This window comes from Glycine soja, chromosome 17 (genome assembly GCF_004193775.1).
Source record: "Glycine soja cultivar W05 chromosome 17, ASM419377v2, whole genome shotgun sequence".
NCBI classification, from domain to species: Eukaryota; Viridiplantae; Streptophyta; class Magnoliopsida; order Fabales; family Fabaceae; genus Glycine; species Glycine soja.
The window spans coordinates 11,738,742-11,810,687 of record NC_041018.1 but is presented as its reverse complement, the minus strand read 5'-3'; the positions used below and the strand labels follow the sequence as shown (position 1 = coordinate 11,810,687).

Below are 71,946 nucleotides of genomic sequence, written 5' to 3'. Positions count from 1 at the left end.
AGGATGATGGTCTGAATTGTATCAACAAAGTAAATAATGTGAATGTAAGGGTATGATCCAAAACACATTAAATAAATTTAAGGTCGCATATGTTTAGATGAAGATTTGAATTGGGTTAACAAAATAAATGATTTTAGTGTAAGAATGAGAGTGCTATTCAGTTAAATAAATTTGTTATTTTTTTATTTTCTTTATGGGTTAACCTTTTATTTTATGGTGTATTCCTTTACATTCTACCCCTAATAAAAGAGATGTGTGTGTTTTCCTACGCCTATTTTATGTTTGCAGTTTCTGAAAATGATAAAATTTGCATGTGTTTACATATCATAAAGTGTGTGTAAGTTAGTGTTTGAAAATGAAAAACAAAAATTATATATATGTTTACATGCCATAATGTGTATGTTTTTCCTTTGTTTAATATATATGTTGTTCGCAATGTATACTGATAGTAGATAGAGACTTTTAAGCCTTCAAAATATGGGTTACACAGGTATAGTCCACCCACAAGAAAGGTAGACGTGACTCATGATTGAAGGACTTGACCCTTAGTTGTGGTAGTAGTAAGGACATATTTCAAATTAATTGTGGTCAATCTGCAAAATTACAAGGGCTAAATCATTAAAAAATTTAAGAGTCTTGTGACCCTTATAGGACGAAGCAAGTCGAGCATCTTCAAGAATGAGTAGGATGAAGTAAAAAAGCGTGTGAAGGAGGAGAATTAGTGAGTATCCTCATATGACACTTGTATCAAAATTGTAATTACTTTTGCAATGATATATAGGGGCTACACAACTAAGGAGGCTCATTATATTGTTGGGAGGATTATATAAGCAAATGTTATCTAAATTTTAACCACTAGTACTATAAGAAAAATTGGTAAAAGTATCTTCATCGGTGAGGGAGGACATGATGGTAATGTTCTCCTCAAGTTGCCCCCTTCCCAAGAATCTCATGTATGGAAATGTTTATATACATAATTGTTTGCTTAATTTTGTAAGAAATAATATTTCCAATGAATCTATTTCAAAGATCAGGTCACAACCCTCATTGAATCTTATTGAATGTTTATGTGTAGCAACAACAAAAGTTATTGATCCTAGCTATAATTATTCTTACGAGGGCTTATTTTATTAGCATAGAGATGGATTTCTTGATGTACCAGAAGGATATTTCTGGAATTTGTGGATCAGAAATGGATGTTTTGCATTTCTATAGAGTAAACTATTTGTGATGTAAGTTTTTTTTTGGCATTTTGAATGAATAATTAAGAACAATTGTGACCGAAAACATTTTTCTTTCTAATGTCATAGGTATATCCATATATAACCTTTACAACTTAAAGAATTTGACGAATACGCAAGACTTCATTTTTCCACTTCACTTGCAAAGTTAAGGGAACGATCCCCATTTGTGAAAGGGATACTTAAGTGTTAGCCTATGTGATTGTGAGAGCAAGAAATAATGTTAGCTATCACCATGAATAAAAAAAATATAAGTTCGCAATTAAGATGGTATTGCGTAACTATGCCTAATTCACACTTGATTTGGCAAGCAACAATAGCAGTAGACTGATATGTGTGTTTAAAATTATTTGTGAAGAATTCCGTATGAATAAGTAATATCATATTCATAACAAAAATACTTTAGAAATAATTAAACTTTTCTGTGAAAAAGAAAAAAAGTAATATTATTCTTTACAAATAATATTACGTATTTTTCCTCTTGACCCCCCAAAAAAAATATCATTTGTGAAGATTCTTTTAAGGAATATGATCAATTTTTATGTTATGGAATTTCGGGTTTATTATCCTTTTAGTTTTTAATTTTTTTTAAATTTATATTTTTAGTCTCTAATCTAAATTTTAATTAGTCAAAATCACAGAACTTTTTCTATGTTACAATTTTTAGTCAATATTGTTAACTAATAACATTAACTAATCAATTTTTTAAATTAAATTTTAATAAAATAATTCAATAAAAAATTCAAAATTTAAAATTTAAAATTTTTTATTTTATTTAATTTTAGTTTTTAATCATATTTTTAGGTGTATATTAACTTGATTCTATTTATAAACCCTTAATTTTATTTTATTTAAGATAGTAGGAATAAACAAAAAGATAAATAAATTTTGAGGAGTGTTAGGAATAGACTTCAATTTTTTCCTTCCAACACACATATTATAGTTAAAATTTCTTGAAAAATATAAAATCAAATGAAGAAATAATTAAATATAACTAGAGATTAAAAAAACTGTCATTTTTAATAAAGTTTAATCATTAAAGAATACATTTAAAAAATATGTTACTAACATTTTTTATAAATCTTATGTCACACACCAATAAAGTTTAACTGATTGAATAAAATATAAATATTATAAATTTTTTAATGTTGGGTTAAATTCTCACAAATAAAAAAAATTATGTCACATTTGTGACAAAGGCCGTACACTAGCTAATAATATACAGTTATAGTATCTGTAAAAATCCATTTTTAAGGTGATAATTATAGCTGATCTTACATATATTTCTTTAATTTTATGCACAATTAACTAAAATCAATGATAGAAATATTCTCAATACATATTAAATGTATTTTTATAAGGGTGTAATAAGATTCTCTTTCACCTTCTCACCTTATGGTGTGGCAAACCCACGTGAATCCTACTTGGCGCACCAATTCATTGACAGACAGCAAAGTACACGTGTATATGTCTGTCTACACCACGTGCAAACTTGGTCAAAGTTACTTTGTTTTTATTTTGCTGGATCTGGTCCACGGTCAAACCTCACTTTTCCTAAATCAATATCCTCATCCTAATAGTTTTTTTTTAACAAATAATTATAAGTAGGCTTTTTAGACATGCGGGGTATTTATATTATGCAAAATGAGTTGTGTAGTCTATTAACAATTGTATGCATCACTAGTGACTTATCCCTTTTGTCTTATCCAAGAATTATTTGCTTATCAGAAAACTTTCAATTTTACTTTTAAATTTATATATATGTTAATCATATTGTTTTTTTTAATTTAGTCACAAAATTAACCTGTTAAATCTTTAAATCATTTTTATTTTATTCTTTTTTAAACAAATCTCTAGTTGTGTTAAAATTAGTTGATTAAATATATAAAATATCACTATATTTATCTTTATTATATTAATGATTAAATTGTGATATTTAGAAAAAATAATAATTTGGTGGTAGTTAAAACTTTAAATGATTAATTTAATGACAAATTTTGGAAGCTTAAAGAGAGACAAAAAAATCTTTAAAAAAATAATTTAGTGATGAAATACCATAGTGATGCATATAATTATAAAATATCATGTTGAGAATTTTCAGATAATAATTGAAATTCTTATGAGTGTATGTTATTAGGATCATGCATGTACTATTTCGCATATGATATTTGGATTCGACTTTTTAAAATAAATGTCTTATTTTAGAAGATAAAGTAAGTAAGCTTAATAATTAATTAAAAAAGATTAATGAATGTTATTACATGTACATGTATAACAAATATGAATGTATTAAAAATCCACTGTTGATTTTTCACTAAGATCAATTAATGTACTACTCCTACCCACTTTAAAAAAAATCTAAGATATTTTACATAAGAATTTGATTCTTTAAAGTGATGTTAGAAAGTAAAAAAAGTAAAGGTATATCGGACATTGAAATTTTTATGAGAATGAAGCATTATATTAGGCACATATATCATTTCATGCATGACATTTTACATATGAATTTGAATACTTTAAAGCGAGGAAATGTCATAAAGTGAGAAAATGAGGGTGCATATATTATTGATTTCTGGTGGATTAAGTATGAGTTATGTCAGTTCAAATTAGTAGTGAACATAATTTTCTTACTTTACACGTATACATGTTTACTTTGAAGAAATTAATTAAATCCCCTACATAAATATGTCGTTGATATCTTATACCTCAATTATTCTATTCTGTTTTTTTTTTACTGTTACCTATAGTTAAATTATAAATAAAAATAAAAATTACTAAATTTAAATGAAAATTATAATAATTTAAATACCTGACATGATAATTTTAAACTAGTACATATAACTTGGTGATCCAAAAAACTAGCACACATGAAAGTTATGTTTTTTTCACAATAAATTAGAGTAATGTAATTATCCAACGAAAACTTTGTTATTGATTGAGATAAAACTTAACCAAATACTTTACAATAAGGAAAAAAAAAAACTCATGATAAAAAAATACTTATATAAAAAATGCAAGATTATATGCCAAAGTATCATACGGCAAGTAAGATATAGAACACGGTTTTGTATAGATTTGATTGTTTTTTATAAGTTTAGAAGAAATTTAGTGAAATTTTGATAAAATTAGTAAGATATTTATGAGATGTAAGATTAGACTTTATGTTCGGGGGGTGGGGGTGTTAAAATTTTAAATAAAATTCAATATTATAAAAATGAACTTTGAATAAAAAACAAATTAATTTATTCAAAATAAACTTTAATTTTTGAGAGAGAGAGAAAAAAAACGAGAATTAATAAAGATGCAGTATTAAATTTTCTTGAAATCAAGAAAACCTTAAAAATGATTAAAATCACCTGCAATCTAAATTAGACAGACAAAAATGTTGTCAATACTTTTGTATAATACTATCCATTATTGTTTAATTTATTTTTCTCCCTAAGTTTCCTCTCACCTTCTTAACCGGCGTAGTCGGTCATCCCCCAGCCGTGCACGTGCAGTCATTTTCTAGGAACAATTGCAAAACCCACTTGGCTTAAGATATTCTTATGCGATTGATGAGTAATAAGCAATTATTAAGTATATCTGGCCATGTGACCGGCTTAGCTGGTAACCACGTGATTAACGGTTCCACGAATCGTTTACATGGATGTGTAATATCGTTAATCGATGATTAAGTTCCTCTTTGCACGTACGATTCTTGCTTTTTATAATAAAAAGCTCACAAGTTGGTTAGACCTCACAATGTGACTAAGGTTCGAATTTAATCTATGATATTAGTTTCTCACAATTGACTAAGGTTCAAATTTATATTTAGAAAAGTATTCAAATTTATTGTGCTACTGTGTTTAGAATAAGATTATTTCGGTTGAAATTTATAATTTTTTTATGAATGTAAGTTTTAATTACTAATTTAATCGTTATAATTACAAAATTCTTACGTTTTGTTCTTATAATTAAAAATGTTTATTTTTAGTCTCTCTAATATCATTTTTTTAATCTCTTTTAGTATCTATGCATATCATTTCAATTCTTTTTAATCCTTGTGACAAGAACTAAATAAGATTAAAAGTAATATATAAGGGAATTAAAATGGGATGATTTTAAGTATGGAGACTAAAAGAAAATTTTTATGTAACTATGGAATCAATGAATAATTAAATTAAACCTGAGTTTAAATAATGTTTTTTTAGATGTTGCCTATATATAAAATTATAAAACCGGTGCCCTAATGGACATTATCAATGCCTGCTCATTAAATAATCTTGAAGACCATGACTGATCTAGGAATGAAAGGTATAGTTGGAACTAAAAGAGAACGATCTAATAGATTTGGCAGATGATGTTCTGGTTGAAAGCATGTTTCGATTAATTGGTAAAGATTTTATATGCACATAATAGGGGAATGACAGAGTATGTATGAAGGCACATGATGATGCAATGATTTATTTATAAATAAATAAATAAATACCAGGATATGTAGTGTCTCCTGTTTGCTTCTTTTATTGTTATTATTTATATAGTACTATTGGTGGCTTACACTAACCCAATCATTTCGTTTCTTGATTCTTCAAATAATGAAAGGTTCCAATACAATTATACCAAAGTATGGGATAATGATTATTAGCTTATTATAGATAAATTATATATTCTGTTCAAATTTTATTTTCTTCATTGAAGTTCCATTCAAATTCAACGAGGATTTAAAAAAGCTAAGCACACGGGTAGGACCCAAATGAAAATGACTTAGGATAACAAATGATTTGGGTAACAAGGCTATATATGTGTAGGTGCCTAGCTGTGAGCATGAGAGGGCCATCTGGTTGGAATAAATAATTAATGCAAAAACAGGCAAGAGTGTCCCCTACTATCCAGATTTAGTGAGCAATTAGGGAGGCTTTTTGTTGAAATAAAACATGGTCCACTTGCATTATTATATTGTAGATTATAGATTAGAGATTAGGGTTTAAATTTTTTATGGCTTTTTTGCTTTGAAATAACTTAGATTTGAAAGTGGGAATTGAGTTTTTTTTATGGATTCATTGGATTGCTTGCAATCAATCCCACGCGAAGTTTCGGACCATTTGCCCACTTGATATCTAGGATTATAGGTCATCGCGCGCTTACATAATGAATATCACTAATATTATTATTAGTACAAGTGTACAACAATAATGATGACAAACTATATTAATCACCTTCGTATCTAATGTTCTTAACTGGTTAATTGGTCGTTAGAAATAAATATAAAAAACACATAATAATACAAATTATGATTCAAGACTGCAATTTCAACTGTTATTATATATATAAAAACATTTTTTAGAATTTCTCTTTAACTTTTTCCAACAAGAATGTGAATTGTTAATTTTTGTTTGAATATATTTTTCTATAAATAATTATTAGAGAGTCAAATAAGAAGTTAAAATGGATTGAGTTATTCCACAAGTCACGACAATATTAAAAGTTTTTTATAGTGATATTTTGACATTTGCAAATCTCAGATGTTGTTCGGAAAATAACTTTTGTTAGCAAAAAAATTATTGTAGCATGGCAATACAAGTGTTGTTGTGAAAAGTATTTTAGTGATATTTGGTGTCACTCACTACTTACGTTTTAACATCAATATTTGTTGTTGTCATCATGAGACTTTGTTGTTGCCACAACTTATATGCATGCGATAATAATTTGTCATGTCTTGCATGACTTAATGATCATTTTTGCAATGAAAAATATCCTTTCTCATTAACCAAAATTGCTACAATAAGATGATTTTTCTTAACAAATAATTAATATCCCTCTAAGAAAATCTTTTTTCTTAACAACTAAAACCGTAAAGTATATACTTCTTTAAACACAAATGGCAACTTAATACTTATGTATACTTGTATGAATAATTAATAACCTTATAAAATATTTTTAATAAATTTTATGAAAAATATTAAAATATTTTTTTTCCTTTTCTGTAAGTTTTAGAATTAATTTATAAATAAAGTTTCATGTAATAACCTCTAGTTGAAGAAATGCTTGATTATATGTTTAACTAAGTGCCCCGTTCCTTATTATTACCCTGCTTCACATGTATTCTTTTGAAATTATGACATGGGCTACATATGTTTCTTTCTTCTTCTTTTTTTTATTTGGGGTGAATTCCCTTGTTTTCTTTCGGTCCAAAAAATACTGTTATAGGATGACCATAACCATCTATAAGGAGGAGCATAGATCAAAAGAGGATTTCCCAAGACAATTGTTTCCTACACTCATTTTTTCTACCTGTACCACCTTATTTTCAAATATCCTACTACTGCCCTCCATGGAACCTCTGTTTGAAACTGCCACCACCATTCCTCCCTTTTCCTCTGTCGTGATCATAGTTGCTCCCTTTTCATCCGTCTAAAAGCCTTCGACACCATAGTTGCTCTCCTTGGATCATTGTTTGTTGCTCTGTGTCAAAGAGGTAAGATCTAAGGTTTTTTTTTTTGGATCTGGTTATAATTTTGGATTGGATAATAAAAATAAACTAAGCTCTTCCAGATTACCTATTCTAGAATTATGCATACATAATTCCAGAACAATCTAAAAAATAACATGTGTTTATGGATTGTATGCACAATTCCAAAATGGGCCATCGAAAAGTGCTCATTTTTTGTCTATTCCAGATTCTGCAATCCGAAATGAAAACTAAATCAGAAAACGAAAGAAATGAAGGTAGGAAGAATGAAGAAAAGGGTATTTTTATCCATTCGAGTTATATATGGGTGCAAGAAGCAAAGCATGGTGTGCAGGAAGCAACTTCATAGAAAAGATCTGCTTAGGCCCCCCAAAAAGATGCTAACTTAAATCAAGAAAGGGCATTAATGCCTACAACTATTGCAAAACTACTTTGCTAGCCTCCTCACTTTCCTACATCCAAAACCCCTCCTCTCCCCTCACACTTCCACTCTCACGACACCCCTCCTTTTCCCATTTTCTCTCACATTATTTTCTATTTTCCTATCATTCATATAGCAATTTTGTGACTTGGTGAGATGTTTTATTTTAAAAAATTTAACATGTCAGAATCACAATTTTATTGTGTTGGTGACACAATAAAATCATAATTCCATTTTTTTTTGCATTTTGTAAATAACAACAAAATTATATTGTTTGGTTTGCAACACATAATGAAATCATAATTTTATTGATGTTTTGACACGCAACAAAATCATATTTCAAATGTTATGTTGGATAAAAACCTTTCTTTTCACACAAGACTTGGAAAATTCCTTCGAAGCTAATTTTTTAGAAGGAAAGGTTTTTTTGGCAAACATGTTAGACCAAGTCTCCTTTGGGACTTGTCATGCATTCCTCTCAAAAAGTTCTATGAAATAAATATATTATACATTGAAATATGACATATAAGTCAAAATTTATGCCCTTTCAAAGTTGTAGGGTTCAAAACTTTAAAATTCAACACAAAATATAATGAAATCATACTTTTGTTGTATTATTTTTTTGCGCCCACAATACTACGATGAAACTATATTTTTGTTGTATATTACACAACGAAATCATATTTTCATAGTAAAAGGTGCACCCACGCTCATTAGGCTTTAACACCACTAGAATCATATGGACTTGATAAGGGACAATTTGTATTTGTCTATGAAGATAGTGGTTTTGCATAAATTTTGAGAAAAGGCTTATTTTTAGAGTTTAATTTGGGAGTTAAATATGTTTTTTGTCCTCATAAGATAAGATTTTTTTAGTCTTGTAAAAATTATTGTTTTAATTTTAGTCATTTAAAGATTTTGATTTTGTAAAAATTTTGATTTTAATCCTTAAATATGTAATGATAACATTGACAATTCATTAACTTGTTACATCATCAAAAAAATTTGATAAGACAGTCATATGTAATTTTTTTGATAAATTATACTTTTAAATTCTTATGTTTCAAATAATTGATGACATAAGACTAATTGATGAGAGATTTTAAAACATATTTTTATCATCTTTACCTATTATTCAATCATATATGATAAAATTGTTCACATCTTTAACAACTATTTAGAAGTTATAGTTAAAATAATTTCTAACTAAATAGCAGTGTTAAAACACTTCCAACAACAGTGCATAGAAAAATATAAATTAATTTTTATACATTTTTTTAAAAAAATTGTACACCTAAATATTTGATTTAACAAAAAAAACTAAGTCACTATTTTTTCGAATTTAGAGGTTTTACAGTAGTCATTTTCCATCTAAATCTTTCTTCTCTTTCCTTCCAACGATTTGTTTTTGGCATTCTCTCATTGTCAGTCTTCTCACACTTCCACTGTTGTCCTTCCTTGTTTCCAATTTTAATCTTTTCAAATACGAGTTACTTTTTGAATGTTTGAGAATTTGTTGGACAAATGACAAGTGAAGATTGGGCTTCAGTTTAGGTTCATTTGCACCGCATATTCGAGTCCAAGTTGGACCTCTTATTTTTTATGTAAAGGAGAATAATATATTTCAAAGATACTAAAGTGAAAAGTCCAAGTTGAACCTTTGTCTAAAACTTTCCCTTACGTTAATAATTATTCATTACCCTTTTTTTTTTCTTTTTAAATGGTAGTATTTCATAATTACTCTTGAAGTCCCTTATTTTCATTCCTCTGGCATTTAGCCTCTGTTTGGAATACTTGAAAGAGAACAATGATAAGGGATGAAAGTAAATATTTAAAGACATTTGGGTTTTCAACAACTCATTAGGAATAATAACGAGGTGAGGTGGGTATGGGTAGTAGCCACCCACTGCCTTTTCTTCCAAACAAATAAATCTTCGTCTCATGCTCCCCGTTATCCATGTGGCGGTGCGGGGTACATTTTAAGCGGATATATGCATTTTTTTAATATTTGCATATACTTATAAAAAAATGAAAAATAATTTTATAATATTTTGAATATATTTTTAATAATTTCTTTTAAAACATAATTTTAATATTTTCAACAAAAATTATTTAAGTATTAAGACTTGTCCATGTTTTGAATCCTTCCAATATTGAACGAAAAGGCATAGCAAAAACTGAATTTTAAAATAAAAAAAATATAAGTTACTCTTTTTTTTTTATAATTATTTTTTTATCAGAGATATTTATATAATTTTGTGTACGTATTTTTTCCCTTTCTTTTTCTGTCCCACACAACAAAATAAGAGGAAAGAAAACGTCATTGGTGTATTATAAATTATAGGTAATCAGGCCCTATGAGGTAAAAAAATTGATTCTCATGTAAGTGTATATGAAATAATATTTGTTAGGAGATATTAACTCGACTTCTATATTTTGAAAAATTAGTTTCTAAACTCTTGACTAGAAAATGGGAATACCCTCTGTACAACAAAAGGGAAAAAGGTTTAATTTTTTTTTTATTAATCAAACAACCTTCATTATCATCCACTTTTATTTCATTTTCCTCACTTTCATTTTACTTTCATAGACGAATTCTAAGGTGGGAAAGTTCACCAAATCCCCCTATCGTGAGAAACTAGTGTGGTACGTTTGATATAAACTTTTTCCAGATAAGTGCAAGACTACCATAGAAATAGCAGCACCGAAATATATTAAAAAAATTATTAACTCTTTTCACTTTGTTCCACCAGGTTCATTTCACTGTAGACACACCACTTTCTATCTCCTCCGCGTTATTTGGTTGCATTCTTTACTTTTATTTTTCTCTCTCCACTCCCAAGATTGACATTGAAGGGTTTGAAAGTTATTTTCCTTATGCAACAAAAATTCTAAGGTGCTTCAGAAGCAATTGGTGCTGCAAGTAACGTACGGAGCAGGCATGAAGCAACGTTGCTTCAGTTAATTAAAAAAAAATATCAATATTATTTTTTAACAAATGGCAGTTAGATGAGAAAGAAAGAATAGTCGTTGCCTATACCGGATGAGAAAGAAAAAAAGCCATTGGCGGGCAGCGTTTAAAAAAATTTAACCGTTAAAATTTTTAATTGTATTTTTTTTAAGAAGGAGGAGGAGGAGGAGGCATCAACAAAAGCTGTAAAAAAATTTCTGGGTGCTACAAACAAGCTTGTCAAAGAAAAAAGAGTGATAGCTCTGAGTGAGTCTGACATCATGCAAGATGCACATGTGATTTATTTGTAAGATAAAAAGATAAGTTTTAAATTAGAAAGTTGTTGGCATATACCGAGAAATCAACCTAATGGTTGACACAATTTGAAAAATCTAGTAAGAGAATAAATGTTTCTACTTCTCCTCTTCTAATCCATATATGCCGCCAAGTAACTATCCAACATCACTTATCATGGATTGTCCAATAGGGACAAAAGCAGCAAAGAGTGTCACAAAAAAAAAAAAGCAAAAGCAAAATCTTTTGATGTTGTTGATTTCACAACTATGAAAGAGTTTTTCAAGACCAAATCAAAATCACTAAAAGATATGACATGTGTCAAGTATGAATGCAACATGTTGAGGGATGAAGAGATCAAGTTGAGAAACAAAGAGTTTGGCATGCAAATTCTCTACAAGGATACTGTTTGTATGACCGATGCATAACTGAAGATTCAGCAAATCTTGTGTAACAATATTATAGAAAAATATGGATTTTAGTAATTGTGATATTTATTGTAATGTAAGTTTAACTAATTATTTATGTTTTCATTGTGTAATTTTTATAATGTAACTTTTACCAAATATTCATGTTCTAATTATGTAATTTTTATGAAGCACTAAAAGAGAATTGTTCCATTGTAGAGATTTAGTGCTTGTATTGCAAAAAGTAAAAAAGAGTGATGTGTACAAGGTCCCATTGGAAGCAACTTTGGAGAGTTGTTCCATTGTAGATGCTCTAAGATCGTAATTGAGGAGTAAATGAGTGTTTTGAAGTTCTTCATACAAAAACCTAAATTCAGCTACACATTTCTTCTATGAATGCTTACAGCTAGCCACATTCCCTGTTTCTTATTTTCTCCCAAAACTTTGTTAAAGGAAAACAAAAATACTAATAACCAATTCAAATTTTGAAAAACCAATTTTGTTATCTTCTTTTTTTTCCATAATTTTCTATGGAAAACTAATAATTTTTTTGAGTCCCTCAAAGAAGAAAGAGAAAGAAGGACTCTTGGGAGGTATACTCCCCTGTCACAAATATTCCTTCCATGTTGCTCCATTTGTGTTGGGCATGGTCTTTGTTGAGGCGCAAAGCTTCATCGTGATGTTGAAGTACTACATTCATGGAAGGAATAAACTAGTTACTAAGATAAAAAGATATTGGTGGAAGATGAATATTTTTTGGCATTTAGTGGGGTGGGAACCAATGGGGGAAAGCTTGGAAAGAACCAGTCTAATCTTTTAATATATTTTTTTCAATTTACTTCAGTGTAGTCATTCTCACAATAGTCCCACACATATCTTGAGAAAAGCTCACATTGTATATACTACATTAGGCGTGTTCAAATCCGAACCGATCTAAAATAAAAATCGATAACCACTCAAAAAATTGAAAATCAAACCAAAATGATTTTTTTTCTTGAACCGATTGGTTTGGTTTGGTTTACGATTTGTCTTTTTTAAATCAAACCAAACCGTAACACTTGTACTAACATTTATATTACTTTAGTGTTATGCATTTTATGTGTATACCACTTGAGTTTCACAATGTTTTGTAGTGTTATATATACGAAACTTGTATAATATATACTACTTTCTTTTCATACGACTTTTTTAAGATACGTTTGGTTTAAAATAGTTAAAATTTTGTAGAATTTTATTGTAGAAGGTTTAACATATTAATAAGTTTCGTAAATTGTTCTCAATAAATTTTTTAATGTAATTTTATTTAAAATATGAAAAAATATATAAATTTTAATGAGATAATATTTTAGTAAAAACTACAAAAACCAAACCAAACCGTAAAATATTGGTTTGATTTGGTTTGAATTTTATTTTAAATGAAAACCAAACCAAGCCGAATCACATATGTTTTTCAAGTTTGGTTTGTGTGACTTTTCAATGAAAAACCAAACCAAACCGAGCTGCGAACCCCCCTATACTACGTTAGTTTTCCATGGTAGGAGATTTGGTGATCTTTCCCACCCTAGAACCTGTATACTTTCATTCCTTGCACTTTCTACCTTAATCAAGGATAGTATCTTCCTAAATTTTGAAAACTCCAATCTCTTTCTAAAAGATTGTTCACTCTCATCCTATTTGCTCCTGAAATTAATTATATTACTCATGATTTCATTGAATATTCTTGTCTTCTTTAGCAGCATTTATGTCACCAAGATCTTGTAAAAAAAATAATTCTTACTCGACATGAGCAAGATTGTCGTGAGTGCAAAATACATGTAGTCTAAAAAAGGTTAAATTGATTTGCGGATCTCAAGACTTTTACCAAATTTTCAATTAGGTGTTCATACTTTATTTTTTATATCGGGTCCTTGAACTTTTATTTTTTTAATTGAGCCCTTTCGTCTAATTATTGTTATCAAAAGTTAATCGTTGACATTTAAGTAGAGGTGCAAACCATGAATTGGTGCTTCTGGAATGTTTTGTAAGCACAACTGAGTTAAAACCTCCTACAGAGTCAAACAATTGTGAGAGGCCCATGAACAAAATACTTAGGACTAGAGCTATCAAAATGAGCTTGTTGGGCCCAACCCACTATATAAATGGGTTGGCCTAACCTGACTTACTTTTTGTTGAGTCCTTAAAATGTTGGTCTGGTCTGGCCCATCACAGGTTGGTGGGTTAAATAAGATGACTCATCTAAAACTAAAAAAATCATTTAAAAAAGAATAATTGACAAAAAAATCAATTTTTTATAGAAAAATAAATTTGAATATGTAGCAAAATTTTAAATAATAAATGATAACCTTATTTTTAAATTTCATCAAGCTAGAAAATATCAAAATACCTTGCCATGGAATGGAATACAACCCAAAATAGTCATAATAGTCTAGAATAAAATAGTCTTTTTTTAGAGGAAAAATAAAATAGTCTTGAACATTACAAAATACAAATACTAAAAGATATTGAAATCTAAAACTTGTTGCTTTGAAGTGTAAAACAACATTACAAATTACTAAAAAAGCAGTAGAAAAACACATAAAGTAATGGGCTTTACACTAGGTTAATTTTTAGGTGGGTTAAGTTGGTCAGCCTGACCCACCACGGGTTCAACTCGGATGGGAATGGTCATAGGTAGGTCGGGTTCAATTTCTAAACCAACCAAAAAAATTTCTTCTTTTTCTAGCCCGACCCAAACCCATGGGGGTCAGGTTAGCCCCCGGGTTTCAACCTATTTTGACGATTCTACTTGAGATGAATTGACCTGCAGAGGTTGAAATTCTACTGAAATATCTCACAATTGACTCATTTGTGCTTATAACACACTTCAGAAGCACTAATTCATTGTCTGCACCTCTAATGTCAATGAATTTCAGGAATGATAGAAACATTTGTTACCTTACTCAAGTGTACAATTATTGCTTTGGAATCCCTAAGTTGAGACGTCATCACCTGTGTTGCAACTCATGATGGTTTAGACAACAAAACTTTTAGGGCATTCAATGAACAATCTCTAATGTGATGTCTACAATGACCACATTTTATGCAAAAAAAAGGTGTAAATCTTTATATTTTTTGTGATACCAATGGTCTTTAATGTTAATTGTTCCCATAAAGGTTAACTTTGACTTACCCAATCAAATCTATTAGGATCTTCATGCAACGTATTCATATCCATCTTGACTGGTTATCAATTACAAATGTCTTCCATGCGATACTAATGACCTTTAATGTTAGTTGTTCCCACAACTGAATTATGAAGGTTAACTTCCATGCACAACCAATCAAATTTACCACGATCTTCATGCAATGTATAAGGGTGTTTGTAGGCCAATTTAGGACAATTTTGGTCAAATTCAGGACTCAATCTAATCAATTTTGATCGATTTGGTTTGATTCGATTTTCATAATTTCTTTTTTGAAATCAAACCCAATCCAACCCATTTATGAACGGTTTGGTTCAGTTTAGGCCAATAGGTTACCCATTTAAATTTGATTTTTTTTTCTTAGAATTACTATTTTATATCATGATTCATCCAAATATCCAATATAATTAACACAATATTATCAAATGTCTGAAAGTAGTGAAATTGATTCGCTTAATACCATCAACATAATATTCTAAAATAAACTAATACAAATTAAAACAAAATATTCTTCAATGAGATTTATTATAATAGTTTGAATCACAACTATTTCCTACAAACTAATTTCTTACAAGAAGTTTTGCTGCAATCATATTTACTAAACCAATGAACAAAATATGATCCATTAATATTATAAAATGACAGAAAAAATAAATATGAAAAAAGGTAAAAAAAATAATGTACCTAAAATTAATACCTTAAGAAGTTTCAATGCTAATAGTTTCAACACTTGCACTTCCAATACTTTGAGTCCCAATATTAGTAGTATTTGAAGTCAAATCAAGCAACTCTAAAAATTTTGATCAGTTTTAAACGGTTCAGTCCGATTTTGATCGGATCTTTAAATCTAAATCCGCGATTCAACCCGTACATGAACGATTTTGATCGGTTATGTTTAGTTTTGACCAAAATACATAAATGACTCAACCCAAACTGTTTAAATCAATTTGGTTTAATTCGGGTTCGCTGGTAACCCATACCCATAAACACCAGTAGCTACTACACATATCCACCTTTGTGGGTTTACCAATTACATATGTCAGAAGAAAATTTTCATAAAAAAACAACATATTTAAACTGGGGAAGCGAATTCATACTAATGCACTATCAATCTTATATATTTCTGCTATGAATTTCGGTGACCATATTTTCACAATTAAGTAGTGGTCAAGATCATCCACGGGTCTCCATTCATAACCTTGCATTAGTCCTTTTTGAGGGATCAAACTTAATCATAAATAATCAATGGTCAGCATCCTTGAAATCAAATCCTTGTTGAAGTTTCTACAACGACTTCAACTTTGAGAGCTTAGTTGGATATCCAATATTTTTACGCAGAAGTTTAATGAAGGGTTTCCATCTTCAAACTCCATTTTGAGAAAGTTGGGAGCAAAGAGATCCTTTCTTTCTTTTGGAGTCAAAGGAATGACTTTGTTTCGAAAGGACACCAGAATTTTCTAGAGGAATTGTCAATTGTCGCCGGTCATACTCCATGTCCATGGGAAGAACTTGCAGAGACAACTCGAAAGCAGCACATCTTTTCACCCTACTTAAATGTATATCAACTGAACTTGCATTTGTATTTAAACCACAATAAATGTTTACATATTATTAGAAAAAACAATTAGATCAAAACTTATTAATATCAAAATTATCTGGATTAATCAAATTAATTATCATATAAAAATATACATTTTATATATAAATGTAGACAGCTATGTCAAATGTATATCTTTGTTACATCAAATGTTAGACATGTATTTTATATAATAGCCATGATAATAAAATTAATATTTGTTTTGTGCTCATCCTTTTTTAAATATTCACTAAAACATGTCATTATTTTTGTGTTTGTTTTTTAATTCGTAAGAAACGAAGACTTTATTTTTATTTAATATTATTTTCAACAGCCTGTTTCTTCTACGAGCAAAATCAATGTTTTAGAAAAATAATAATAGAACCGCAAAGAAACATTGTTTAGAAAGTATCTTCGCAATCTAGGTGAAGTGAGGAAGAGTTACAAGTAATTTTTGATCACTTAAGACCAAATTGTTAGTTTGAATTAAATTGTGAGAAAGCAACTTCGCAATCTAGGTCAAGTGAGGGAGAGTTACAAGTAATTTTGATCACTTGAGACCAAATTGTTAGTTTGAATTAAATTGTGAGAAGATAATAAAATCCCGCATTCCGTCAATAAAACATAATAAATACACGTCTTTAGCAGTTTTAAATAGGACAAACCTATGACGATACCTTGGTACATTTTATTTTTATTAAGTTGCTTTGACTGCCGCAGAAACTATTTTGGTCAAGGTAATAAACGGTATTAAAAACTGATTAGCCATCAGAATTTTGGGTCATTTGACCAAAATCTTATTGTTCACTACCGTGTGGATCAACAAAGTCAGAGAAAAACAAATATTCAGAACCAAACCCTTTTAATGGTAAAAAAATTATAACAAGTGAAATTAAAGCCTCCGCACGAGAATAAAACGAAAGAAGCAACACACGGAATCTGGGTGAATCTGTCCTTCACACCAAAAACATGCATCTTTACACTACAATTCAGTACTGTTCACTCAAACTTTCTTCTTTTTTTGAAAAAAAGAGCCCATGGAGTGGAATATGTACAAAAGACTAATAAAAAACATGCATCTTTACACTACAACTCATATGATCAAGTCCACTCAACGGGCAATTTTTTTACTAGCTCAATTTCAACTGAAACCCGGAGCCTGAAAGGGAAACCCTTGCTGTATCAGTGGATCCCGAGCAGTGTTAGTAAAAAATAAATTTACCCAAGTGCAAATGACAATGAACAAATATGTAAAATAGATTCTTCGGCAACAACTTAAGACACAAATACCTGACTCTATCCTGAATCTTGACCCTTCAGGTCTTCCACAAAATAGAAATGTATTCCAAGGACACAAACTATTTATGTGCAAATAAAGATAACATTCATGCCGATCATTGTCATGTAAAATAGAATATGGCATTAGTCATTATATCCATCAATGAGTACATGAATTCATGAAACATGCAGTTTGACAAATAAGATTGAAAAAAAGACAAAATTAAAATAACGGCAAAACAATTGAAATTCTTATTGAGATCAATCTCAAGAAGCTGGTGGTTTGGGAGTTGAGACTTGAGAGACCTTACACCCCTTGGAAAATAAACAATGTAGAACACATTGGAGAAAACAGCATAATATTTTTAATCCAACTTGAATCCACAATGGTGTTGAGTTTCAAGTAAGAGGCCACACCACACTGTTGTCTTCCTCTTCCACCCAGGGTGCAAAAGTTCGTTGCAGTGTCAATTCGAACAAATAACCCAAAAAAGACAACACTTAGCATACAGACCATTGCACTAACATGACTCTTTCATATTATAGTGCTTGATTATCCCCAACTACTATCATTTGCTCGGTTTAGGTTATTTTATAATCAGAATAAACAAATTTGAAACTATTTTTAAAGCCTCTTCCCATTGATGATTATGAATAAGATCATCATGCAAAAACCAAAAGAAGTGTGAATCAAACCAATAAACAATATGAAATCATAATATACATACAGGAAAGGCATCAAAAGCATGCAACCCTTGCAGTGAATTCCAACCTCATCAGGGTTCTCTTTCCCCTTCGGGTGCTAGGGAGTAAGCATGCAGAAGCAGTGCCTCCAAATTGAACCGATGATTTTGGCTAATTAACTACAAGCTTGCTACCCTAAGCCTGTCAAATATGGAAAACCATTTGATGCATCAGAAAAAAAGCAACAAAAAGCTTTGAACTGAAAAGATTATCATAGCATCGCATTCAAGTCTATTAATTAATCTATATATACTGATTTGATATATATTTTCCTTTCCTTACAGCGATATATAAACTACTACTACTAAAAATCAACTAAAGCCGCCCCTTGCATCTAAAACCCTAGTGTGCCGCAAAAACAACACAACCAAGGAAATTAGCATCATCATCATCATCATCATAAATTCATAATCATCATCATGGTTCGTTTCTAAATTCCAAATTTCCAATCCAACATTTTCGTTTTACTCTTTACAAAATCCCACGCCTCTGTACCTCCAATCTCCAAGACCTTCCCTAAATTCTCTTCACCTCTGCAAGAATCAAACCATAAACGGATCAGTTTCCTCGTCAAAATCCAAAACACACACACAGAGAAATTATAAAGTGTTAAAAAAGGGAAAGAAAAAAAAAAGAACCTTGGCGGGTGTATCAGCGACTCTGTAAGCATCCGCAGTTATCCCTACTAACCATAAGCCAGGGAACACACTCTAGAATAAAAAAAATGAAAAAAAAAAATTAGAAAAAAAATGGTGAAGGAAGATGGAAGAGAGGTAGCGGCTTCGAATTTCCCCGCTAACAAAAACTAGCAAATATCATTTGCCAATAAAAAAAATAAAAAGCATGAAAAGGTTGAAAGGAGAGAAAAAGTGAGGGAAGTGAATAGAAGCAGGCGGGCGTACATCCATTTGTTTCTGGACATTCTTGGGCCGCTTCCTGGGCCGTCGAGCGGGCCTGGAGCCCGTCATGACGAAGATGTCTTCTTCGATCTCTTCACGGGAGAGAGCGATCCAGAATTTCCTCTTCTCTTTCTTCACACTGCACGGCGTGTCCGAGAACCCGCGGAGCCGCAGCGACTTCGGTGCGGGGTTGTTGTTGTCGCCGCCGCCGCCGCCGCCGTCGTGGAATTCTCCGTTGTTGGTGGCGTGGTGGTGGTTTCGGGAAGGTCCGGTGCCGATCTCGAGTGCGGCCTTGGGGAGGAGCGCGGGCTTGCGAGGGCGCAGGTTCCATGGCTTCTGCACGGCGTCGTCTGCGTCGTCGTGTTCGGCTTCGTGCAGTTGTGGTGGTGGTGGTGGAGGTGGTTTGAGAGGGAGTGAGAACCGGTTGCGCGCGGTTCTGGATCCGAGGCGGTGGGGGCGGGAGTCGGGGTCGGAGGAGTCGGGTTCAGAGGCGTGATCGGAGGGGCGGCGGAAGCGGTGGTGGTGAGCGGCGGTGGTGGTGGTGTTGTTCTTGCCGCTGGCGCCCCATTTCAAGAAGGGGAGGGCGAAGTTGTGCAGAGGCTGCGACTTCACCGGAGCATGAGCCGGTGCGGTTGCCATTCAGAAAACACAAAACCTCTCTGAGCAGCTTTGGAAGCTCGAGGAAGCGTTGGTAATGGTCGCTTGGAAACGGCGTCGTAGAGAATGAGAGAGAGTGAAGAAGCTGCGCAGCTTAAGGTGGAAGAAGGAGTGTGGTATGGTATGGAAATCGGAGAGAGTTGGTTTGATTTTATTCCTTCTTTCTTTCTTCGTGTTCTGCTGCTTAAATTCTAATGACTCTTGTTGGCATTTTTACCCTTTGCCTTATTCTCTTTGTTACCCTTCCATTCTCTCTTCTTTTTGGATTTTAGGGTCCCAATCTCAATTCCACGGCCCAGCCCACTGAAGTGGTGGAATGTGGATACCGCCCGCTCTCCCACTCTCGTAAACCAGAACGCTCATGTGACCTAACAAAAAATAAACAGAGTAGAAGATTAATGCTAGCAGACGAGTAGTTAATGAAAAAATCTAGTCTTTTAATAAAAAATTTATCCAAATATTTTTTTTACTATGTTATATTATAAGTATAAAATACTACCCTATTATTTTTTACTAAAAATATTCAGATCTCTTTCTTTAATTATGTTTTTTTTATCGGGCTTAAATATTTTTTTCTTAAATTTAATTTTTTATTTTTGTCTCTAAAAAAATTGTTTTAGTCCTTGAAAAATATATTTATTTTGTTTTTGGTTCTTAAAATACTTAAATAACGCTGTAAAAAAATATTTTGAACCTTAGACAGTATAAAAAATATTATCTAAAACATTTTAAAGACAAAAAATAAAACATATATATTTTGCAACGACTAAAACAAAAATAAAAATGATGGAACCAGAATGAAAAAATAATAAATTGTAATAACAAAAAATATATTTTAACCTTCTTTTTTAACTATGTATAATTTTCATTTCTCATTTTTGTTCTTGAAATTTTCATGAATTGAACTGTTAAATGATTCTAAACTCTCTCATATTTAGCCAATAAGAGTTATCATACTTTTCTTGGAAATAAAAAATTAAAATATCTCACTTACAAAATCTTTTAAATTTCATTAATATTTTGCTTTTAACTTTTAAACCTTTTTAAATCATTTTATATTCCAAATTCACTCAGCACCTTTACTTATTCAAGTGAAAAAAAATAATAAGAATTTTAAGTTAAAAACTTGAAAAACTAAATTTTATCACAAATTTATTGGGGGAACCAAAATACACATGCATCATAATAAAATACGAAAAGCATAGCTAATCTTAAATTGTTGAAGTAAAACACACATTTGTTTACACACAATAATAATAATAATAAATACACGATAAAATTAAAAAGACAACACCATAGCAAAATAAGAAAACATAAAATTTAATGTGATTTGACCTGTGGTGCTTATAATCAAAATATAAGTAATTCGAATTTGTATTCCTACATATTTTTTCACTTAGGTGGTGACCCAGGTTGGGATTCTTCTTATCTCAAAAGGAATTAACATTTTAATTTTAAAAGAGAAAATAAATTTTTAATTTATAAATAATCTTTAAATATAACTATTATCTTTAAATCTAAACAATATTCAGTATATATACTGTCTAACTATGCATTACAAACTCAGATTTTTCGGTTTAATTAAGTTATTTGCATAAACCTGAGTGTTTAAAAAATGATTGTTTCCCCTAACTCGCTACTTATTTTATGCAAATTTCGAAAACTATGATATGCTGTTTCAAAGACAATTACACATGTTTATACGTTTTTGGAACTGTCACTCTTGTTGATTGGTCTTATTTGTGCTTTTGGAGGTCCTATGTGTTGGGGTTTTGACGTTTTGTACAGTTACGGGTTGGTATGTGATTAATGTGAAGGCATGGCTGCTAGTTGAGTTTGATTTAAGGTAATGATGTGTATTCCGAAGTGTTATTTCTGTTAGAATCAACATTTATAAATCTCCTCCTTATGGCATATATACTTGGACCAGTAAATTTGAATAAAAAATGAAGGGAAATAAAGTATAACTTGTATGCCTAAATTAGAAAATATTTGATTTAATTATAATTGGGTGTATTGGAGATAAAAGTTTTAAAAATTGGTGTGGATCTCACTCCTCAACACTATACTTTAATTCAAACATTATGTCTTTTTCCATCTCAATTCACTTTCACACCTATTTTATTCTTTTAAACTAAACAAATCCTAAATTTTAAAGACTTTTTCGTTTTTATTTAATTTAAGTAATTTCTAATAAGATCATTATCACTTTTCTTTGACAACGTTCAATAACAAAGAGATTGTTGTTTTTGGATTTTAATCATGTTTTAAGTGGAGCTGCTTTTTTGTGTGTCTGACAAGAAGGTATTTAGAATTCATATTTCACATATAATTAATTTTTTTCTCACTAGGTTGACTCATTTTGGGAGTAAAGTGGTATCTTCACTTCTATATATGGCACCCAATTAATCCTCCTCCCACTGGATCAGTCCATCTTAGATAAAGTGACACTTCCAGTTATGACTCATGCTTAAGAAGGGAATTAAATTCTAAGTCTCAATTAAGGGATTCAAGTATCGAACTATTTGTCTCAACCTTTTTTCATACTTTTTTTGTCTTGTGTGAGAGATAATGAGTGTTTCTCAACTTACTAAGACAAGAGGCTAACATCATCTACAATATGGTTTCTTCTTGATCCAAGAGAATTTTACAACAAAGACAATTAAACATATATTTTCCTACAAAATAAATTATTCCTCCTCATGTTAACAAAGTAGGATATTACACCATTGCATCGACCATATAAGTTAATAATTTTTTTTATGCTATGGGTTAACAACATTTAATTATTAGGTATCCGGTCATTAATGATTTGGTAGGTAAGGAAAAAAAAAAGAAATTATTATTATTATTATTTGGTTTGATAAAAAGGAAAGAAAAAAATTGTGATTATGTGAAGGAACCAATTCTTCCTTTGAAATCTACAACGGAGTGGCATAGATCTGCGATGATGGGACACGGTGGTGGGGCATGTATATGAGAAACTGCTACGACGACGACTGGAATTGTCATGGTTGCAATGGCGTGGGCATTGGGCTCTACCATACCTGTTGAACGCTACAGATATGAGGAACGTGAACCACAACAACGGTGACACGTGCGGTGTATTGCTGAAGAAGTAAGAAGCGCTCTCTTTATTGCTTCGTATACATCCATATTGGATTATGCTACACACTTAATCGATTATGTAAGTTGTGTAAATCAATTATCGATGTAAAAAATAGATTCATCCCTTTTTTTAACCTTTATTCGCATATCAGCGAAAAAATATTTTCACATTCACCTTTCCATTCTTTTCCTTGCCTATCTCTTTCTTTCCTCAACAAATCAGTTTAACCAAATAAACTTAAACAGAACCTTCATCATAGCTCCTTTGTGTTTGTCACCTTTTTAACGTTCTTTCTCGCCAAGATGATAACTTGAAGGTGGTTGCATAAGTATATAAAATAAACAAGGTTTTGTCTCATGTCACGTCCATTGTGTTAGATCTTCATGAAAGTAGTCACTACTCATTAGTCAGTAATCACACCATACAAAAAAACTTCTGCGAATATATTGTCCTTGCCAATTTGATCATCGTCCCAATTTATTTCAATACAAGACCTTGAGCCCAAAGCAATCTTTTTACGTGTCTAGCTAGAGGAAAGTATCAAACCACACATACAAATATCGTCAAGAGTTTCGTTTCTTTCTTTAATTTCTTTTTTATAATTTTTCTTAGCTACATGCCTGAACTACGTATGAAAAATGAATGTTACTAGTTAATTAAATTACGTATATTTATCAGTATGAACTGTATATATACTTTTATATGATTGCACATGCTGACATGCATGTCCTTTCCATAAAGTTTTTAAAATTTTAATTCGGTCTTTAAACTGAAAATATTTGCAATTAGGTCTTTTATCTTTTATAATTTTATTAGATCTATGAGTTAGTAAAATCGCCACAAATTATTATTTCTTTGCATTTCCTCTTTCATCTCATAAATAAGTGATATATCCTTCATTTCGTTTTTCATCTAATTAAAAATATTTTAAATTAAATTTTATACAACAATTTACAATTACGAATTTAATTTTATTGACTATATAAGCATAAAAAATTGAAATTAAAAATTATAATTTTTTTAAGCAAATGCAATTTATTGATGTAATTAGTCATGTGCAATCTTGTACCACCATTTCAACCACATATTTTACTTTTTGTTTAACATATAATATATGATACGTTTTTTTTTATTTTAAAAAATTGATTTTAAGGTATACTTTTTTTAGTATTTTATAGGAGATATTATTTTTTATGAGAAAAATATTAGAATGATTTTAAAAATGTGTATAGTTATATGATTTAAATAATTTTAATTGTTTTTTATATAAAAGGATAATTTTGAGGCGAAGCAATCATATTTAAACGTAGTTTCTTATATGATGAATTAAATAAAATTGACTTGGCCTTTAATGTTTGAACACGTGAGTATTTTTTTTTAGTGTGCCTGAACATTTGAACATGTTTCTTATAAAGTGGAAAGGATTGTATAATGCATGATTAGTGGATAATAATGTATTTATGTTTAAATTATATTAATAATAGTATACTTTTATGCATTTTTCTAATTTGTTGTTACCTTTTTATTTAGGTCTGAATAAAAGACCATGAGTGTTCACAACTAATTGAATTATAGATTTATGGGTGCGTGATTGATTTAAGAAAATTTTCTCCTTATGACTTTTTTTATTATATAAATGATTCTTTTATATGTGACCGCAATTATGTATTACCCCACAATGCTGATTCTATGTTTATTTTTTGTTTTTGGTAGAAATCTTTAGCTGCAACTTTTCTTTTTTTAAGGAGTTTAGCTGCAGCCTGACTACGTCAATATTCAACCACTGTAATCAATAATGATGGGCTTTGACATGTATTTTTTAAAAAATTAATATAAGCAGTCACGTAAGTGGATGGAAATTACTCATTTATTTATGGGTTAAATATGCTTTCTCTCCCGATAAAAGTGATTTTTAATTTTGATCTGTAATTTTTTCTTGTTTTTATTCATCTGAAATTTAAAATCGTGATTTCTTTTTAATTTTTTGTTTTTCTTTTTGTAGTGTTTTTAATTTTCATGCTTTTAAAATTTAGAATTATTATTTTCAATTCTTAACATTCATTTGAAAACATAGATAACATTTATTTTATATTTTTTTACGGTTCAATGATTATATATATATATATATATGAATGATCATGTGACATTCTATTAAACATATAAAGAATTAATTGATGTCATATAGCAATAATTTAAAAGATATATATTTAAAATTTAAAGAAATAAAAGAAACTTGATACACATACACACGCACATACATATGTTGAATTGAAAAGAAAAAAAAACTATAATTACAATAAAACTGCGAAAGGCATAGGAAATCATCCGACAACCATTTGAAACCTATGGGCTAAATTGTATTTGCCTAATGTATAATTAGAAGTTGAGTTTTAAAGAGAAAAGAAAAAAATAAATTTTCTTTTTTAATAAATATTTTTAATTTATATTTTAAATAAAAATAAAAATTAGCATAAATTTAATATGTGATCTTATTTATTTTTGTATATATAATAAAAAATTTTAAATCCTTTTATTTTTCTCTTTCCACTTGTAAACATTCCAAGTTAGCAAACATATTAGTACATTAGTATTTAATAAGTAGACAGTCTCCACACACTACTATACTTTGACATATAACTAAGTTTATATTACTCTTTTTTGAACTAATTATAATTACACCTTTTTTCCTCCTAAAAGAAATAATAACTCCTCACTTTTTGTGATGCGGTCATTTTTTTTTGTCTAAGCCGCCGAAAGAATATTCGTGATGGACTTAAATTCTCTTTTCCCTCTTCTGGTTTATAAAGCTTATCTAATGAGTAATGTTGACTCTATTTAATTCAAATTTCCTGGTGGTTTTAATTAATCACTTATATATAAAAGAACATGTTCTCTTACGAGTTACCCATATTCTTGCATAAGCAGCCCAATGACACATGGGCCTAAAAAAATGAAGAAGTAATTTGCAGCGCCTCCACTTGCACTTTCATGAGAGTCTTAAGCTTAAGACAAAACAATCTCCCTTGGCCAGCACAAGTTTTTCTTGTCCAACTCTAGAACTACACTAGCCAATTAAATTAAATGGAATGACAAGTTTCTCATTGGGAATATGTACAATAAAGTTTTTTATATCAAATCACACATCACACTATACTAGACTTTTTAATTTCTTTAGAATATGTTTGGATGAATAAATTTAAAATTTTAAAGAATTTAAAATTCTGATAATTTTAATTGTTTCAATTTAAATTCCTTCATTTTTAAAATTCGGTGTTTGGATAAAAAAATTAAATTTCTTTATTTTCAAAATTTTGTGTTTGGATGAAATTGCAAAACATAAAGAGACTAAATCTAATTAGCAAACAAAACAGCCAAAGTCCCAAAAAGAGCAAATCAGTCAATCTACGTCACCTTCGCTACCTCAACAGGTTCAACAAAAGGATCAAACAAGCCAAATACCAACATTCACACATCACCATCCACAAGCTCAAGTCCCCCCACCCCCCCACACACAAACAAAAACAACTCCATCCGTAACTTATAATTCTAACATTTCATAGAAGAAGACAGAACATTCATTCATACCTCTAAGGGCAACAACCTTAGATCTATAAGGCCGTTTGCAAACCTCAAGCACCAAGGCAACCTCTTTCCTGAAATTCGACGTCGTCACAAACTCATCTTGAATCTCCTCAACAACCTCGCGGAGATCCCTGGTGCCATGTGCGAACAAAGTGGTGACGCTGCTCAAAACGGAAGAGTCATCGTCCATTGTTGTAACGGTCGCTTCGTCAATCTCAAAACTAACCCTTTTCTTCGCACCGCGCTCTTCGGAAGCAATAGTGTCGGGGCTACGAAGAGAGAGATTGAGTGTTGTTGCAAGAGAGAGATTGAGCACACAAAGAGATTGAGGTCAGAGAGATTGAGCACAAAGAGAAAGAGAAGAGTGAGAAGCTACGAAGGAGTACGAAGGAGAACATGTTTCACAAAAGAATTTCAAATTCTTTCATTTTTGAAAGAATTTGAAATCCTAATATTTAAGTTAATTAAAATACCTGACCAAAATGCTAACATTTTAATTTCTTTTTAAATTTTTTTATCCAAACACCTTATTTAACTGAAAAGCAATTAAAATACTTTAAAAAATTGAATTACTTTATTAAATTTCTCCATCAAAACATAGTCTTAGAATCTATTTGGATGAAGTATTTAAAACAGGGGAAGTAATTTTTTAGAGGATTTAAAATTTCTAAGCCTAAAATTTTCTATTTAGATGTCCTGTTCACTGAAATTTGAAATTTCAGTATTTTAATAGATAATTCTTAATTAACTAAAATTTTGAAATTCTAAATTCTGTCTATAGAGAGGGAATTCTAAAATGCATTGCATCAACAAGTAAACCTTCTCGAACCCGTTCTTCGAAACATAGAGCTTCATTGCCGCCTCTTGAATCCTTGGTCCTCCCTTTGGATCCACCTCCACCTCCAATATCTCCGGCACCTTGTGCCTCAGATCTTTGCACATCTTTGTCGGTTCAACCAACTCCTTCGACCTGAAGCAGAACGAAGCCGTTTCATCGTTGGAGGATTTCACCGAGAGCTGATTCTTCAGCCCCCGCGAGAAGCTTCCAGATCCTTTCCACAATGTAGCAGTCCTCCCCCACTTTCTTGAAGGTTCTGAGAGGACTACATTTGCGATCCTCTATAGAACCTTTCGCGATGCATGGATCCATGACTCGACGATCTGGTGCGTCGTGTGCAATGCATGGCTCTCGTGATTCTTTATGCGCTCATCGTACGATGTTGTCTTCAGCTCGTGGATCTTGTTCAGCTTGCACATGAGGTCGTAGAGCAGGCTTGATTTCCGGCTTGGTTCGGCTCACCCATACCTAGTGTGTAGGAACACTTCTTCATTTGGCATTCAATTGAGAGAAGGATCCTTTGCACTAAGTCCTTGGATTTGTATCAAACACAAAATTTTGAAAATGAAAAAAATTAATTTCTTTATCCAAACACAATTTTAAAAACGAAGGGATTTCAATTGAAGCATTTGGAATTCTTTAATTTTAAATTCCCTCATCCTAACACACTCTTAGAGATTTATCTAAAAGACTTGCCATATAACTAGGAAGACGTTTCAAATACCACACATGAGTTACTAGGCATGCCAGTTTTATATAGCCCATTTGATATCTACGTATCCGAGAATCAATAAATTCTACTTCACATTGTTCACAAATTTTTTTCGTCCTTTTTTATCTCTGATTACTCAATAATTTCCACAAGCACAAATCCTACTTTTTATAAGCCCAAAAATTCTTTCACAAAATAATCCATCCTTTTCGGGTTTATTGGTTTTGTAATAAAAAGTATAGGGTTTTGTTACCTCTCTCACTTTCTCTCCATTAGGGCAAAAGTTAATTTTCATGTTTTGAACAATGATAATTTAAGGTATGATATTATATGAATGTATGATATATATGTTTAATTTCAAGAGAATGCTTGGGGTGAAGTTGTTGAGCACTGATGTTAAGGTGTGTCCAAGGCAATTAGAGACTTCAGAAGATGTGGTAGCTAAGTACACCACACGTTGAAGATATTTATTTTTTAATTTTTTAATTATGTGAAGTATCTATCGGCGTTATTACTTATCATCTTTATTAAGATTTTTTCTTTCAACCATATTTTGTCATGTACAAAAATCAAATCTAAAACTTTATTTAAGAGATCTAATCTGAGTGTCATTTGAACTAACAATATATGTTGAAAGTATTTGACTTTATTTTATTTTTCATTTTTTATTATTGTTACTTTGTGAATTTAGTAACTCAATTTTTTTAAAATAAATAATATTTACTATTTTGACCCATTTGTAACATCAAAGTATTACATTAACTTGAATGTGCTAACATGACAATGTACCAGAGTGTGTCATGTTAGTTACATGATAATCAAACAATGTAATAGAGTGTAACATTGAAATAACAAGGAAAATAAACTGAAAATATATGGAGAGAGGGAGAGAGAAAATGGACCTGTCACGCAAAAGCCCTAATACAATAAAACATGCACATGTAATAGCAAAAATAAACACTGATTTACAATATATCATTTATTTAGATCAACAACAAGACAAAAAACCACACTCAATATGAAGTAACAGACAAAAAAATATTATCAAACATTTTTTTTCATTCAAGTATATTATTCCTATATGAAAATATAAATTAAAAAATAATATAAAAATATTTGAATATATAATACAATATAATTATTAAATTTGACTGTTTATTTTCTTTATTATTAATATGTAGTAATTTTAAATGCATTTATTATCAAAATTATTTTTTAAAAATAGTATAATTTTTATTAAATAGATATAGTTGTTAATTATTTGAAAATAATATTTTCAATGATTTTAGAGATATTAATTTTAATTATGTGATATTATTGAAAATTTCAATTAACTAACATCATTTCATCATAAGTTGAACACTCCTATTTAGTATAATTAAAATTGTATAATATTATTATCATTATTGTTGTTATTGATGTTCAAAGAAGTGAGCGAAATAAAATAGTATCAATGGAGAAGTGAGAAAAAATATTATTTTGTAATAGTTATATTATGCACTAACAATATAACAAGTTTTATACACTCATCCAATTAAAAAGACTATGCACTCACAGTATATAATAAGTTTATTAACTTTTAAAATAATTATTTTAGAACAATTTTAACAATGATTTGTGATTAGATGACAATATAAAACTATTTTATATCGTCAATGCATAAATATTAAATTCTATTAATAATAATAGTAAATCAAAATACATTGAATCATAATTATCTTCTATAAAAAAATTATTTTAAAAAATAATAATCTTTTATTAATATTAGATCACGTTGAATCATATCAACCACCACTTAATATTTGCATGTGTATGTGCCATTTCAATGAAATAATATAGTCGGTGTGCCCATTTCAATCAAATAATATAGTCAATGACTTGTATTTATTTTAGGACTACTTATAAGACTCTATAATTTTGGTTGTTTGATTCTACTTCTTAATTAGCGACTTTTACTTATAATTTTAATAATTTCATTCCTCACATATTTTTTCAAACAATCTCAATGGAGAAATTATTAGCAATGTTTGCAATGTAAACACTATGAAGACTAATTCCGACCAATACTCCACCCAACCTCTACTGGTGTGTGTTGCCAAGACTTCTAATTAACAGTAATAGTAATAATAAAAAAAGAATGAAGAGTAAGGTAAAAAAACAAACGATATGGAGATTGGGGAGAGGATCGACATATATACCTCGTCGGCCGTGAGTGTGTTGGGTAGCTGTTAAAGAATGATGACATTGACAACAATATATAATGCATGCCATAATATTTTTCAAAAGTTATAACATTAATCTTTCAGACTTCTTAAAAAAAAAAAACAACCCTCGAGGCCTAAAAATTTTAGGAATGAATTTTATCCTTTTTAATAAAATCTTCTTCATACTTACCTTTGGTTTGGAAATCAAATATTTATCAATATGTTCAAGAAACTCAATTTAGTCCTTTACTAACTATATTGAATTTTATTGGTATATAATGTGATTATATATTTATGTTATATATTATTTTTAAATTAAATTTAATAAAATAATACTATAAAAAACGTGTAAATAAACACAATAGTACTTCTATTATTTCTATTATTTTGAATTATAAGATCATTTTTAAAAATTTATTAGTTTTTCTTATAATATTTTTTTCTTATAAATCTTTATTTAATTATTTTTTTCTAAATATTAATAAAAAAATAAGTAAGTAAATAAAGAGAGAATAAAGATGTAATTTTGAAATAATAATATAAATAATTGATAAAATTAATATGATAATTATTTATCTGAAAAAATATAAAATTAATTGAAAGAATTTTATAATCAAAGGAACAAACGACTATATGTCAATTGTATATGAAAGAGGAAAATCATAATATAAGATTTTCCAGTTGCCACCCCTTGATTTCTTTCGTATGATATATTATCAATATCAGTACCTTCCAATAATGGAACGTAATTAACTAATTATAGTGGCAGAAGCCAAGCTGAAGCTAAATAGAAGGCAAAGTTTTGAGTTGAACCGAAAATGGCTGCGACGTTGAGTCTTCCAATCATAGACCTCTCTTCTCCCCATCGTCTTTCCACACCCAACTCCATTCGTCAGGTCTTCAACTCACACCTTCCTCTTCTCTGTTTTTCTTTCTCACAAGTCAAAGATTATGTCACGAATTTCATCTGTTAAATATAGTATGCGTGCGTGTGTCTGTGTGTTTTTTTTAAATGTTAGTAGCTAGTATTGTTAGTTTAATGTTACGAATTTCATCTGTTACTAGAGTATGTGTATGTGTGTGTGTGTGTGTTAAATGTTAATGAATAATTGGTAACTATGAATAGGCATGTGTGGAGTATGGTTTCTTTTACCTCGTGAACCACGGGGTGGACACCGAGATTGTGAGCAAAGTGTTCGACCAAAGTGGCAAGTTCTTCTCGCTTCCGGTTCAACGCAAACTGGACTTGGCCCGCAAGGAATATAGAAGCTACACCCCTCTCTATTCTGAGACTCTTGATCCTACTTCACTCTCCAAAGATATATTCTTCTTTTCTTTCTTCCTATAATCCTATTGTTTTGAAGGAAATATCTATAAAGCCAAATATATAATCAAGAATGAAAATGTTGTGCCTAAAAGGAAAAAGTATTCATCTTTTGGCACTGTGTGTGTTTGGATTCAGGTTGGATCATCCTAAATCACATCAAAATACCAGTGATTTTAGGGAAAATATTCATGCTATTGGTTTCACGTTGAAAAGTTGACTTTGGATCTAAAACTAATTTTGACTTGAAGCGACTTTATTAGCTTTTGCATTATATATATAAAAAAATCTATACTGAATTTTGTAAGTAACTTGCTTTTAAAATAAAAATATTTGCCAAAATGGGTTGACACATCCGAGTGAGTCTTATTCTTACACAAATCACATTACTTTAAAATCAATTTGGTTTAAAATTAATTATGCAAACTCCACGAACACACACTAAGTGATGAGGTTTTCTCCAACACTATTGAATAAATAGCAGTGATGTATGGTATGTGTATGGCCAATGCTGAAAGAAAACCGTGTATGTCCTTATGCAACTGTTTATTTTCTACAATGGCAAAAACTTTGGTCGTTCTTTATTAATAGGTGATCCAAAAGAGACCTATTACATTGGTCCTATAGAAGATACCTCTATTGCTCATTTGAATCAATGGCCTTCTGAAGGTATGGTTTTTCTTTGCATTCATTTCATTAGGAATAGGTACAGTATTCTAGTTTGTGCGGGGTTTGTTTTACACAAGCTTGACTTGAGATGTTTTTCTGACAAGGACACTTCAGAATTACTGCCAAACTGGAGACCTACAATGGAATCCTTATATTGGAAACTAATGTGAGTTTCATTAGCCTCTCAATGTGTTTTTCAATTCCTTGTTATCAAATGTGTACCATAAGTTGTTAACTTGTTATTTGCACATAAGCACATAAACTCACAATAAATTGTAATATCTGTTGTTCTTTTCGGTTATGCTACAAAGAATGTCAATAGCATATTGGTTTTCTCCGTAAATTTAACTAAAATCTATAGGACATGAGGGATTTGTGGCCTGTGTATTTATTGAGAACCTTATTCTTGCACCTTTTCATTGTGAGTTTATGTGCTTTATGTGGCTATATGCTGAAGGAAAGGATGGCTGAGCCTGAGCATTCTTATCGTCTTATGCATGTTTTTTTTTGTTCTTTCTATTGTTGTTAAATTTAGAATTTACATTTTCTTCTTATCTGTCCCAGGGCTGCTGGAAAAAATCTGCTGTCTCTGATAGCCATGCCCTTGAATCTGGAAGAAGATTACTTTGAGAAGATAGGTGCCTTAAACAAAGCAGCAGCTTTTCTTCGCCTTCTGCACTATCCAGGTTTAGCATTTTTTTTTTTTTTTTTGCTCTTCTGGAGCTTCTAACAAAATCACAAAGCTCCATATCCACTAATTTATGCCTGTTTGTTAGCACACTTCAAATTTTATCTTCCATGTTGACTTCAACTTTATTTACTGCTATTTCCTCCTGTTCAATCTGCATGTTGGACATGGGAACATAATTTCTTTTTTTTCAAGTATTGATTTTTAGGCCTGAACTATAATGCACATGAATGTGGCAGTAGTCCATATAATGAAATGTATGTTATATTTATATTTATTTTATGCTTGTATCTTTTTGTAAATACTCCTTTGCTAGTTGCTGAGTTGCAGCTAGATTTGAGTCAAAAACTGCTATTCTGGTGGCGATTAAAGTTTTTGTTTTATATTATATTCTAAAGTTCTTTCTGCTGTTTTATTAGTAGGGACTAGGTTTTCAAACCGATTATCCTGTGTAACCTTTTATTGTTGTTAATATGCCTTCCAAATATATTAGGTGAATAGGGATCTGATGAGCAGATATGTGGTGCCTCTCCTCATTCAGATTATGGCATGATCACTCTTCTAATAACTGAGGGTGTTCCTGGACTGCAGGTTCTCTTCTTCTCTATAGTACATTCTGTTCTATTATTATGGCATGCCCCTGGTATTAGAGAGGCGAAATGGAGTTGAACTCCTTACAGGCAGGGGAATTCTATCTCCCTGTGTCAGGATTCCTATTGCATATCAGAATTTGAGTAGAAACAAATGAAAGGACCACCACCTGCCCAGTTTGTTGCTAACAGCCTCCTCAACCATTTTTTTGACGTGATGCTCCCCTAGTTTGTGAATCCCCTACTCTCCCCTTTATTTTACCTTTTATAGGCAATTGTCTTAGGTCCCCAAGAGTTTCATTTTTTTTTTTTTACATTTTTAATATTTTTTTATCAATTTAAATTATTAAGTGGTAAATTTTATTAAGATATGATTTATTATTTGTAATCATTTTTTTTATTAATAAGACTACATAATTTTAACTTATGAACGTGATGGTTATTGTAAATTATTTATCTAAAATTTTAATTTTATTTCAAAATGTTAAAGAAAATTATTTTATATCTATTTTATATTTAACCTTTCCTTTACCTTACAAAAATCTATTGAAATTAGTACAAAATTTAAATTTAATGTCTATGGTTGATATATAAAAAAAGATATTTTGGCAAAAAATATTAATGATAAGATCACACATTTAGTTAAAATTTTATTTCATGTTGATATTTTGTATATATAAATTAATTTAAATCTTTAATTCAGTCAATTTAAAATTTGAATAATATTTAAAATAACAACTCACAATTTTTTTAAAAAAATTAACAAAGTGTATTAAATTAAAATTTGAAGTAAATTTTATTTTAGATCTTATAATCTCTATATACGACTCTTATTAGAACATATATAGGCCAATGACCCTTCTGAACTATTTTGAGAGTGAATTGAACAATTTTTACAATATGAGACTATTTTTAAAATTTTTACAATATGAGACTATTTTTAAAATTTTTACAATATGAGACTATTTTTGGTTTTTTATTTGAGAATGAATTGAACATATATACGACTCTGACTAGAACATATATAGGTCAATTGTTACACGATTTGAACAATTTTTATAATATGAGACTATTTTTGGTTTTTTATTTGATTCCAAAAAAATTAAAGTTTTAGATGAGGATGAATTGAAAAAATATTGTATTAATCTTGAAAAGTTTTTAAGGTTTAATGAATACTCTGATATTGATGGTCTTGATTTATTTTCAGAATTGAAGGTACTAAGAGAAGTGTTAAGAGAAGAAATTAACACACCAATAGAAATATTGAGTTATATAAAAACTTTAGATTCTTTTCCAAATATTTACATTGCATATAGAATTTTATTGACAATTCTTGTAACAGTTGCTACTGCTAAAAGAAGTTTTTCAAAATTAAAATTGTTTACATAATATCTAAAATCAACAATGTTACAAGATAGATTGAATGTGTTAACTATTTTATCTATTGAAAGTGAAGTGTTAGAATTTTTTGATTATAAAACTTTGATAAATGATTTTGCAGCTAAAAAAGTTAGAAAATTAATATAAAAATTAATATTTTATATAATATACTAAGTCTTTTTAAAATTCTTGTAAAAAAAAAGACTCCTTTAACATTTTTGCCTTAGACCCCCAAAATATCTGTACTAATATTTTGAATTCACGATTTTATAAAATCAAAGGCTTGCGATTTTACATTTATAGATCTGCAAGCATAAGGTCAACTAACTTCAAGTCTGGGAGGATGTGCCTCATGTAGAAGGGTGAGTTCTTGGTTAAGAAGTTTTATAAATAATATATTACTACTTTTGAGTCTATTTAATTCACAACTGCATTATATTATCTAGAGATTCTAGACTACAATTCCATTAAAAATTATGCACTTTATCTGCTGTTCTTTCCTGGTGTTGGGTGTTTTCGGTTTGTATCTGCAGGGCCTTAATAGTGAGCATTGGAGAAATGATGGAGAGGTGAACAAATTGTTTATACAGGTATCCATCATCCAAAGGGTTTTTTCTTCTGTTTTTGAGTAATTAGAGCTGTTGAGCAACTCTGCAATCGATTTTTTTATACATATTAACCAAGGTTTTAGTCTACTGCCATACTAGTACATATCATTCTCAGCTTTTGTCATTACACTTGCAGGTCAACACTTCACAGGGTTATGCCAACAGGAAAAGAACGTTATTCTGTAATTACTAACCACTTCCTCAGTTTCTTTATTGTGTTATTATTGTTTTTGTCTTGAACGATTGCTTATTAGCTTATGATGGCTTTTAATTTCAAGGGTAGGAAATAATAGATGGAATTTATCTATACCTATATAATTTTCTTCATGCCAATCAAAAAGAAGTATGCCTCATACTTGTGACGTTTGGATAGTTGATTGGATTAGAATACTCATTATTGGACTTGGAAATTAAAGAATAGATATTTGCGTGATCCCACAAGCTCTATGGATCGACTGGTCGAGTTAGTTTTTAGACATGGGTGACAGAGCATGCCCCCCTCAGTATCTCATTCACACACAGTGGAGAGAGGTGAAAAAGTCATGCAAATTCTGATGACAAAAAAAGGTTCATGTTGTCGATGAACTATCATGAATATAATGGTGGTCTTGGGGGGATATTTGGTGGTTTCTCCAAATATTCTTAATTACTACCTCAGTTTCAAAATATTTATGTTTTAGTCGTTTTCTTTTTAGACTTTATTTTCTGCATATAAATTTTTTACATTGTTGATAATTTAAAATTATGATAGGTATGAATTTTAAAGTAATTATTGTAAAAATTAGTAAATTACCATATCTATCAATATGTAATTGGATAATTGTGTATACACTGTTAGTGAAGGCTCTTTTTTCTCTTCTTTTTATTCTAAGACTATTCATGATTTACAAATTGTAAGTCTCATTTTCACATATATTCTTATTTGAAATAACTAGATTTAATTTTTATATACCTTCAACCTATTAAAAGCACTTAAAAAAAAAACAAATTACATTTACATCTTATATTAAATAAAAGTATTTTTGACTAAATATATCAATACTTTACATTTATTAAATACTCTTTTATTTTGTGTGCATATCCTTAAATATCAATGGTTTTGGAAGTTAGTATAATGCTAGATGACACATCTAGATAAAGCCTCTGTCTCTGTCATTTTGGGTTGACCAAGGTGGTACTCTGCCCCAACATGACTTTCCTCTAAAGGATATGAAGAAATTTGAACTTAAAATAGTTGTTTTTAGCATGGATATTACTGAGCGAGGTAGTTAGAGGTAGGAATTGCTTTATCCAGTGAAATACTGTATCAGAAGTTGATTATATCTTTTCAAAGAGTCTTAATGTTTAAGTTAAATCTTAAAAAAATGGAACAAGGGAGTTGTCTGATGTCATAGATGGTGAAAATGTTCTTTCTACCTATTTACATTACAAATTCGGCTTTTTTTAAATTGCATTTTGATGAGGTCTTCTGGTTTGTTGGCATGATTTGCATATGCTTTCCCAGTAATTATGTTTTGCAATTTTGCAGGTGGCATTCTTCTTCGACCCGGCCTCAGACTGTGTGGTGGAATGCTTTGAAAGTTGCTGCAGTGAATCTTCTCCTCCCAGGTAGGATAATAAAATTGTTCTCCAATTAGATTTTTTTTTCCTAGTCAGACTGAAACTAAGATGTAAGCATTAAGTTTTTTTTAAGAAAAATGAGTTCAATTTTGATACAGCAAAGGAAAAAAACGTTGACTAATGACTATCATTTAATTATTCGCATTATTAAAAATTATAACTCTTGAGCTAGTTGTTTGTTTAAAGGTGATTGAGTTATAACATAAAAAATATTTTATATTTGATTAAAAGAAAAGTAAATTATGCATTGATAGTGCAAATTGTAAATTCTTGTTTACATTGTTATCCAATAAAAAAATTATCATGTATAATAAATATATTAACTTTTATAAAAGTTTTTGTATAAAACTTATCATTTATTAACTTTTATAATATCTCGTGCACCTTGGTTACTCAACTAAGTTAAACCTTTTGACAATTACATCTATTATGATTCTTTATTCATTGAGAGTGTAAATTAAATCCAATTATTTTTTGCACTGAAAGTGGAAAAAGAAGTGGAGTACTAATTTACGTAGAGTAAATTAAAACACGAGCACAGAAAAAAAGCAAAGAGATGCAGCCGACAAAGATAACCCCCCCTGGTGGAGGTCTTTATTAAAAGCTCATATGCGTACATTTCTTAAATTTTGCTTTTACACGCAAGATGAAGATGCTATGAACCTTTGTCAATGTTTGCTGCAGATTCCCTCCAATACGTAGTGGGGACTACTTGAATGAACGGTTCAGACTCACATATGGTTCCTAAAAGGATCTAAAATGTGCTCTATCCAGTTGAAGGACTAAAGGCCGTACTTATTATGGCTGCTAACACAAATGTGAAAATATATGCACTTCATAGACTTATCAGAAAAGTGGTCTATGATTGTCTGTGACTGTGTTTACATGGTTCTTGTCATATGAGATCGAACCTACTGTTATTGTTGTTGTTGATATTGTGGTTTGTAGAAAATATATTATTTAAGCTGCAAGTTTGCAATAAGTTGATAAAATATAACTCAAATTGCACTATATAAGCATACATTTTGGTTGAATTCTTCATTGGAAAAGTAAAATTTTTATGAGGGAAAAAATATATTTTTAAACCTTTCAATCATAATCGATATTCTTATACTTTTATATCGATGAATTTGAAAATTGAACTAATTATGAATAATTTGATTCAAATATGAAAGGAAAAGGAAGTACTCACAACTCAATGCCAACTACTTGAACCTATAAAATACTTGAACTCTTGTTTTTGTTTCTTTACTTTGATAAAATATTTCTTGAATTGTGTTGTAATTTTTGTAAAAGTCAACCGTTTATTTTCTAATTAACAATTGTACATTATAGAAAATATATTTTATCGTTTTAGAAGAGTTAAATCCTATCATTACCTATTGGTGTCGGCGTATTACTTCATTTTTTGGCAGTTTGTTGTTCCGGACTCAACAAGAGAAATTATTAGACGATTTAGGACGATCGCATCATTCATAGGTCCGACTAATAATCATGGACATTAAAATAAACCTACGGTCTCGTGAAAACAAATCATTATTTTTTCATAATACACACACCTGTTGAAAATATTGGAAACTTTTGTCACTCATATTTTTACTTAATGTCTTCATCACTATTTTCTCATAATATATAATATTTTTTAATTTGTAAAATGAAGTAATATATTATAGGGTTAAATATATTTTTTATACCTAGAAAATAAGTCATTTTTAATTTACTACCTAAAATTCACTTTTGGTCATTTCAATACTTGAATTTTTTTTATGTTTTAATGTAATATCTATCGTTAATCTTATTTTATTAAGTGATGACGTGACAGACACAATATCACGTCATCAAACCTAATCAATTGACACGTTGACAAAAATTCATTATTCTCACATCTCACTTAACCTTCTTCTCTCCCCTCTTGTCAACCTTCTTTAGACGCCTCCACTTTCCACCATGATTGCCACTGCCATCACCATCAATAGCTTCCCCACCACTGCCTCCCTCCTCTCCTCCTCCTCCTTCACAATCCAGCCCATAATCCACCCCTGGCCCATCGCCTCACCCCGTTCACCACTCCCTTAACATTGCTCACCTTCCCTACGGGCCCCTCTCAACCTCACCTGCAACGAACTCTCCTTACCCCTAGCTTCCCCATGGGCCAAACCTTCCGCTGGATAAACACACCCCTTCACAATACATCGGCGTCATTGGGCTCCACCTTCTAAATGCCATCATTTCTCTTGCCGACTTGTGGCAAACATTTTTCACTTTTGACGCAAGGTTCGTCGAGCTTGGGCACCACTTAAGCGGCGCTAGAGAGCACAACGGTAGACTAGAGCACGGTGGCGGACTCAATCTTACCTAGGGGAAGTCACTGTTTTTTTTTTTTTCAAAAGAAATATTAATTAATAAAATATAATATTTAAATTTTTTAAATAAATTAAATAATAAATAATGATATGACTTCAATTTCCTGATGTGTTAAGTAATTAGATTTGATGATATAACATTTTATCTATCACATTATCACTTAATAGAATGAGGATAACAACAGATATTATATTAAAATATAATTTTTTTTCATATATATAGATGACCAAAAGTGAATTTTAGATAATAATTTAAAAATAACTTATTTTTCATGTATAAAAAATATATTTAAGTCTATATTATATATACTTGGGTAACAATATATTTAAACACTTAAAATTACCTAAACATTTTTTAACATATCTATCCAAACGCAAGTAGCATATTAAATTTTAAAATCTTACAACGCTATTACATAATAGGAACTTGTAGAATAAGATATTAATTAAGTTGTTTATCCAAACTGATACCGAACCTAAATTCAAAAGGTTAAGTGATAAACGAAAAAACATATGTTGTCCAAACTCTTAAAACATGTAATAGTACTTTTTTCTTGAAATAAAAAAAGCTACACTTCAAAAACAAATAATGACAAAGATTTACTTTGTACAAAAACTATCTTAAAATAGCACAATAAAATCATAAAGACGATAATTATGCAGATCCATTTACTCCTTATCCAAACTCTTCGCAAGTGGCCTGGCATAAAGTACTAAAAAATTCTATCTTACCCGTCTGGAAGTAATTACTGTCATTTGAATGCAACTTAAAATATTTGCAAATTGAAAATTCCTATATATAGTTTTTCTTTTTATGAGATTTGAAACGTAAGAGTGTAAGACCTTACACAAAGATTCGATCTCTATTGTTATCTCAATCTTTCCTTTTAAAAAAAACCGTCATCTCAATCTTAATAGTTTAATATAATAATGATAAAAAATCTCAAGTTTTTTTTTTAAGATATCTCAATAGTTTTTTATCATAAAAATCTCAATAGTTTAATAAATTAAACGTAAAAAAAACTTTTTTTTGGAATTTAATGATTTTTTATTTAATATCACCGTAATTAGAATCTTAAACTCTTCAATAATATTTGAAGATAGGTCACAAAATTAATGTGTATTGTAAACTGAATTATATGATAGAAACGAATAAATTAATGAACTTATTATATATAGAAAAAAATGAATCTATATCCAATAATGTATTTGTATATAGTAATTTACGTACAACTTTTACTACATTTAAGGGTGAATTATTGATAAAGAAGAAAATATTTTAAAAAAGTAAAATAAGTATTATTAATTACGAGTGAATTATTTTACTATATATTATTTTTAGGGTCAATGTAGATATGAGTTATAATTAATTGAATAAATCTATTTTAACAAATCACATATTCTTGGAATCGAACATAAATGATTAATGTATTGAAAGTAAGATTGAATTATTAAGATATTATTTGAATTTGATTATTGATGAAAATAATTTTTTTATTAAATTTTATTTACTATTTCATTGAACTTTAAATTAATCAAAATCTCTTTCTCTCGATGAATCAAAAAATTAAAATAAAAAAAATTACACATTCTTGGAAAACAATAAAGAGATTTAAGTGTGTTGATGTCTCCAACCAACTACCAATGCATAACCCCATTCAAATTCAAATAGCCAAAATTCATAAAAACGTATATTTCAGAGTCCTAGCAATAAACAGTGTATCGTATTTTAATGGTGAATATCGTTTTTTTTTTCTGAATTAAATATTGTATCGTATTACTTTAAATCAGACTAGGTTAAAGAAACATGAGTTTTATAATTAAGAAGAAAAAAATTACAAAGCTTAAATTATATGATATATATTCTTTGCATCAGTGTTTTTAACTATGAGGTTGCTAAAGAGTCATAAACTAAAATAAAATAATAAGGTATATTAGAGAGACTATAATAAAAACGAGGTATTAAACGACATAAAAACTTTCGAACCATAGATGAAATAAATCTTTCAAGGGATTAAAATTGTATTTAAGTTTTTTTTTTAATTCTTTAAATTTTTTTTGCTTATTTTTAATTAATTACTTTAATTACCTTAATTGTTCTTTGTGATACGTCCCTTGATTAATAGAGTTTACACCAAAAATACTTTTTCAGAAAGAAAAACTATAGAAAGATTTATTTATTTATTTGTTAAAAAAGAAAGAAAGTGGCGATATGAAGCCTTGAAGGACAAGAAAAACAAGGGGGAGAAAAAAAAAAGGAAAATGCACTGAATAAGTTGTGACAAATCTAAGTGGTGCTACTTTACATGCTATTTTTTTAAACTAGAATTCCATTTGAGTTTTTGAATAATTTTAAACAAATCAAATTACTCCGTCTCTCACACCTAAAGGGGTCTTAAAATCTTATAATTCCAAGAAAATAATTTGATCTTTTTACCTATTATTTTCTATACTTACTAAATACTTTATATTTTTGTTTATTTCTCTCTTTGTTTTTGTTACACTATTTATTATGTTTATCACTTTATTTTTTGTTTCTCTTTTCAAGTGAGCATATATACGAATGCATATAGGACATATTTAGTGAGAGCTTGACAGGGTGATTTTTATGAGAAAGTGGAAGGAATAAATCTAGATGATATAGCTATACATTTATATATGGATGATTATTAGTAAAGATTTAATATATTTAATATTATATAATCACTTTCAAAAAATTTGAGATGACTTGCTGTATAAGTTTGACCATTCAAAATAATATCTAATAATCAAGTTTTATTTCTCTTCTTCTCGTGCTTCTCGTGTGTGTCTATATATATATATATATATATATATATATATTATGCTCCCACATTATATGTGGAGATATATCTAGTGAGAGGATTATTTTTATATGAGAGTTACAGGAATAAATTTAGATCGACTATACAATCATACATAGATGATTTAATGTCATGTAATAATTTATAAAATTCATGAGACTTTTTAAAAGAAAAATTCACACAACTTGTGTATTTTAATATTGACCATTCAAAATAAGTTATAAGGGAATATTTGTTTTATGAAATCTTAATGGATTTCCCGTAATATGAAGACAAAAATATATATATTTTTATGTTTGTTGTAAGCTTTTAAAAAATATTTTTGGATATTATTGATTCATGAGAATATTATATATATATATTTTTACCATGCTTTCAGACATTCATATTTCCCTTAGGTGGGGTGGGAAAGTGATATTCCTATGAGAATGTCAAAATTTATTTTTTAATACACATGTAACTTTTTTTTATTTAAATTATTTTAAATTTTAAAACTATTCCCAAGAATAGTAACATGTAACCAAACATATTTTTTAAAAAATACTTAGAAATAATATTCTTATGTTACATTGTAGGAATGTAAGAACATTCGATAAAACAAACATTTTTTAATGGTCAAGTTTTATTCCTCTTACTCTCATATAAAAAATATCCTCATTATATATGCATTTATATATATGGGAACATATACGGTGAAAATGCTATTTTTATATGAGTGAAAGGAGTAAATCTAGATTATATAACCATATATAAATAATTAAGATTTAATGTCACATAATTACTAAAAATATCATTTTTTAAAAAAACTAGTGAGACTTATAGCATCTTTAATGCTAGATCCCATTATAAGATCTTAAGGCATTTTTCCATAGGTCCCCCAGTTTTTTGCTCTAACAGTAAATCTTATTTTGAGTTCTTAAAGCACTTTTTGTATGTCATACTTTTTAGATAACTATGAATTATTTTTAAATTAAGTTTAAGTAATTAATTATTTAATTATGAAATAACTAATATTAAGAAATAAAAATACTAATAATTAGAATTTTTTATTTATAACTAAAAGTTAAACCAACAAAAAATACACAACTGTAAGAACATTCGATAAAACAAACATTTTTTAATGGTCAAGTTTTATTCCTCTTACTCTCATATAAAGAATATCCTCATTATATATGCACTTATATATATGGGAACATATACGGTGAAAATGCTATTTTTATATGAGTGAAAGGAGTAAATCTAGATTATATAACCATATATAAATAATTAAGATTTAATGTCACAAAATTACTAAAAATATCATTTTTTAAAAAAACTAGTGAGACTTATAGCATCTTTAATGCTAGATCCCATTATAAGATCTTAAGGCATTTTTCCATAGGTCCCCCAGTTTTTTGCTCTAACAGTAAATCTTACTTTGAGTTCTTAAAGCACTTTTTGTATGTCATACTTTTTAGATAACTATGAATTATTTTTAAATTAAGTTTAAGTAATTAATTATTTAATTATGAAATAACTAATATTAAGAAATAAAAATACTAATAATTAGAATTTTTTATTTATAACTAAAAGTTAAACCAACAAAAAATACACAACTGTAAGAACATTCGATAAAACAAACATTTTTTAATGGTCAAGTTTTATTCCTCTTACTCTCATATAAAGAATATCCTCATTATATATGCACTTATATATATGGGAACATATACGGTGAAAATGCTATTTTTATATGAGTGAAAGGAGTAAATCTAGATTATATAACCATATATAAATAATTAAGATTTAATGTCACAAAATTACTAAAAATATCATTTTTTAAAAAAACTAGTGAGACTTATAGCATCTTTAATGCTAGATCCCATTATAAGATCTTAAGGCATTTTTCCATAGGTCCCCCAGTTTTTTGCTCTAACAGTAAATCTTACTTTGAGTTCTTAAAGCACTTTTTGTATGTCATACTTTTTAGATAACTATGAATTATTTTTAAATTAAGTTTAAGTAATTAATTATTTAATTATGAAATAACTAATATTAAGAAATAAAAATACTAATAATTAGAATTTTTTATTTATAACTAAAAGTTAAACCAACAAAAAATACACAACTGTAAGAACATTCGATAAAACAAACATTTTTTAATGGTCAAGTTTTATTCCTCTTACTCTCATATAAAGAATATCCTCATTATATATGCACTTATATATATGGGAACATATACGGTGAAAATGCTATTTTTATATGAGTGAAAGGAGTAAATCTAGATTATATAACCATATATAAATAATTAAGATTTAATGTCACAAAATTACTAAAAATATCATTTTTTAAAAAAACTAGTGAGACTTATAGCATCTTTAATGCTAGATCCCATTATAAGATCTTAAGGCATTTTTCCATAGGTCCCCCAGTTTTTTGCTCTAACAGTAAATCTTACTTTGAGTTCTTAAAGCACTTTTTGTATGTCATACTTTTTAGATAACTATGAATTATTTTTAAATTAAGTTTAAGTAATTAATTATTTAATTATGAAATAACTAATATTAAGAAATAAAAATACTAATAATTAGAATTTTTTATTTATAACTAAAAGTTAAACCAACAAAAAATACACAACTGTAAGAACATTCGATAAAACAAACATTTTTTAATGGTCAAGTTTTATTCCTCTTACTCTCATATAAAGAATATCCTCATTATATATGCACTTATATATATGGGAACATATACGGTGAAAATGCTATTTTTATATGAGTGAAAGGAGTAAATCTAGATTATATAACCATATATAAATAATTAAGATTTAATGTCACATAATTACTAAAAATATCATTTTTTAAAAAAACTAGTGAGACTTATAGCATCTTTAATGCTAGATCCCATTATAAGATCTTAAGGCATTTTTCCATAGGTCCCCCAGTTTTTTGCTCTAACAGTAAATCTTACTTTGAGTTCTTAAAGCACTTTTTGTATGTCATACTTTTTAGATAACTATGAATTATTTTTAAATTAAGTTTAAGTAATTAATTATTTAATTATGAAATAACTAATATTAAGAAATAAAAATACTAATAATTAGAATTTTTTATTTATAACTAAAAGTTAAACCAACAAAAAATACACAACTGTAAGAACATTCGATAAAACAAACATTTTTTAATGGTCAAGTTTTATTCCTCTTACTCTCATATAAAGAATATCCTCATTATATATGCACTTATATATATGGGAACATATACGGTGAAAATGCTATTTTTATATGAGTGAAAGGAGTAAATCTAGATTATATAACCATATATAAATAATTAAGATTTAATGTCACATAATTACTAAAAATATCATTTTTAAAAAAAACTAGTGAGACTTATAGCATCTTTAATGCTAGATCCCATTATAAGATCTTAAGGCATTTTTCCATAGGTCCCCCAATTTTTTGCTCTAACAGTAAATCTTACTTTGAGTTCTTAAAGCACTTTTTGTATGTCATACTTTTTAGATAACTATGAATTATTTTTAAATTAAGTTTAAGTAATTAATTATTTAATTATGAAATAACTAATATTAAGAAATAAAAATACTAATAATTAGAATTTTTTATTTATAACTAAAAGTTAAACCAACAAAAAATACACAACTGTAAGTAACAAATTACAAAATATTGACATTTTGAGAAATGAAAATTAAAATTCATTATTTTTGTTACTAAAACATTTTCAAATATGCTTCATCAAATTTGTTTAAAGTTATTGATGAATTCTTCTTGTATGTATATATTGTCTCGTTTGCAAGTATGCAAAGCTAAGACGAGCACCATGAGATACCTCATCGGTTGAAATTTCATTGTTTGTATGATCATAATCAACATTAATATTATCCTTGTATATATCTCTTGTTCATTTTCAATAATGATCATGTTATGCAATATAATACATGTCAATATTATATCCATGTCTCAAGCACGTGATGTATAAAATATAATTGGAAATCAAGATTTAAACTCACCAAATGGTAGTTTAACATCCTTTCTTTCTAATTCCTAACATCTTGAATATCATTTTTTCTCTCTCCTTGTGACATTAATGTCATTGTTTTAACCTCCTACTCCAAATTATGCATGTTAAATTTATAAGTCTTATGACACAACGACTTTAAATATTATTGTGGGTTTGTAATAATCACTTATAAGATATTATCATTGTCATGCACAGGACAATTTTTTCATTCCTAATACATGCAATAGAATTCACAAATTCTCAAATACTTATCTACACTATTGACAAATAATTTGTATGTCAAGATACAAATAAATGTAATGATTTTTACAATAGTGAAAGAGACATATCTAGTAGGAGAATTATTTTTATAGTCTTCTGTATATTATTTTGAAATGTTAAATATTTTTTTTATAATGAATCATTTTTTTTTTTTGAAAAAATGAAATTTTTTCGTAAGGATAATCCACGTGGCAATGTTTCCAAGCAGGAAGCTTGGGCATAGCCTTCGTACAAAAGAGGACTGTTAATGCTTATCCACCTTATCTCGTTCCAAAGGCACCAATTCTTCAATTATTCTCATTCATAGAGCTCACTGAATTAAAAGTAAAACTTTCCACGAATGATCCATGGACATAGGTTAGATATGTTCTCATTTTCCTCTTTTTCTTTTTTCTTTTTTAATTCCGAGTAAGTCACACTCACCACAGTAAAAATTAGAGTAACATCTTATTTTTATACTTTAGAATTTAGATGTATAAATAAATTTCATCCTGATTCCAAGTATTTTGATGTGGATTGACCTTTGCTTGAGATGAATGATGGGCTGTTGAATGATAAATTATTAGGTGGTTCAAATTACATTATTTATAATTTCGATTAATAATCATTTAATATATAAATAATTTAATATTTTAGATTAAAAGATAATATAATTAATTTTTATTAAGTAGTTATTGAATATATCTTTAATTAATGAATATATTTTTTATTGTTTATATTTCACATGATTATTGATAAGATAATTGATGATGTGTTTATAGTCTTATAAGATGAATGTTGGATGAGCCAGGATCAATATTGGCTTTTTATAAAACACCGCATAAGCTGTTATCAAATTTATGAACAGCTTATTACAAGTTATTTGATAATCCGTGAATATAAGGAGATATCTGTTCTTTATTCCTAGATCTTTTGGATTACAATAAAAATTGTGGGATGTAGATGCATTGTAATAAAAAATTTAAAGTCGACATAACTTTGTTACCGTTGTAATAAAAAGACAAAAACAAAGTTTTGAATATTGTTTTTTTGGGTGTGAAAAAACAAAATCTTGATAAGCAGCCTTCAAAGCGTGCCGATTAATGTACAAAAAAAGTACCGATTAATACTGAATATTCTGTCACTTTTTTTCCCTGAATATTTATAATATTCATAAATAAATATTTTCAAAATGTCTATATATTATGTTATTAAATGCGTTATGATATATACACCATTTTTATTAATTATTTAATATCTTAAAAAATCTCATCAATAAATTCCTAAAAAGCTACGTTAAATAAAAAATATCACACGTAAATAAGACTTTTTATAAACACAAAGTAATGTCGTATTAAGGTGATCTATAAGCAAAACTGCCTCATCATTTTCCCTATACAAACTATTTTAAGTTTTTGTTTAGATTCAAATAGAATTAATTTGAAATTAGTAAATACCCAACCATGCTATATATTTAAATAATTTATCCAGAATATATTAATAGTATAATTTTTATATAGTATTATTCAATTATAAATTATCACGTCCGCAAAAATCATTGACTTTTATAAAAAAATATTTAAAAAACCATAATTGAAATCATTTTTAATTGATTGAGAAGTACGAATATTTACACTACTCATAAAAATTCTCAATGAAGAATAATGGTTAAAATTACTCTTATTTAAGAATATCTTCTAAAAATGTTTTGGGAACTCATATTTATAATACAAAAATAAATTAATTAGCCGTATAAAAATATTTTACTCTAAAAATAAGAATATCAACTTTATTAGCTATGTGGGCATGAGTTTGATGATTTATGGTATAAAAAATATTCGTTAAGACTTCAGAGATATTAATTTCTTAAATGAATATTATCTGGAAAAGGATTAGACTTTAAATATCTTGTTAAAACATGCGTCATCCCCTAAAAAAAAAAAAGTAATTCCAGGTCGCGGCCACAACATAATTATCTAATAACTTGATGATTAATTAACTTGATAAGCAAACCCTATCATCAGCAGCACAAAGCGTCCGAATCTCCGCCACGTCAAATCCCACCTACTAAAGACACGGTGATCAAGGAAGGACCACGGTTCCGTAAAAAAGCCGCGAAGCAGCGTAACTCCGCCTCTTTATTATCCACGACAAGATAAATGGATAGTGTTGTGTTGTGTTGTGTTGTTAGCCATCTCTCTTTCCTCTCCCATATGCGAAAGCCGAGGGAGACCAAAAAACAAACCAAAAACCATCATCATAACCCAAACCCAACACACCATAACACAGCACCACCTCGTATCACATAATAACAACCTTAAACCCCCAAACTTTCATGTCTCGGATCCCGTGATTCGGATCCCCAACAACAACAACGCCAAAAACAAAAACAACCTAGTATTATTTGGATCCGGTTCCCATGACGCGGCGTTGCTCGCATTGCAGCCACAATGGGCACAACTCAAGAACTTGCCCTAACCGCGGGGTGAAGCTCTTCGGGGTCCGATTAACCGATGGGTCGATCCGGAAGAGTGCTAGCATGGGCAATCTAACCCACTATGCCGGTTCCGGGTCGGGTCCACTCCATACCGGGTTGAATAACCCCGGTTCGCCCGGGGAAACCCCCGATCATGCCGCCGCAGTCGCCGACGGTTACTTGTCCGAGGACTTCGTTCCCGGGTCTTCTTCTAGCTCCCGTGAAAGAAAGAAGGGTTGGATTACTTTATCTAATAAAATAAGAATAAAAATGTGTGCTTTTTTTTATTATTATTTTACTTGACTGTGGGAATTGCATGTTGGATTTTTTTCGTGGTGTTTTGTGTACTGGTTGATTGAGGTAGGTGAAGTTGATTAAGTTGGGTTAATTGTGTTTGGACAAAAAACCTTTCTGTTTTTGGGTGGTGTCACTGTTGGGGATAGATAACTAGACAAGAAAGGTGCATATAAGTTAGCTTTATCAGGGGTTGTCTTTTTTTTTTATTTTTATGAGTGAGTTCTTTGAATTGTGCTTGACTGCTTAGATTTTGAATCTGTGAAATACTGAGAAATGGATTCGGTGTGTTTGTAAATCTCAACTCATGTTCTTTGAGAAGAAGTTGCTTGTGTGGCTCACTTAAGGTTCTAATCAGCAAGCAGCCTTGTCTGTATGAGTTTTTACTAGTTTGACCCTTGACAAAGTGAAGGTTTTTGAGTCCTTTTAGCCTGGGAGACATCTTATGTAGCGAGAGAAAAGTTCATTATGCTTGGTTTCTATTGAATTACTGTTTGTTTACTTCGGAAGTGTACTGTGATTATGGGGGTGTGCTATGTTCATGTATTTCACTATTTCAGCTACGTGGAAAGTGCTGCTATAGTTTTTGGACTTATAATTTATAATAAAAAAGATAGTCACCAAATAGTTCAAAGAGGTCTTTGTAAGTTTAACAAGCATTGATGCTGACTCTATACTGATCGATGCTCATGCTATCATTCTTATGTATTGGAAAATAGGTGACAAGCACACTTGTAAGTCAGATTTACAATTGTTGCTACCAATTGCAAATAGGATATTGTTCTGTATATAAATCAGGCGGAGTATGTGAGGGCGCAAATGGGATAATACAGTTCTATGTTTCATTCACACTATAAACATGGTTGATATCTTGACTAGGTGGGGTACATACTCCCGGTTGGGGGGGCTCACATTCTTGTTTAGATATTATAGTTTCATTTTCCACCTTATTCTAGAAGGTGGCTGATACATTTTGTAACATCTAGGTCGTTGTTTGGTGTGTACATGGAATGTAGGGGTGTGAATAGGTCAATCGATTTATCATGGGCCTTTTACTAGCCCTCCATAAGTTTGGAGCTTGTAAAGTGGTTTATTTATACAAATTTAGACATAAATTTATTGAGCATGCATTATTTATTGTTATCTCTTTTTTCATATTACACAATACACATAGCTTCAATCAGATGTGGGATTCATCTTAATTATTGATAATTAAGATGTGGGTGATGTTGGATTCGAGTGGGGTGGATGAAATGGAGGAGTGCCTCAGGTGTTATTTGTGACGCCAAGTTATTCAAACTTAAGAAAAATTTACTCCACAACTATAAAATATGTGGTGTTCTAGGAAATCTAGTGTTAGGCGATTAAAACCAAAAGGAAAATAAGCTCAATGTATTAGAGATGCGAATGTTGCAGTGGATGTGTGGACATACTAGACAAGATAAGATTGGGAATTAATGCATTAGAGAGAAAATTGGGATAGCACCTGTAGCAGAAGATATATTAGAATCTCCCCTTAGGTGGTTTTGACATGGATAGAGAAGACCTGTAGAAGCCTTAGCAAGAAGAGTATATTAGATGGTGTGTAGCCCTATGATTAGAGGTAGAAGGAGGCCAAGAAAAATTATAGGGAAACTAAACCATTAAGGGGGATTTGAGGGTCAATTCTTTGTTTATAGATATTATTCACCATAAAACATTGTGGTATCATTTGATCCATGTAATTGACCCCACATAATGGGAAAAAGCTTGGTTTGTTGTTGTAAGCATAGCTTTGATGAGGCTTATAGGTCTTAAATGATGAGAAGCCTAAAATATCTTAATTTGTGATTCATTTATGTCCAAAAAAATTTTAAGCTGTTCTTAAGGTTGAATTTATAATTTCTTTTATGCAGGTGTTCCATGGACTGAGGAGGAACATAGAATGTTTTTACTAGGATTGCAGAAGCTGGGCAAAGGTGATTGGCGTGGAATTGCAAGGAACTATGTTATATCAAGGACACCTACTCAAGTGGCTAGCCATGCTCAGAAATATTTCATCAGGCAGAGCAATGTGTCCAGGCGGAAAAGACGGTCCAGCTTGTTTGATATTGTTGCAGATGAAGTTTGTACCCTTATTTGCAAATTACATCAAAATGTTGCTGCTTAATTTGTTCCCGACTTTGTGACCGTTGATTAAATTATCTAAAATGTGTTTCTTTCTTTGAAGATATTGTGTGACTTGTTCTGGCTTCTGTGATAAATAAGTTAGTTAATCTCGTCCACCATTTATTAGTTAGATATATTGGTGGTCCACCATCTGTAATTTATGACAATTGTCCATTTCCTTTCTTCTGCAGTGGATTTGACAATTTTTTTATCTTGGCTGGCTTTCTGTGCATTAATAATTTTTGTTTAGATTGTATATGAAATCATGGTTCTAGGGTGGAAGTTTGGAGATATTGCATTTTCTCATGTGATGCTTTTTCGAATTCCAATATTATAAATATGTAACTTGCCCTTTGTCCTTGGAACCTTCTCATTTTTCTAGGTTTCTTGTATTTATGTTGTGATTTGCAGGCAGCTGACACTGCAATGGTACAGCAAGACTTCTTGTCTGCTAATCAGTTACCCACTGAAACAGAAGGCAATAACCCCTTGCCAGCTCCTCCTCCCCTCGACGAAGAGTGCGAATCCATGGATTCCACAAACTCAAATGATGGAGAGCCTGCCCCATCAAAGCCTGAAAACACACAGTCATCTTATCCAATGTTATATCCTGCATATTATTCTCCGGTGTTCCCGTTTCCTCTGCCCTATTGGTCAGGATACAGTCCAGAGTCCACCAAGAAGGAGGAGACACATGAAGTACTGAAGCCAACTGCAGTTCATTCTAAAAGCCCTATCAATGTTGATGAACTGGTTGGCATTTCAAAATTGAGTTTAGGGGAGTCTATTGGTGACTCTGGTCCCTCCTCTCTGTCTCGAAAACTTATCGAAGAAGGACCCTCTAGACAGTCAGCTTTTCATGCAACACCGACATGTGGCAGTTCAAATGGCAGTGCCATCCATGCAGTTTAAGCGTGTGCCTCATGTTCCGAGGAAGGGATTGTTATGTGAGCATTGTTGATTGATGGGCGCGCATGAATGTGGTCTTGTGTTCATCAATACATCTGTTTGTGGGGCAACCTAAATAATTTTTTTTTTTTGGCCCATTCACAGTGATTAACCTAGTTTGTTTATTTGCTGGTAGGCAGTAGCGTCTAGGAGTTACTTTGGGTCTAAAGTAAAACTTTTATGTTTGTTCAGTGATTTTATTTGTCAGGGTTATGTAAAGTTAATGTTAATTGTGCAGTTTGACAATCTACCAAGTTGTGCTTCATGTTTGAACTTTGAAGTGCCGTGGATTAGAATGTTTTAAGTGCTTTACCCGCTCCGGGTTTTTTTTTTTTCAGGTTTGGTTAGTTTTTATAAAAATCTTATTTTGGGCTTGAATTTTATTTCATGGTACCAAGGGTTTTATAGAACTCACATCCTATTCAACCAACTTAACTAGACTTCTTTGGTGGGCTTGAAATTTATTTAAAGCTTAATTAATAGTTCAGAATTTAAAGATATCAATAAACATATCTCGAAATAAACCAATGGGTGTCCAAGCTTTATATAGTTGGACTTAAATCTTAGATTAATAAATATATAATTGGGATAATATTGAAGGAAAGAAAAATATGGGATGATATGATTAGTAGATGATTTTATTCCTTAAGTATGTGATCATGAGCTTGATATCTGATTTATGTAAATGAGAAAATATCTATTGAGAGAGGTCCCGGTACCTTAAGAAATTAATCTTTGGCTTTTCATGGAGGAATGTCCTACTTCACCAGAAACATTGGAGGAAAGATAAAAATGGAAAATAGATTTTAATTCTCATTATTTTCTTTTCTTTTCTTTTTTAATTAAATAAAGATAAAATAAAAGAAAATCTCTCTTTTCTTCTATATTTCTTTCTAACCATAGTTAATGTGAATTAGGCTAGTCGGCTCCAAACAATTCATCCATCAGTCACATTTTCATCTTCGCTGCCTGCATAGTATTTTGAATAGATTGATCGTTGTCGAAGTAAATATGTACTTAATTCATTGCTGTGTGGAAAGTCCTGTGGTTGCACGTTCTATTTTGAATGGTCCACGCGAAAAGGATTTAGAAATTAGTAGTTAATAAAAGCTTAATATAATTCACGCAAAATTTTGAACTATTAGTATATATTATTATTATTTTACTTGTACTCAATTATCTATTTTACATCATAAAGTTTTTAAAATAACTATTTTACAAGTTACAATTTTTTTATACTATGGTAATGCAGAATAGAATAACAATAATTTAAAAATATATTAATAGCGAATTAAAATTCTTAAAATTAAAATCAAATTTGTGTAATAAAAAGTTGCTAGGAAAGTAAACTGATTTTAATCTAAACTTTACAAGGTCTTATGTATGGACACTCAAATGCGAGAAAGTTCTCTTACAATCAAGACAAAATAAAATAATGACACAAAATTTATTGTGGGGTAATGGCAAGCATTCAACTAATAAATCAATACAATCTACATAAAATAATTATTCAGATATGATCAAATATTATCTTGGAAATAAATCGACTAGAGGTGGAGATCATGAGAAAGGAATTCAAATAGGCAAATCAGGTAACGTAAAGAGTTGAGAGAGTGGTGTAAAGTCCCGTTACGTTCACACGAGCGAGAATGATCTATTTAGCAGAAAAATTCATGTTTGATTCTCACCTCGTATAAAATTTTCTTGGACTAACAACAATCATATACTGCAAGTGAGATTAATCTTTAATCTAATGATTTGGGGAACACCCGTGATCTCTGGACTAAGACGAAAAAAAAAGACAAATGAAGGAGCATACAAAGAATCTCATGTGTCATGTGGGATCCATCTTGATAAAGGGAACTAGAGCATGTGTTGTGTCAACAAGTCATGCTAATTTTGGTGGCAAGTGCACGAAGGAGGTGTTAAAAGTTCTCTACCAAATGAAAAATATGGAGAAAAAGCAACATGAGGATTTAAAATTAAAAATAGAGGAAAAATCAATATTTGAAAGCCATGCTATGTAGATAAACCAATAGGATTTGGAGTTTACTATGAAACAATAATCTTCCAAGAATCTTGTGTCCGCTCTCCCTCGGAAAATAAGTTGTGGTTAAAATAACTCGCAAGTTAAGGTGGTTATTGCAAATAAGAATTTTCATAATGGTCTAGACACCATGATGGATAGTGGATTGACAATAAATTGCTGACCATTTTTAAATGAATGTGTTAAGTTGGAATTGCTAAGGTGTGGGAAGTAAAGACTTTGTAGGCATTATTAAAGATATTATTTGAGAAAATAAACTGTATTTCCTCATTCTATCGGAGAACCATATGAGTGGGTAATGAACATGTGAAGTCGTTAGAATAATGACTTTTGACAGTGTCCATATTTAGGATTCTCATGATCATTTAGGGGGATTTGATGCCTTTGGAATAGCTACAGTGGTTTGTGAAGGTTATTGGCTCTTCCAATCAAGTGGTTTAGATAAAGGTTTGTAAGGAACGAGGTGTTAGATGAGTGTTTTTTGTTGTGTATGAGAGCCTTCAAATTGCGAATCGAGGTGACCTTTGGCAAAATTTCAAGCTTTTTAGGGAAGATTATGATGGTCTTTGGAGTGTGTTGGCCTGTTGGGAGATTTCAATACAATTCTCATGTCATATGAGCGTTAGGGAGGGTCTTTTACTTTAAATGATCAAAATGTTGTGAATTTTCAATCTACCATTTAGTATTGTGATTTGCATGATAAAGGTTTCCAAAGGTGTCTATTTATTTAGAAGTGCAGTCAACTATAGGAGAGGATGGACTGTGGATTATTCAACCTGCGTTTATCAATAGAGAATTGTTTTCCATTTGCCTTGTTTTAAATTTGACCATCACCCTTTTTTTCTTCTTTAATCTAGGTGTCAGGATCAATCATTATAGTCTCCCCTTCAGATTTGAAATCACTTACTCGTTAGGACTTCCCTAATTTCATGTAAAGCAATTTGTGAGATGTCCCAACATGGAATACTAGAATCAATTCTTTTCACACAACACTCGAAGACTGGAACAATAGTCTGTTTGGCCATATTTTTCACAAGAAAAAAGTATCGATCAAGAGATTGAATGGCAGAGTAAGGAGAATGAGAATTAATAATAACCCTCACCTGTAGCATCTCCTGTCTAAGCTTTGGAAGGAGTATGATAAGGGTTGCCTTAGAAGCAAATTCTTTGGTTTAGAAGTCATGTTGAGGTGGCTCTAGTTTGGTGATAAAAGTTCATGCTTCTTCCACTACACTATAAGGTTTGAAGGAGACAAAATAATCTTGATATGTTGTAGGATTCTCCCAGGAAGTTAGAGGTTGGCGACAATTTATTTTAAGGGGTTATTTACTACTGAGGTTGGTTTCACCCCCTTTTATTTAGAAGGTTCTTTTTCTCAATGACTCTGCCTCTAGATTGTTAGACAATAGAGATACTAATGAAGAAATCCAGAGTGTCTTAAAGTGCACAGGTAGTTATAAAGCTCTAGGTTGTGATGTTTTATCAAACTCAATAGGGAAAGAGTTGGTTTCACCTTCTGTGAGATGATTAAACATGTTTTTGAGGACCCAATCAAAGTGAAAATTTTGTATGAAAAACTTATTACTCTAGCTCCTAAGATAAAAAATATAGTAAAAATAAAGATAAATAATGCAATATCTCTGAAACACTTCAAATCGATTAGTCTGTGTAATATGTCGTATAAAGTGATTACTAAGATTATTGCTTATAATTTATGAAAAATAATTAAAATATAAAACTGATAATTTATTATAACATTTGACGATAATATTAGGTATGCGAGCATTATTTGATAGATGTTTATTTTATATCATTAAAATTTATGATAAATATTTTCAACACATTTATTTGGTTTCATGCTGAATTAATCACGTTGAAATACCTTAGGTGATTTTAGATACCTGCTATGATTTTTATGGGTGGAAGCAATTATAGGTAGTTTTTGTCAAAAAAAAAAATTATAGATAATTTTTGCATTAAATAAAAAAATTCAAACATAAATCAATAAATAATATTATTTTAAAATCAATTTTATAATTTAATTTTATTTATTTCAAAATTAATGATTAACTAAACTCAACTTTAGAAAATGAATTTCATTGAAAATCAAATTTGCCAACTGAATCAAACACGCACTTTACACGCGACACCGTAATTGAAAATCCAACACAAGAGAAAAGGGCGTTAGGGTTTCGAAGAAGAAGAAGAAGATGGAAGACATTGTTGATCACTTGGCTTTCGAGCGGAACAAGACGCAGTTCGATGTCGACGAGATGAAGATCGCCGGTTCTCTTCACGCTTTTGAAGTTTCTGACAAAATGGCTCGCCTCGTCGCCAGCGATCCGGTTGATTCCTCATTCTCTCTCTCTCTCTCTTCAATTTCGTTCATTCTGTTGTGACGTTTTTTGAAATGCTCGAGCTTCGCGTCTATGCAGATTTGGAACAGAAACTAACTGCATTATATCACCATCACAGTTCTTATTTTGTTGCATATTTTAATTGTTTTCTTCTTTGCTGTGTTTGTCGCGCTTTGTACTTGATGTGATAACTTTGGTGTGGTGTAATGTACTATATGTATTGGATCTAACTAGCTTTTCAGTTTTCAATGTCTTGCAAATTTGTTCATCGGAGAAGTAATTATTTATTTTGCTTTTGTTTTTGAAAAGATCGATGCACTAAATTTTAATAGCGAAGTTAAAAAACAAAAAAGAGCTAGTTTTGTGAATCGTGAAGAGATTGTTTAAAAAATTGGGAAATTGATTTTGCTCGGGAATTGTTTGTCGATGAGAATTGGATTGTTATGGCTATGCAGTTTGAGAATTAGATGGTTAGTTAATGTTTCACGGATGAACTTAAAATCCCTATATGTGTAGCTGCCTGGTGCCTGTTCCTGGCTTCCTGCACTTTTTCTTTTATGGTAGTTTGGTGGTACATGATGATTTTGACTTCCGGATGCCTGAAATCTTGATTGGTTGTCTGCTGTCTCTAGGCATTCAGAAAGGATGACAGAGTTGTGCTTGATAGGAAGGCGTTATTTATGAACACTTTGAGGAAAACAGCTTATGCATGGAAAAGGATTATTGAGCTCCGTCTTAGTGGTTTGTCTATCTTCTATTCTGTTGTGCATAGTTTGCAATTGGTATCTTGTTATTGTCATAAATGGGAGGTTTCCGTTTGTTGTTACAGAAGAGGAAGCTGCTATGCTCAGATCCTTTGTGGACCAACCTGCTTTTACGGATCTACATTGGGTACAATTCAGTCAATTGTCCTGATGGCATTCTTTTCTTTGATATACTACCTATAAATATATATATGGATGAAAATACTGATGAGATAGGTCTAGCTCATAAATTATTTTGCAGGGAATGTTTGTTCCTACTATCAAAGGACAAGGAACTGAGGAACAGCAGCAGAAGTGGTTGCCTTTGGCTCATAAGATGCAAATAATTGGTTGCTATGCCCAAACTGAACTTGGCCATGGATCTAATGTTCAAGGGCTAGAAAAAACTGCAACCTTTGATCCCAAAACAGACGAGTTTGTAATTCATAGCCCCACATTGACTTCCAGCAAAGTGAGTACAATGAGAGAAGGCTTATGGAAGCCTTTACTGGTCCTTTAAGATGTGCGTTGTCATGATATGAGATTCTAGAATATGAAATTGTATTCATACATTCATATGAACAATCAGGGAAAAACAGTTTGTACCTTTTATTTAGTTATTTTTGTATTTACTGTGTTTTAAAGGGTATTTGGCTAACAGGATATCTTCTTGCGATATGATTTTAACTCCTTTGATGCTGATTTAAACAGTGGTGGCCTGGTGGATTGGGTAAAGTGTCAACACATGCCGTTTTTTAGGCCCGACTAATTACTGAGGGTCAAGATCATGGAGTGCATGGTAGTTACATACTTTAAACACCCAAAGTTCTGCTATTATATTCAGACTAAAATTAATTAACATTATGCTCAATTTGGAGGTTTCATTGTCCAGCTGTGAGCGGAGCTTGGATGATCACTTACCTCTTCCAGGCATAACTGTTGGCGATATTGGAATGAAATTTGGAAATGGAGCATATAACTCCATGGATAATGGGGTGCTAAGGTTTGACTATGTATGGATTCCAAGAAATCAAATGTTAATGAGGTTAGTTTCTTTTTACCTGTTTTTACCTACTCTCATCAGAGGAAAATCCAATAATCATAGTTGGGGTTTTATGGTATTCAATTCATACATGGTCCATGATAAACATATAGTCTAGTCCCCTACATCCTCCATCCACCATCCACAAATAATAATGATGATGATGACCATAACAACAATGGATTCTAGTCAAATTTCTTCATTGAATTCTCTGTTGGAAGATGGATTGATGAAGGAATTTATTCTAAGAATTGAGGCAGTGAATTGAAAGGGAGGATATGTTGAAAACTGAACATATAGTAACCTGACTCTTTTTTTCCACTCATAAATTGCAGTGTGCTTATCTTTTTATGGTGATAGATTCAGGGGATGACTCTTTTTAATCTACCAGGGTTTCACAGGTAACAAGGGAAGGAAAATATGTACAATCCAGTGTTCCACGACAATTAGTTTATGGTACTATGGTAAATGTAAGACAAACAATTGTATCTGATGCATCAATTGCTTTGTCGCGAGCAGTTTGCATTGCTACAAGATATAGTGCTGTTCGAAGACAGTTTGGGTCAAAAAAGGGAGGTCTTGAGACACAGGTAAGTTGTAAAATGCCTTTGTATATCCACGTTTGCAGTTTGCTGCTGGAGCATTCTTATTTTATCAATAAATGCTACTGGGATTTTTCAATCTTCTTTTTTACTAAAAATGAATTTGTGGAATGTGAAACTAGTTTGCTTTAATGTGATGTTATTTATTATTTATTATGTACTTAGATTTGCATATTTTGATTTTGAGACCAAAAAAAGTTTTTCTTTTTAACTTCCAGAGAAAGCTTTTAAAATAAAAAGCAGTTTTTTTCTGTGGAAGAAAAATCTTAACCTAACATGAACTAGTGCTAAAATTTTAATCTTCATTGTCTAGATTCAAAGCTGCTTTGCATTCCACCAACATAGTAAAGTTATGTCTTGGTCTGAGTGGGAATAGCATTTCTCTTCTGCTTGTCCATGGAGTTTTAAAAAATCCAAACATCTCAGAAATAGTATGTAATTTGTGATGGGGAGGCTGATGAGTTTCCTACACATCTTTGACATGAAACACATGGTGTTAAGATGTATATATGGAAATAATAATTGGGTGGCTAGGCTTGCAACATTGTCTTCATAAAAGTTTTAAGAGCAATGAGATGATGGACTATTGGACTGGTATATGCATTTTGCTGTCAATGTGTTTTCCATCTATAGTGTTATATCTCTCCTATCTATTTTATAATGTGTCTGACTTTCTGTTATCATTTTTTTTTTTGTCTAGGTAATTGATTATAAAACGCAGCAAGCTAGGCTCTTCCCTTTGTTAGCTTCTGCCTATGCCTTCGGATTTGTTGGTGAATGGTTGAAATGGCTTTATATGGATGTGATGAAAAGATTGCAAACCAGTGATTTTTCAACATTACCTGAGGCTCATGCATGCACTGCAGGGTTGAAGTCCTTGACTACTTCAGCAACTGCTGTATGTGATTACTCATTGCTAATGCTCGTTAGATTACCATTTGATTATAGTTGCTGAATTTAATTGATTAATAAAGCAGCTTTATATGCGATGTAATTTTTTTGTTTTTTGGGAGGGGGTTCCTTTGTTTACTCCTCTTTGCATGTTGAACCTCATTTTCTCCCTTTTCTGTAATGGTTGCCCCATGCCCAATCAGACTTCTGACTTTTGCCTACATTTCTTGTTCAGGAGTTTTGTTTTGTTATTTGAAATATTCTGTTTTGTTGATTTGTCTTTTTTGTGCATTTTTCATTGTAGTACATTACAATCCATTATGCCACCTATATGTATGTCAGATAACAAATTGTATCAGTAATATTCTCCTCATTTAAATGGTCCAAATGTCTTTGATGTTATCGTTGTGCTTTTATTACTATTTTATAGTATCCTATTATATGGTGTTCACTTTGCAACTTTTAATTCTTTGAAGTTCAAATTAAATTAAGTTTACTTAAATTTGCAGGATGGAATTGAGGAATGCCGCAAACTATGCGGTGGCCATGGTTACCTTTGCAGCAGTGGTCTCCCTGAGTTATTTGCAGTCTACATTCCTTCCTGCACATACGAAGGAGACAACACTGTGCTGCTTTTACAGGTTTTTTAAATGTTATATATAGCTTGTACCATTATATTGTGTTATTTGTTGATAAATTTTTTTAATGAAATTTCTCATCTGCAAATTGGTTTGTGCATCATGATAACTTGCCTATTTGTGGAGGGGTTATATTTTATTTTCTTGTATTTATTGTGTTCTCTCATGTGTTGTTGTAAACGTCTGCATTTTTAGTGTATACCTTTGTAGTTTTTTATATGAAAAAAAATACTGATCCTTGTTTTTAGTTTAAAATTTTACGGGTATCAATTCTAATAGTATTTGGAACAGGGAGAAACTTGCAAAAAGATTGAAATAATTAAAATAATCATCATTTATTTTTCTTATATACTCTGGTGTTGCTGTATCTTCATGCTTTGCCCAAGTATTCTCATGTGCCCCTTTGACATTTATGCTCTTCATACATCCTAGTGCAGTCTGATTTGTGAGGTTTTATCAGATATTGTTAACCGAGAATGGTCTTGAGTTGTTTGATAACTTCCTAGAAAATCCATTGTAGGTGGCTAGGCATCTCATCAAGACTATTTCTCAGTTGGGCTCCAGGAAAAAGCCTGTTGGTACAACATCTTATATTGGACGAGTGGAACAGCTGATGCAATATCATTCTGATTTTCAGAAAGGTATAACTGTATAAAGAAATTGGATTTGCTCGAGAATTTGCAAATTCTAACCTTTCCAATCTATTGATGTCCCAAATCTAAGACAATTTGAGATAGTATTATTAACTATGCCTCTATTTTTCAGGAGTTATAATGCATTAAAATATCTTAGATATTTATGGCACTACGGTAGCATATATGTTATAATCAATTAGGGCTAATCTTAGAAACTAATTTTGGGGCTGTATATCTTTATAATTGGGATTGAATCATTATAATTAACGTATCAGTTGCTGCACACTTTGATACTTCACTCAGTCTTTCTGGTTAGCCCCTTCAAAGGTAGCCTTTTTCAGAACACTAGCAACTAACTCTGATAGGCCACGATTAAGGTGTGTTAAGAGTGACTGCTATTAAGGTGGATTGTTAGAGTGACAGGTGAGTAAAGAGTTTTCACATTGGGTAAGAATGAGCAAGTTAAGCAATATATAAGTGAGAAAGACTCATAAACCTAATGCCTTAAGGTTTTGAGTTAGATGTATGTAGTGTTAAGTTCATTATGTGATTTGCTCATGGTTCATTGATGGAGATATATAATGTATAATATGGCAGAATCAATTAGTAGTAATCTTAGGAACTAACTTAGGATTGTTTATCTTTATAACTCATACCAACACTACTAGACTATCGTTGGATGGTCTAGACACATTATTTATCCCTAATAAGATGATTTATAGAATTCATAAGTTAATTATATTATTATGTTGATTTTTGCAGCGGAGGATGGGTTGAAGCCTAATGCAGTGCTGGGAGCATTTGAAGCTAGGGCTGCTAAGAAGGTGATTGCTTGTGCTCAAAATCTTAGCAAGTTTACCAATCCCGAAGAAGGTAAATGATTTATCACTTAAACTCACAAGCTATATGCTCATGTTGATTTGTTTTTCTTGGTGTGGTGGGGGAGACTGATGAACAACACTTTAACAACCACAGTTGGCTGGGTAGTGGTTACCTTAACTGATTCTACTGATGTTTGAGTGCGTATGTGTATGATGTTGTAATTAGATATGATCTCAAATGCTGATGATTTTCTCGATGGCAGGTTTCCAAGAATTCTCTGTCGATCTAGTTGAGGCAGCTGTTGCTCATTGCCAGTTAATTGTGGTTTCCAAGTGAGCCCGGTCCCGCAACAACTTCGTAATGCTAGACTCTAAAATAACTTATAACTGCACTGTTGATCCTGGAGAAAGTTATGTATTGCTTTCAATTTAAAGGCGGTAATAAAGTTCTACGAAAGTGAAACGAAGTTGACATCAATAAAATTATGTCATGGAAGTTATAAATTTATTTATAATTATCTGTGGATAAAAATATTTTTATGTCGATAACCCTGTCTAGAAATAAGAAGAAAATGAGTATAACAAAAAAATATAGTTTAATTAGAATATACTAATAAAGGTTTTATATATGGTCATCAATTATTATTTTTGTAATAATTTCTTTAAAAGTAATTTGGAATATTTTTTAATTAATTGACAATGTAAATTTTTACAGTAATATGCAATTAAATTCAAGTAACATTTGCCCGGCATAATGTTTACTGCAAAAAGTAGTCATTTATGATGCTAATTGCAAATAATGTATTTTATGTGATGCTTTAAATCCTCTACATAGTAAGGACTGGAATTTATGTTACTAGATTCATCGTTAGTGTTTTAAATTTTTATTTATAGTGGTAGGTTGGCTGTCACCTTATTTATTTATTTATCCAACCAATCAGAAATTCTGGATACCTCTTGGTTAAAAAAAAATCATTCACAAAAACTATGAATGGAAAAACTACTATTTTTATTCAAGTTATTTCTCAGTCTTAAAGTTAATTATTGTGAAATATAATCATTACTATTCTATCGAGGTGCTCATTGATTTTTTCAAGGCAATAACATTAATTTTTTTTTTATTGAATAGACCCTGCTTTTGTTTCCAGAAATTGTAAGAATCATTTGCTTTGGTTTTTGAGATATGTAAAATAAGATATCGTTCCTTGTTCCTAAAATTATTTTTTGTTTCAGATGTTAAAAAATGTTGAAAGTTAGTAACCAAACGTTAAGTGACAACTTGAATGCTACAATGGACTTAAAATGACCTTGACTCATTTTGAGATTTTTTGTTGTAAAAATAAGGTATCTCCGTGGCACATGAGACTAACTCTTATGTAAAAATCATCAAAATGAATTTTTTCTCTCACAAAAAAATCTTTTTTATATACACCATCAAAAAATTGAAAAGAAAAAAATCTATAAATTTCTCATTGTTCATGGCTGATGCAATCTATCTTCTTCTAATGGCCATGGGCTCATTTATATGCCACTTCTCCTTTTCCCTCTCTTGACATCCTCTTTGACAAAATAGAAACTTTGGTTTTAGATGAAATGATATGTGGGAAGGAGAAGTAGAGGGCACGAAGGAAAAAGGTGAAAACCCTAAAGTGAGATGAACCAGTGGTAGGTTGGCTAAAAAAAGGATGAGGGTGAAAAATCTGAATGGATCATCAACATCAATTTAGGAGTTTCCAAAATGGTAGTGGTAGTGATGGACCAGTCGTGGGTTCTATCCAACTTCACATATAACACAACTTTGTTCCTTGTTCAGCTGTAGCAAAAGTTTGGTTGGGAAGGACATTTATGGCCATGCCTTGGTAGTTGCTGAGATGCATGGATAAAGAAAAAGACACGCAAAGATCCCTTAACAAATTAACACCCCTTAAAAAACAACGTCGTTTTGGATCCACTGTAGCATCTCTAAGGTGTAACTTAGCACTACGTGAACAAGCTGACAACATTTTGTGATTGAATTTTAACATTCATTAATTAACATCGTGGATAAAATTAAAGATTGTAGTTCTATAGATAAATAATAAAAAAAAAAGAGTAAATGCTTACTTTTGTTTATGAAAATCAAATTACAGGAATTGTTCACTTTAGTTCTTGAGATTTGTAAAATATGAAATAAAAATGAATTTATTTTTTATGAATTGTGAATACAGTTAGTAATTATAATATGTATATAATTTTAAATTAGTTATCATAAAATTTAATAAATTTATTTTATATAATAATTTATCATCAAATAACACTGTCAGATTATATATATACCGTACAAAGAATTTACTCATAAAAAAATAATAAATTACATTAGATAAAATTTTCCATTTTTTTTTTTTTGTAAAAACATCAAAACTTTAGTCTAGAGTCCGGACCATCCTCCTGGTCCATAGACATGTGATTTTGAAGCAGGGACCGTGTGTGTACCCTAAACAAGAAAACAAAACAAGAAAACAAAACGTAAAGGCATGCCGGGGATATCACGTCGTAGTAGTACAAGATTTGATGGTCATCATTATTAAGGGTTCTTCTCGCTACCAACTATTGAGCATATATACAGTGTTATATACCAGAAAATAGCATATGACTTTATAAAAAATAAAAAAAAAGAAACTAGTATAGGAAGTTTGACCAGACAAAATTACTATAACGGTTAGTGGTGTCGACCAAGAGTCTGACGCAGTGTCTCCAGTTTGAATCAGATAAAAAAGTGTTTTAACTTTTAAGGGTGTCAATAATAGAATTTGTTTGGATGAATTTTATGCAAGTTTGATTAGATTTAGATTTGAAATCTTTAGATACTTCTATTATTTAATTTTTTATGATATATAATATTATGGACTTTGATGATAATTTAGTAGCATTTAATTTTTAGTTGAATGATATGTGAATGACTCAACCAGAAAACTTTAATTCAATATTTTGATTAATCAATTAAATTCTATTTGTCCAAGATATAGTCGAATATGTTAACTTGTGATTTTGAAAAGTCAGCAAAAAAAAAAAAAAAAAAACTTTGTGATTGAACAAGTATAAAAAGTTATGTACAAAACATTAATTTCAATTTAACCTTGATGTAAATCGAAATTTGAATGTCAACTTGATCGAATTTGACAATATTTTGACTAAGTATTACAGAATGTAGAGTTTTAATACTCATTAACTGAAATTGAAAATGTATCTTGAACGAAATAAAATCAAAGTTAAATCACAAGATATAATACAGTGCAATTTCATAAAATATAAATGAACTTTAAATTAAATGCAACATTAATATAAAGAAAGCATTTAATTTGAAAGCAATTTAGAGAGAAAAATATAATAGATTGCAAAGAACTAACGCTCATTCAAAAATATATTTTAACCATAAAAAAAATAAAGTACTATATAAATATCTGAAATGTAAATCGAAGCTTAAAGAAAAATGGGTTTAAGAAACAACAAATACATGTTTTGAAATCAAATAACAAAATTAGTAAAATGAGAAGTTGTTCCCAGCGGCTTTTTAAAAACAATTCATTTCTATATTGATTTTTCTAAAACAATTTGAAACCAATTCGAATAATTTGGATATAAAATTAATCTAATTAGAATAATTTAAAATCAATTTGATTTAATTTTTTTACTAAACCAACTTTTACACATTCCTATCACTAGCCACCTTAAGTTGTTCATGTCTCTCCTGTAAAAATGTGTTTTTCATCCGTAAGGTTCAAATCAAGAAAGGATTACTACACACAACAATTTTTATACTAATTTATCCTTAGACTTGGACTACACTTACCTTTTACAAGAGGGTACTCATTAAATAGTAATTATAGTAAAATTACTTAAATGCTTTTATTTAAATAATTTTGTTTGGATTTATGCTATTGAATTTTTTTTAATAATTCTTGTTTGGACTTACGAGATTGAAGCATTTTAAATTTTGTTTCTAAACTGAATAATCTTGATTAGTATAATTATATAGAGTAATTGTGTATAATATTTGAATTATTTTAATGTGGCCTTTAAACTGTTTTTTTAAGAAAATGTTAGAATAGATAAAAAAATTATAGTTAAATTGTCTTTTAAAATATTATTAAAGGATTTTAATTTTTCGGTAAATACGAGTATCCGCAAATACATGCTGATATTAAGAAAATCCACAAATATTTGTTTAATAGGTACTTGTGCATGTACCAGACAACAATGGTTTTAAAATTGATTAGGTTATGACCCGATTGAGACACCAAGTTGATGAATTATGATCAAATTAGAGGGTCACTTATTGAATCGATTAACTCAGGTAAACAATAATGTTAAATAAAAGAAAGTTGAGCCTGAAGGAGAATTGTACACATTATAATTTATATAATTATTTATTATTATAAATTATTTTGTTGAATATTATCATTAAATTATTAAAAAAAATATTATTTTTCACGACATACAAATTTTTTTGGAGGGTTATAAATAAGTCCATGAAAAATATATAAAATACATAAATATTAAATTATATTAAAATCAAGATAATAATAATGAACTATTATATATTGTTATTAAGATTAAAATAACATTATAGGGGCTTATTATTATATACTACGGTCGATCCTTTTTATAAGAAATAAATTGTGTAAAATAACTAAAACTTATTTCTTATAAAAAAATAGCAACTATTTAATTATTATATAACAATTTAACATGTTATAAAAAGATATTATTATATTATTATATATTATTCAACAGTTAGCTATTAATAATTCAGAAATATATTATTATATTATTATATTATTATATATTATTATTATATATTATTATATTATTATATATTTCAGATATTATTACATAGTTAGCTATTAATAATTCAGAAATATATTATTATTATTATATTATTAATATATTATTATATTATTATTCAACAGTTAGCTATTAATAGTTCAGAAATAATTCAGATATTATTATATTATTATATATTATTCAACAGTCACCTTTCTGTTTTATAAAAAGCTTAGCGGATAATAGTATGGATACTTAGCATTCAACATTTGAATTATCAAGCTTCTGTCATGAATTCCAATTTTCAAAGGCAACCATGAAAAAAAAATTAAATTACTATGTTGTTCCAAGAATAATATATATTAAGAAAAAATTGGTTTAGGTTGATCACTTGAGTAATCGATCTGATGAGGAGTTTCGAGTAATCTTATCACTTACTCGAGCTAATTTTAACAACACTGTGAGATATAAACACTGGACGGATATTTATCTAAGAAGATAGGTATCGGTCGGTAACGACTACTTATGTTTATAAGTCTGTTTGAATACAAGCCATAAAGCTCTTTTGAGTCATATACTCTATATTTTCAGTATAGAAGCTCTCTAAAGAGCTTATGGCCTATATCCAAACAGACATTATCCCATCCCATTATCTCACCCATTCACATAACTAGTTAATTTCCTCCAGAAAATACCTATAAGTTATACATGGCCTTTTAAAAATGTCCATAAGCTCTAATGTATATTATTTGGAGATATTCTAAAGTAGATTATTACAATTTTAAATATCTAATATTGACTCCTTTTAAAGCATGATAGAATGTTAAAGTTTAATTAGTTCGATAATGCAATTTAAAATTTCTGAAGATTTGACTAATAGGTTTTTATTTAAAAACTTCCTAACTTATAACCTTTTGCCTAACCACGTCCAAATTAATTTTAAGAATCAAATAAAAAAATTGGACTTATAGATATTAATTATAAGCTTTTAAAATAAATGAATTAACTAAAAATATTCCAAGAATATAAGAATCTACTGGTTAACGTCTATTATACCATTGAGATATATTTCTTCAGAAAAAAAAAAACGTTATGATATATTCTACGAAACAAGTAATCCTAATAAAACAAAATCTACGAAACAACATCAGATCTGTCCATTAACTGAAACAATTTTGTTTCATTATTGGTCAGTATTCGTTAATGAACCTACACTATACCGACCAATAAAACAAATTTGTTGATACATACCAAATTTTATGTTCAATATAAATCAAATTTTATGGTCAACATGTCTTTAAATATTTTCACTTTCATATTCCCAGCAACATCACACTTTCCCGTTCCATCCTTACTATTTATACAAAAGTTTTAGTTTAAGCCAAATGGTTTACATAAAGACAACCAAAGTGGTTAGAATATGGGTGAATGACGTCCAGTTTGTGAACAATCTGATATTGTTACTAATAATGATAATAATAATATTTTTGTTAATTGCTACTACTATCATTATTTATTTAGTATAAAATTATACTTTAAATAGTAAATATGCAATTAGATAAAAAGTTTATCATGATTTAATACTATCGATATCCTATAACTAATTAATTGTCCATTTGTCCTTCACACATCAAGTCATCGACCAGATAAGGGAGTTTGAAAAAGTCCATGTACTCATTATTGTGGGGCAGCAAGGTTTTATAAATGGGTAGGTAGATTATGAGATATAATAAGGGGATCACTGAACAAAAAAAAAGACTTTTTCTATAATGAATTTGGGCTGTATTAGCTTTCAAGTGAAAATAATCTTTTGTGAAAAATATGATATAACTACAACTAAATTAAATTCTGTGAAAAAACAACGACTAAATTAAACTGTGCGGGTCATAAACTTAAAACTATAGCTAAATCAAATAAAAATAAGGAACAACGGGGTTTTATGATTAAAAAAATATAGAAGTTTAGTGATACAAATAAAATATAATGGTAAGTGGAGAAGGTGTAAGACTGTAATGATGAGGTCAAGTATAATTAATCTAAAAAATATTTTTAAAAGAAAGTCCACAACCTTTTAGTTTTGCTGATGTATCCTCTAGTCATCAAATCAAATTTAATATATTAAATTTAAGTACTCGTGTTTAATTTTTAGAATCTCTCTCTTTTTAAATTAAGATATATGTCTTTTTTTTTTTTTTTTACTTATCAAGTGTCTCGTATGTGTGTCTATATGTCCGAGCGTTGTTAACATCTTATACCCTATTCGATTTTTATGGATAAACAAATATCCTATTATACTTTTTACTTTCTTGAGATATTTGTTTTTTTTTAACAATAACAACAATAAAATCAAACTTAAAACCTCATGCATCTACTTCAACCCTCCGCCATGCGACCAACCCTTAGAATATTTGTTTAATATACAAAAAATGTGTTAATTAATACTACTTATATCAAGCCTTGCAAAACGTGGGTGCTTTAAATGGTTGGTGAAACATCTTGAACATTGATAAGGATAGGAGGTGATCGTTGATTGTTAAATGAATTGGCAAACATACAAAGTTTTCGTAATAGATAGTAGTAAGTGGGTTGTTGTATTCACAAGGATTGGTAGATATTATGATAATTTCTACTATTCTAACGAAAACTCCTAAACAAATTAATTACAAATGTACAAAAGTTTATTTTGCAAGTTTTCATAACGGAAACTATTAATAACAATATTCAAGAACAACTAAACAAAGCGAACAAGTTGCATAAGTGAGAAACTATTAATAACAATATTCAAGAACAACTAAACAAAGCGAACAAGTTGCATAAGTGAGAAATCGGTGGAAAGAAGTATTGGGATCAGATTTCATCTATTTAATAATCCTACAATCTTTAGATTACACATACATGATTTCTATATATTCAATGTTATTGGATTCATTGGTTCATTTCATGTTAATTCCTTAAGTATGAAAATTCTTAGGATTTCGAGATCAACAACCAATTCCTTGATCATCAACTCAAAACCCCTGCATTAAAATCAAGAATCTTAACAACCAATAGTTCTAATTATATTCCTAGCAATTATAATCATTGGGTGACTTGATTTAGATCTGCATTTGGATAACACTTTCCAAATAGAATCAAAACCTTGAATCATGAAATGAGTGATTAATTCATCTCAAGCATTAAATTCAAAATCAAATCACTAACATTGAATAATAGGAAATCATATACATATATATAAAAAAGATTGATTACATCCAATCCCAATAGCAAGAGGATTAACTACTCATGATGATGAGAACGATCCTATACAATGAATGAGAGAAAGTCTTGGAAAATGATCGTATATTCTTAGATTCTCGATCCTTGCACTTTCTCCTATGAAGTTCTCTATTCTTCAAGCTCTATTTTTCTTTCCTTTGCTCTTTCTTTCTCTCTTTCTCTTTCCTTTTTCTATTTAATCAAGTAAAGGAGGTGCAAAAATGAGGCAATCTACTCAATGGATAGAAATTTCGCTCAACAAAACAACATTCTTCAACATGAAGGAAACTCATTTCACTAGACTAAATTATATTTAGCTCAACGGATTCATTATCTTCACTTCCTCCTATTCTGCCTCCAATTCACTAAGCTAAATTGCATTTCGCTTAGTGGATTCAACCTGGATGAGTTCCCTTATTTTCTTTCTTTTTCTAGCCTTATTTCACTAAGCTAAATTTGATTAGCTCAACGGATTTCATCCAGAGTTAGCACTTATATCTTTCTTGGATCCAAAAACTGAGATTTCTCATAAAAATGCTTGTTGAATCTTCCATATACAAAAATACTTACAAATGCCTATCTATGGGGATTTTTACAAGCATATTCTTTTAAAACTCAAGTAAATAAGTGTCATGAAAGAAGTATTAACACTTAAAATTGACACCTATCATCAATGCAAAAGAGAAGAGGCACAAATAAGCAATGACTCCTAGAAGGTTCTAGCAAGAGAAACACATGAATGAATCGAGTACATACAAAAATGAGAGGGATCTAAAGGCTGAGCATGTATAAGACTGTACAATTGAATATATCTTAAAGGAATTAATTAGTATTCTTATACCAACAAGATGCATATACTTTTTGATAGTTTTTACTTAAGAACTGCACAATTAAGCGGACTTCACTATGAGTAATTTTGGGGTGTGTGACCTTCTAAGAACTTTGCTTGAAAACATGTGAATGAGGAAAAAATACGTTAAAAAATCTTATGTTGATTTGTAGGGACAAATGTCGATCCTGAAAGCAACTAGGCTTTACAAACATCCTTCCTTCGTGGTATTTGTTGGCCACCTTAGTCGAGCATATTACAATTTTTCTACGCCAAGTATACAAAGTTTGGATGCTTGTCCTTCCTTCGTGGTATTTGATGGTTATTCTACCCATAGAAAACATATTCCTTCTAGCACCAAGCCTAAAAGGCACAAGGGCTTCAAATAGTTATTCTTCTTTCTTGTTATTTGTCCGACATTAGGGCATAATAGTCTATCCAACTTTATATTGTATTGTCAACAATAACATCATTGAAAAAGTTGAAAATTCTTATGGTTAAGCAAGATGAAAAATATATATTAAAAATATAGTAAAATATGGGCTTCACTATGAGTAA

The 71,946-nt window shown here is 30.0% G+C and overlaps 2 protein-coding genes and 3 pseudogenes across 4 annotated transcripts; 3 read left to right on the top strand and 2 right to left on the bottom strand.

Moving 5' to 3' along the window:
* Positions 1-17,462: 17,462 nt before the first annotated feature.
* On the bottom strand, positions 17,463-20,414 carry LOC114394251. Of its 2 annotated transcripts, XM_028355928.1 has the most exons (4): positions 19,447-20,414; positions 19,183-19,254; positions 19,040-19,077; positions 17,463-18,685 (listed from the first exon to the last, which is right to left on the bottom strand). In XM_028355928.1, the coding sequence occupies exons 1-3, from the start codon at positions 20,080-20,082 to the stop codon at positions 19,072-19,074; spliced, it is 714 nt and encodes a 237-aa protein (XP_028211729.1). In that variant the 5' UTR covers positions 20,083-20,414; the 3' UTR covers positions 17,463-18,685; positions 19,040-19,071. The 2 variants fall into 2 exon arrangements, with proteins under 2 accessions (XP_028211729.1, XP_028211728.1); XM_028355927.1 differs by having other exon boundaries at positions 17,920-19,077; positions 19,447-20,411.
* Positions 20,415-27,535: 7,121 nt separating this feature from the next.
* LOC114393573 lies at positions 27,536-28,122 on the bottom strand (annotated as a pseudogene).
* A 3,157-nt stretch (positions 28,123-31,279) lies between these two features.
* LOC114392945 lies at positions 31,280-38,435 on the top strand (annotated as a pseudogene).
* Positions 38,436-49,019: 10,584 nt separating this feature from the next.
* Positions 49,020-53,057, top strand: LOC114393301 (transcription factor KUA1-like). 2 transcript variants are annotated; one of them, XM_028354587.1, is made up of 3 exons: positions 49,020-49,570; positions 51,525-51,733; positions 52,189-53,057. In XM_028354587.1, exons 1-3 carry the CDS (start codon positions 49,279-49,281, stop codon positions 52,687-52,689), a joined length of 1,002 nt encoding a protein of 333 aa, XP_028210388.1. In that variant the 5' UTR covers positions 49,020-49,278; the 3' UTR covers positions 52,690-53,057. The 2 variants fall into 2 exon arrangements, with proteins under 2 accessions (XP_028210388.1, XP_028210389.1); XM_028354588.1 differs by having other exon boundaries at positions 51,525-51,766.
* Positions 53,058-56,886: 3,829 nt separating this feature from the next.
* Positions 56,887-63,033, top strand: LOC114392250 (annotated as a pseudogene).
* Positions 63,034-71,946: the final 8,913 nt, after the last annotated feature.

What these genes read in the sequence shown, in the direction of transcription:
- LOC114394251 (XM_028355928.1), bottom strand. Translation starts at nt 20,082, where the DNA reads ATGGCAACCGCACCGGCTCATGCTCCGGTGAAGTCGCAGCCTCTGCAC. An exon ending in ATGTCCAGAAACAAATGGAT is followed by an intron (nt 19,255 to 19,446) that starts GTACGCCCGCCT and finishes TTTTTATTCTAG; the next exon opens with AGTGTGTTCCCTGGCTTATG.
- LOC114393301 (XM_028354588.1), top strand. Translation starts at nt 49,279, where the DNA reads ATGACGCGGCGTTGCTCGCATTGCAGCCACAATGGGCACAACTCAAGA. An exon ending in CTCCCGTGAAAGAAAGAAGG is followed by an intron (nt 49,571 to 51,524) that starts GTTGGATTACTT and finishes TCTTTTATGCAG; the next exon opens with GTGTTCCATGGACTGAGGAG. An exon ending in TTTGCAAATTACATCAAAAT is followed by an intron (nt 51,767 to 52,188) that starts GTTGCTGCTTAA and finishes TGTGATTTGCAG; the next exon opens with GCAGCTGACACTGCAATGGT.